The sequence below is a fragment of the Salvia miltiorrhiza genome, chromosome 3, assembly GCF_028751815.1.
Source record: "Salvia miltiorrhiza cultivar Shanhuang (shh) chromosome 3, IMPLAD_Smil_shh, whole genome shotgun sequence".
In the NCBI taxonomy this organism is placed as follows: Eukaryota; Viridiplantae; Streptophyta; class Magnoliopsida; order Lamiales; family Lamiaceae; genus Salvia; species Salvia miltiorrhiza.
Window position 1 is genome coordinate 25,200,654 of NC_080389.1, and position 72,089 is coordinate 25,272,742.

Consider the following 72,089-nt stretch of genomic DNA (forward strand, 5'->3'; position numbering starts at 1 on the left):
TATTTATTGGAGACGTCTTGAACAGATCCGTTGTCAGGAGATGGTCTTCAAGATTTCTTCCGTTAGAGAGTATTTTGAACTTGGGCTGAGGCTTCAATCTTCGAGGTTCCTTGTTTGGTGAGAACGGCTACTTTGAAGAGCAAGAGATGCGACATCTCTGAAAAGGTAATTACCAAAAGGAATAGCCTCTGCAGAGAAAGGACGATCCTGAGATCTCTGCATTTAATGCGGCTGTACTTCTGGAGTGCATGGCTTCCTTTGAACGTTGGAGGTTCAGTCCGAGGAATAATGTTTAACTGATACTTGACTTTAGTATCAGTCCGCTGAATCCACGTGGCACGCATTAAGTAATCAGTTGAAACTGATCCTTCGACTGATAGGTCAAATATCAATATTTGACTTTGCCTTAATCGTTACATCAGTCGGCATCTTCAGTCTTCAGTCTTCAGTCCTTCGTTCTTCAGTCTTCAGTCTTCATAACAGCAACTAAACTAGAGAAAGAACTCTAACACTTGAGTTCGAAAAGTTCTAGTGTATTACAATTGAAATCTATTGATTTTGGTATCATCAAAACTAGGATTAGGACATTTCATTAAGTTCCCAACAATTTCTCCATTTTTGATAATGCCAAAACCACACAACAGTTCTAAGCAAAAAAAAAAAAGACTGAACTCAAAGCACAAGTTATTAAACAGGATGAATACTATTCCCCCTTAACAATAGAACCTAAAACTTGCACTTTGAAGGAAGAACACAATAGTTTAAAGAAACTGAACGAAGACGAAACTGAAAAATATTAATCAGAGCCTGGACAAGGAGTTATTGTCTTCAGGTTGAGATCAAAGAGAAGTTCTTTTCATTTAAAAATAACTGATGAGAAATCAGTTCAAATTACAGGAAGAAGGTAGAACAACAAAGAAGAGCAGGTTCTAAAGTTTATGGTTTCTGACCATACAGGTTTAATACAGTCTTCCTGATATTGTCAAAATCATCTGAATTGGAGTTTGTGGACACATTCCAGATTTTGCAGATGGTTCTGACTTCTCTCTTGATGGATTCTCTGTTGACGCCGTGTTTGATTATTGGAGGGCGAACTATCGTCTTCAGGGAATTAGAGGTCGGAATATATGCTTCTCTTTGAGCAAGATTGCATCCTTTCAACCATTCCTCTTTCATGTCAGTTGATAAGAAAATATTTCCATGCTTCTCTTTGAAAATCCCGATTCCTGTTAAGATTTGCGAAGACAACCCACTTGGTGTAGCATTCTTTCAGCTTTTTCCACCATTCGTTCATGTCAGTTGGTATCCACTGATCTTGTCCATTAAATCTATCCAGGTAGGATACCAAGAGTCCTTCGCTGACATAATGCTTCAATCTTTGTTCTTCTCAAAGCACCTGGGGAAAGGGTTGTCGAGGAAGTGGTCGTTGAGTATCTTCACTCAGGTGGAGAGCTTTCTTGGCCTTGGGCTCTGGATCTCTGGATGAGAAGCTTTCTTCTATGGATCTCTTTCTGCTGTATTCTCTTGAGGCAGAAGGAGCTTGAACAGACGGGTTGGCAACGCGTGAGATGAAAGCTTGGGATTTGGCAAATGCCTGTGCCAAATCTGTAGGAAGGTCAAGTTCACGATTATCCAAATACTCTTCCCCTTTTTGGCATCATCTTAGGGTGAGAGTTGACTTTCCTTTGAAGTTCTTTGATATCACTGAGCATTGATTGGATGAGTGTGGAGTTCGACGATTCTCGAACCACTTTGAGCTCACTTTAAAACTTCGTAAGTCGGGCAAAGATTGGATGGAGCTCTTCTGCAACCATGAGTTTGGCATCAGTTGCAGTCATGAAATCTTTCATGAACTCAATGCGCAGTTTTTCAATATGACATTGGAGATCCAGAAGATGTTACTTGGACTTGATCTCTGCTTCCAATACTTGTTGCTGCATCTCCTTGAGGTCCTGTTGGACTTTTGGAAATCCAACTTGAGTTGGAATCATGGCTTGTTGGAGCTCAAGGTGATCAATTTCGGCTTTCAAAATTTGACGGCGAAGAGTTGTAATGCGGACATCATGATTTATCATGTCCACTTTAGCTTGTTCTTCAACAGAGATGAGATGCTTGAGGAATTTTGCACCATAGATGTCTTGACGTTCTCTCTCGTGCTTGAGTGTTTCAATCTCGAACTGTTGATCAGAAATAACTTCCAGCAAGGCAGCAACTGGATTTTCCGTTCCTTCAAGGATCACAAACTGGGTCTTGACGGGTTCTCTTCATTTCCATTCAGTGATGAAGTCGTCTGTGTCATCGTCTGAATCATACCGAATAACTCCTGGTCGGCGAGGGAGTTCAATAAATTCAACCGGCAGTTCAGGGGGAACATGAGGTGCCCTGGGTTGCCTTTTAGAGGTTGAAGTTCCTTGAGACGAAATTATAGCATTAGAATCTTTGGTTGGAGTAGAAGGAATGATTTGTTCGTCATTCGTAGAAGAGAAAAGAGCAAAGGTGTGTCATTTTCTGTTGTTGTGACCCTCGGCAGGAGTTGGATCATTAGAGGAGAAGATTGGTGGTGACGATGGAAGAGGAACTTCTGTGATGTCCTCAATGCATCCTTCTGGAATGGAGGAGTCATTATCTTTGGCTGATGGTATCACAGCCGCTGGAGGGGAAGTGGGATTTTCAGCCTTATCAATGTCACCGGGCTGAGTGTCTTCAATGATAGGACAACTAATGGGTTCAATTGTCCGTGGTGCTGACTGTTCTGAAGAAGGCATGGCAGTGGTGGTGTCTGCCATTGGATGACTGATTGAATCAGGCATTAACTGATCCGGAGAAGATGGATCCGGAGAGTCTTGTGGAGTGCGGACAACAGCAGAACTGTCTTGTGGAACAGAGTCAAGAGAATGAGTTTCTAGAGTCTTACCTGTGAAATCCTGATCTTGTTGTTGAGCTGGAGAAGCGGGGTCAGCGAAGTCATGAAGAACGTCAAAAAGAGGCGCTTCTGACGCTTTCAGTATGAAGGTCCCTGCATCTGGAGCAGTGGAGAGAGATCCTTACGAGTGACCATGTGCTTTGAGATACTCCAGAGCAAACCTATCAAAGCCATAAATGACATCCCATACTCTGGTGAAATTGAAGATGCTAAACAAAGTGGCTTCTTTAATTTCAAAAGAATCTTCAGTCTCAAAACGTTGAAGATCATTGACTTGAGGGCAGGAAACCGTCTTGAGAAATGTGTAGGTAAGAAGTCTATGAGGATTCTGATAGACTTCTAGAGAGGTATCGAAATCACCAAGAAGAGATAGCAGATGATTTGTGGCATTTCTCCTGGCCTCAAATTGCATGGCTGCAACAGCTTGAATTTTCTCTGATGAACCAGAACGATTAGGTTCTGAGGGAGACTGTAGATGTAACACCCCGTACTTTTCCTCATGTTGTGAGATAGTGTCTTAACACTAATAAGAGTACCGAGATGTCGAAATACGAGACTACTTTTTTTATGAGTAGATAAGACGGATTGTCTTTTAAATAGAGATACGAGTGAATAAACCGATGATGGAATTAGAGTGATGAGATTTGAGAAATGAGTTGAGATAGAGATGCTGATTGAATTGAGCTGAGATTTTATTTTTCCAACTACCGGGAATAGAGTTACCGGATACTGAATTATTAGAGATTGACTGTCCTATTAAGAAAAATAGGAATACTGAGTTGGATATAGAGCCGAGGAAGAAAGAGTGAGAACCTCGATGAAAATAGTCGGTTAGAGAGAGACGTTTAGTCTGTTTGTGTTTGCCGACTGCTTTGATGTGATGTTATGTGAATTTACGTGACTGAGTGATTATGTGATTTTGTGACGTGTGTCATTATGACCAAGTGATTATGATTTTTATTTGAGACCTTAGCACTTGGAATTTTTATTAAGTTTACAAAGCAAGTGCAGTTTATTTTTATCGAGAAATCGAATGATGCCGGTTTATGAAAATTTTTCCGAGCATAATATTTTTTTTAATTATTTTCCTTCCTACGAAGAGGAATATTATATATATGTGAGTGCACTAATATGAGTGCTATAATTATTATTTTGGTCACATGAATATTTATGATGTGGTATTTTATTAATGAGTGACTTTACCATAGTTTTGTGATTTTATTTGATCACCTTTCACACACTTTATTTAATTACCCATACCATATGTTATATGCCTAAATTTTGCTAAGTATAGAATTGAGAGAGTAGAGAATTGAGAGTATGAGATGGAGAGTGTAGAGATTAGAGAGAGATTAGAGTGAGAGAGAGATCATCCATTAATTACTAAATATTCCCTAAGATTTACAAATCTCTTTAAAGATACACAAGATCATCCAAATCAAATACAATCTTGCAAAAGTTTCCTCTCTCTTCTCCACCCCATTTTCGGTCATCTCTCTCCCTCCCTTCATCTCTCTACTTTCCTCCATTGTTAGCCATAGATGAGACCTCCGAAGCTCTACCAAAGTATGCCAAACACATAAATCACTACTTAAATCCTCCATAAACACTTCCATCTCCTTAAATTCAAGAGAATCCTTGAAGATTGGTTTCAAGAATAGTGAGAGAAAATTTGGATAATTGGTGAAAACTTGGGTAAGTGATCTCCATATTCATAGATATAATTTGTATGAGTTTGTATATGAGTTTATTTGAAGGATTGGAGCAAGAAATCACCCCCTCCCTTTTTCCTTCAAATTTTCGAAAATTTGGGTATCTTACCCTTCAAAAATTTTTCTTCTTCTTTCCTTGAATTGAGGTGAGAAAAATGATCTATGTGATGTTTGGTAATGATTTGTGTGTGTTTTGAAAAGCTATGCTTTGTGATGTAAAAATTTGGTTGAGTTGGTTTACCCCAAATTGGGAATTTTTGAGTTGATGATCGAGGTGATGAATTGATGATGAAAATGAGTCTATGAGGTGTATATGATGATGATTGATGGAGTAATTTGAGTATATGATGTCAATTGGAGTTTTGATGTGAGTTAGTTTACTAGAATTAGGGATATGTGTATATATGCCCTTATTTGTGAATTGATGGTTTTGATGTGAGTTTAAATGACTAAAATTGATAGATATATGATGAGATTAAAGATCCATGTGAGTTTATAAAATTTCTTAGAGTTTAGTTTAATAAAAATTAGGATCTTCTTGTCTATGTGTCTATTAAGTGATTTAACTTAAGATATGTGTAATTGAGCATGATAGTAGTGTTTTAATATGTTTGATTAAGTCTAATGTAAGCTAAGTAAAATTTGGACTTAGTTTAGTTTGAAGGAGTTTTTGAGTTCTCATATGATGTGGGGTTAACGAATGATAAAATGAGGTCAAATTGATTTATGATCATTTTGTGAAGTTGTCATGCTTTTGTTGAGAATTTTATGATGATATATGAGTTTTTCACTAGAGTTAGTTTACATGATAAAAAGGGAAATATATGTGTAAAATGAGTTACATGATGTATGAGGTCAATAATGAATGATTGAGAAATTTTGAGCATGAGATTGAAAAGAGAATTTGATTGATACGTTGTAGAAACGTTTTCCTTGAGATTTGAGTGGATGATGAAAGAAAAGAGTCAAGATTGAGTATTATGAGTATTTTGATGTATTTGAATGTTTTTAAGTGCTTTAAGTGCTTAAAATGAGTTTTGATGTGGTTGCTTTGTATAAATGTTAATTTGAGCATTTAAGAGTTGGGAATGAATTTTTGGTGATTTTTCGTAGGCTACTGACCTACTGTGATCGACGGTTTGTCGATATCAAAAAGCTTTGAAAATTTTACAGAATGTCCCTACATGAGTCTTGAGAACCTCTGTAAAATTTCAAGTCATTTGGACTTGATTTACTATTTTTATAAAATGCAAAACCAAATCTGCACATTTCTGCCGGGAATTTCAGAGAACAGGGGACAAAGTCATTCATTTCAGTGACTTCCTGTGTGAATTAGATTTCCAAATTTTTATGGTATCAACCTTACTGTATGGGATAGATATCCACCAAATTTGAGCTCAGTTTGACAACGTTTACTATTTTAGAAAAATCAATGTTTCCGATTGCTCAAAACTGCCGAATATGGTAGACCTTGGTAAAAACGCCATATCTCCCAAACCACTTGTAGTTTCTGACTCTACTTTTTTTTAAATGAAACTAGACTCAAATACCTTTCTTTTGGTATGGGTCTGGAGTCCAGGGGATGTCGGAGTCAGAACGTGTTAAAGTTTGAAGTCAAGTCTGTGTAAAAACAGAACATGTCTTGATGACGTTTGATGGTATTTTCTTATGTGCCTTATGTGATTGTGTTGCCTAAGTGTTTGAATGATATTAGACGAGCCTTATATGAGTGATAAATCGAGACTTAGAATCATGATTTTCTTGAAACCTATCCTTGGACTTAAGGATTTGAAATGAGTAAAGAGTTTATGTAGAGTTGATTAAGAGATAGAATATAAGATAAAACATGAGTTAAGGCATGAGATTTTGCCAATGAGTTTCTAATCGAGATTCATTTTCTGACATGAACCTTCGATGATGACGATGATCCCTGAAGACACGAGCAGAGCAAGGAAGTAAGTAACTCCACTTTGACGGGAGTTTTTGAGTAAGGTCTTCAGGTGGGCAATATTTTGAGTATACAAATATTATTCGAGCTTTCTAAAATGATTTAATGATATAATGATGTTATGAGATTAACAAATGTTTTGAGATAAATGATATTTGAGAACCGTTTGACTTGCCAATTTTCGATGTTGAGCTTGTGTGTTACCCTCTACTGATGAGACGAATTCGGTCCTGCCACAAGCGGGATTTTGTGCACAGAGGTGACTGTGAGCCGTCTTCGGGTCGGCCGGTCACGGTACTTGAGAGGGAGGCCTACTTCTCAGTACCTTTGATGATGAGTAGTGGATGTGGTACATACATGATGAATGTTTAAACTGCGCAGTTACTTATTTATGATGTTGATTATGAAAACTGCATGCACAGATTCATTGATACTAACTTATTTCTGTGTATTGCTGAGATGTGGCAAGTTTCAAACTTATAGCTCTAAGAGCGCCTTTCTTGTTTTTTTCGGCGTTTGCCCACTGAGTATTATATACTCACGCCCTGCATGTATTTCTAAATGTGCAGGCTAAGCTAGGAGTGAGATTGGTCTGGTGCTGGTGGGGGATCGTTAGATGACGTATTTGCTTTATCGTATTTCCTTTTTATCGATAAAGTCTTGATGTGAAGTTACTTTGAATATGAATCAAGTAATATACTCACGGTTATGTGTCTCCATACATGTAACTGGTTCGCCTTTTTCTGCGATACTCTGCATATTATGTTCCTTATGAAAAATAAGCTATACCTGTTTTGTTTTTGTTCGTGAAATTCCTGATAATTAAAAAGTTACAATGACGTTGACGATTTTACCCTTGGGTTCAATTAATAATATTTTCCTTAGCATGCTTTGATGTGAGCTTCCGCTTGATGTTCGACCTATTCTTCTTATCTTTTATTCTTTAAAAATAGTCGTATCGATACTCGTACCCCACTATCACTAGTGTTGGGATTTCGGGCTGCGACAGGGTGGTATCAGAGCAGGTCATCTGCTCTGAGTCTATTGCTTGACTGAGTTGAACCTTTGATTACTGGTATCTTTTTAACTTGAGTACTAGTCTAATTTGAATTCTTAGGCTAGTTTGAGAGAGTCAGTTTGAAACGAAACCCCAGCACCCCATCTCCTCCGGCTTAACGAGGTAAGAGGTTGATGTTGTTACTTATTGCTTTTCTGTTAAAAGCTGAGTTTGGGTTACTAATGAGTTATGAATTGTTTTGATGACGGAATTATTTGAGATGATGGAATCTGATATGAGGCAGTTGATGTGGAATATGAGGAGGAATGTTGAGGCTAGTATAGCCGATGCCCCACCGTACCAAACGAGGACGAGTATGTTGTTGATTGAGATGTACCAAGTAAGTTTCGTCATCCATTTTCTAATGGATATGATGTTTTATATTACAGGATGCCGAGTCATATCGAGACAGCGATGCAGCGATGGTTCAGGGAGTATATCCCGGATGAGGATGACACCTTGGGTGAACTTCTGGCACACTATCACCGACGATGGAGGAGGGCTATTCCCTATGGGATCGATGGCGCGGAGGCCATTACGCTTTTGATTCCACTATTGCCACCTTTGTGGCGAGACTGGGCGACATCTTTAGTGCCCCAGTACGTAGATACTACCTGGTTGGAGGGCATCATGTACGGAGACCTTAGTGGCTTCATCGCGACGCTGAGCCACCATTATTTTGCTCATGGCGATCCGCCTTCACCGCCGTATAGAGAGCTTGAGGGACCAGCCCAGGGAAGGGAGCTAGTTGTTGTACCTCCACCTCTCGAGGAGCCGATTTTGATGGCACCTCTACCCCCAGCTGATCCGATTTCAGTTTCTCTCGAGTCTGATGATCCAGAGCCGATGGTTTTCGAGCCGTACTCACCTGGGATTGAGCGTGATCCGTTTGCGTTTGTATCACTTATTCCTTCTCCCAGTGCTGATTTCCCGCCTTGGGATTTGACACCGGCGACGACACCGTTGCCATTGCCACCTGTTGAGTCGACACAGCCGATTGATTCTACTGAGTCTGAGACGCAGCATGTTCCTTCCGATCCATATCCGAGGGTTGCCCCGCTGCCTGAGCTTGGCACTTTGGCCTTCCAGACGTACATGCACCCGATTCTATATTCACCGTACCGAGACGCTCAGGAGGGAGGATCTCGGCCGGCACGCTCCGATAGTGATGAGGAGGACCCCGAGGAGGAGACTCCAGAGATGACGGTCGGCTATGGTTGGACTCAGCCACTGCAGCGTCAGACTACGGCCGATGGAGTTGATACGTGGATACCTATTCCTGAGACACCTGTCTATACTCCGATAGTGGATGAGTCAGATTATGACAGCCCGTATTGATTGAGGCGACGAGCTGGATCTTGAGAGATGATGCCTAGTGATTACGTATGTCTTGTAGACGCGTATATATGTATAGGTGCATAGTTGTTATATATATATATAGGTAGAGAAGCATAGTATAGTGTGTATGTGTGTATAGCCTAGATCTATATATGCTTAGTATGTATGATGCTTGTATAGCCAGAGCATCATTTTGGAGTTAGGACTTTTGTGCATAAGACTTCACTTTTGTAAAAGACCTCGATAGAGAGGCAATTTTCCATATATATATATACAAGAGATGTTTATGATTAGTGAGTTTCACTATCTTTAGCAGAGCTTTGAGAATGATGATGATGCTGATGCATGATGAAAAATGAGAAATAGAGATTGATGAGAATTTCGAACGATGATAGACGAGAAATAGACTGGATGAGAGTTTTGAGAACTTTGAGATCACAAATGAGATATAGAAGTGAAATGAGAAACGAGGATTTGTATTTTGCAAAGACGAACGGTTAGTTAGAGATCGATAGTTATATAACTCTTTTTCCTTTTGTAGTATACCTCCGAAAAGAAGAGGGAACCAAGCATAAACCGAGAAGAAGATGAAGAAGATGAAGAAAAGAACAGAGAAACCAACCGTTGAGATAATACGACGAGAGTTAGAGTTTTCATCGCGATTTAGGGACACGACCCTAATAGGACGAACGTGTTATGGAGACTTCATGGAATGCATAGATACTATCGACCAATAGTACTTTGAAATAGAGGTACTTTCACCGGGACCGCGCGTTTCATCGCTAGAGTAGTCATGAGAGTAGACTTATTGAGTCCCTATCCCGCTTGGTCGTATTTAAATTTTTCTGCATCCATTTGAACTCCAACAGGAGATGAACTATTTCCTATTGAGAAATTTTTTTTCCAGATCCACTGTGTTTGAGCCCGAGCCATTTGTGTTGGAAATCCTTGCCCCTTGCTTTAACAGTGGACAATTTATTCATTTTCCACTTAATGGATTGTTTCTACCTCCAGTATTGATTTATTTCTATCATATCATATCTCAGTTTTTGTTCTAGATTTTGTTCTAGCTTTTGATCTTGCCTTGATTGTAACTTCTTCATTATCCTTGAAACAGCACTGGCTATTATGGAATCATTCCATTACTTGAGCTCGTCTTGTTCAAAATCAAGAATTTTTATTCATCACATCCTATTACCCTACCACATCCGACAAGAATTAGGAATGTCTAGGTAACTAGGATGGTATAACAATAAGAGTGTTTGGAAGAAACACGATATATGGGAGCAGCCATAGAATATAATTATTACGGGACGAGCATGACTGTTTGATTATGGATTTTCTTATATTAGCCAAGTATGCAACAAGCTAACAAATTCGAGGACGAGAAGAAGTGATGCTAAGCCAGAATAGGCAACAGCAAATTCAAGGAGATCGAGATGACAGACTAGAGCAAATAATGTTTTCCACGATAGTAGACTGAGATGACGACTAGCATAGATGTAGCATCGTCGAAGTATTAGGGGATGTTTTATTTTCGTTACGCCCCGCAATTAGTAAGAGTTCTCGAAAGAGAAAATTTTCTTATATGTCTATATGATGATGACCAGAGAGTCTCTATGCTTGAGTAGAGTTTTGAGCTAATGTTGCATTGATAGACATGAAATATGTCTTTGACGATGAGTTATGAGAATTGAGAAAATAGTATGATGTTGAGTAAGAGTCTTATGATTCGTGAGTTATGAGAATTAGTTCAAGGGTTGATATATGTTCCCTTAGACTTTTACCGAGAAAGAGAAAACCGACCGAAGCAAGAAATAGAGTTGATGATATGAGATAAGGCAATAAAACCGTAGCTGAATACGAACGTCAGTTTCGCGACTAGGTCCGGTGTGCCACATATCGAGAAGAGATGATGGAGAAGATGTCAGTTTTGTTTCGATCAGGTTTGAGACAAGAGGTACGAGACGATGTAACGAGTCAGAGAGCGGTTATGTGTACTGAAGCATTAAATAGAGCGTTTGATATAGAACTGGCAATGCAGCCAGAGAACGTGATTTGAGCTTCAGCACCCAAACGAGTTAGAGCACTCAGACGTGCAATCCATCCTTTCCTGGATGCGGGCAAGAAGAAAAGAGAAAATGGGACGACCGAAGTCAAGATCCCAAAAAGCCGTGGCAGAGTCAGAATACGCCACCGCGACATCAGAACTGAGACAAACAGCCTTAAGTTGGCCCAACTGCCCCAGAAGCAGTAAACTTTCAAGGACCGCAAGGGTTATCGCCTTGTCAAAGAGCAATAAATTACATCTGAGAGAATGCAAGATGAGACAGAATAAGCAATTATACCTGCGGAAGGATCGGGCACTACTCGAAACAGTGTTCGAATCGTCAGTAAAGTGGAAGCGGATGACGACCGAGTCAGTTTCGGCCGCAACTCAAGACGACGAAAGGAATCCTACCGCTACCTCCACCACAGCGACAACAGCCAGCCTATCGACCGCGTCAGTCAAGAAGGCAACCACCAGCCCCGCAGGCAAATCACCCTCATCATCAGAGACTGTTCGCGCTTAAGTAGAAAGCACCGGACAAGAATCGAGGAATCGTGACAGGTAGGCGAGTCGAAAGGTATGCCTGTAGTAATTTGTTCGACACTGAACATAGAGCTCGCTCCACAACCTCTAAAGAGTAGCCATACCCATAGACAGAATTATTACGGTTTTATCCGTATGCCCTAACTTAGAATTTAAGTTAGAATCGATTAAGCTCGAGATTAGAAATCTGAGACTGATGCATATGTGGTACTTGGATATAAATGTGAAGAATGGACTGGTTAGAGAAAAATCGTGCGAAGATACAATGCACGGAGAGATGAATATATTTTCAGCCATTTGGTCGAGAACCAATTTCCTACATTGGTATTGTGAGAAAATGGAAGAAGACGCCGATTATCTCGGCGCTGCAAGCAAGAGATCACTTGCGAAGAAAAGATACAACCGCGTATGTTGTATATTTTAAACCAGAGAGATGAATTCGAGGCAAACGTTGACGACGTACCAGATGTGCGAGAGTATAAAGACGTTTTCCTGAGACTTTACCGGGTTTTCCCCAGATCGACAGCTTGAGTTTACGATCGAGTTAGAACCTAGCGCCGTACCGACGTCAAAAGCGCCGTACAGAATGACCCTCACAGAGTTGCAAGAGTTAAAGCTGCAACTACAAGAACATCCAGATATGAATTTCTTTCGACCCAGTGTTTTTCCGTGGAAGAGCACCAGTTCTTTCTGTTAAAAGAAGGACGGAAGCTTGAGGTTGTGTATCGATTATCGAGAGCTGAATAAAGTAACGTTGAAGAATCAATATCCGTTACCCCGGATCGATGATCTATTCGATCAACTACGAAGAGCGAAGCACCTTTTTACAGATTGACTTGAGGATGGGATACTATCAGCTGAAAATACGGTCGGAAGATATTTCCGAAGACGACATCGCGTATGCAATATGGCATTACTATAAACTTAAGGATGTTTGGAAGATATGTCTTTCGGTTTGACGAATGCACCAACTGTGTTCATGAATCACATGAACTGCATTTTTCGCGAATACCTAGACAAGTTCGTGATAGTCTTTATAGACGATATCCTGATTTACTCGAAGAGTAAACGAGAACGCAAAGAGCGTATGATGATCGTGTTAGAAAGATTACGAGCTGAAAAGCTTTAAGCAAGGTTAGCAAATGAAAGTTCTGGCCTGAAGAAGTCAATTTTCTCGGCCATATTGTTTCTGCGAGAGGAATTGAAGTAGACCCAGCAAAAGTTCAAGCGGTACAGGAGCGGAGATCGCCAACCACACCGCACGAGATTCACAGTTTTCTGAGATTAGCAGGGTATTATCGACGTTTTATTGAGGGCTTTTCAGAAGTCGCTAAGCCATTGACGCACCTGCTAAAGAAAGAAGTCAAGTCCGTCAGACGGACGAATGTGAGCGAAGTTTTCAAGAGCTGAAAAAGAGGCTCACTATAGCCCCAGTGTTAGCTATTCCAGAAGCGGATCAAGAGTATGCAGTTTATACTGATGCATCGAGAAATGGTCCAAGATGTGCACTGATGCAAGAATGAAGAGTTATAGCGTATGCTTCGCAACAACTGAGATCACACGAGATGAGTTATCCGACGCATGATTTAAATTAGCAGCCGTAGTGCATGCTTTGAAGATCTGGAGACACCATTCCTATGGAGCACGGTGTGAGATATACACCGATCATGAGAGTCTCAAATATTTCTTTGAGCAAAAAGATCTGAACATACGACGAAGAAGATGACTAGAGTTGATGAAAGACTACGATTGTGAAATAAATTATCACCCTGGAAAGGCTAACGTAGTAATTGACGCGTTGAGCAGAAAGAATCAGGGAGAGTTAGGATTTCTCCTTACTCGAGAAGAGAACCTAATCGAGGAATTCGAGAAGATGAATTTAGAGGTAGTAATACCACCACAAACGACAGAAATAATAATTTCTGCGCTGAACGTTACCCCTGACCTACGATTGAGACTGGTCACAGCATAGAGAGTGAATGAGAAGATGGAAAGATTGCGAATAAAGTTTCGAACCGAAAAAGTAGAGAATTATGAAGAGATGTCAGATAATGCCTTTTTGTTTAAAAGAGAGTGTGTATACCCGATAAAGAAGAGTTGAGGAATGAGATTATGAGCGAAGCTCATGACACCCCTTTACACCACACATGTGGGTAGTATAAAGATATGCCAAGACTGAAACGACGCTTTGATAGGAGAATAAGAAGCGAGAGAGGGCATCTTTCGTAGAAGGATGTTTAACGTGTTAACATGTGAAGGCGCCACTTTGGCAACCTTATACAATTATACCTATTAGAGACTTCCACAATAGAAGTGAGACCACTTAGCCATGAATTATGGCATTGATTAGCAAAATCGAGAAAAGAAAACTCAACAATTGAGTAATTGTGAATAGATTCTGTTGATGATAGAAACGATGATTATGTGAGTTTTCCCTATCTCGGGGAGCATGTTATTTTCGAGTTAACAAGAACTCAAACCGAGATACATAGGACCTTATGATGTATTAGAGTAAGTAGGCCATGTAGCCTATAAACTAGCGTTGCCTCTGAGCTTCGCGAACGTCCATGACGTTTTCCATATTTTCTCAATTGAGAAAGTTCGTGTTTAATCCAAAACACGTCATCTATCAAGAAGAAGGTGTCCCTGGAACCAGTTTTGAGCTACGAAGAGATAGACCTGATGCTATACTGGACTGGAAGATCCAATAACTGAGGGACGAATCGATTCCTTTGATGAAAATCCAGTGGAGATATTATAGTCAAGAAGAATCAACATGGGAAGTTGAAGAGAAGATGAAAGAGAAGTACCCAGAGCTTTTTCCCGAAGAAGAATAACTCAAATTTCGGGACGAAATTTTTTTTAAGGGGGGTAGGATGTAACACCCCGTACTTTTCCTCATGTTGTGAGATAGTGTCTTAACACTAATAAGAGTACCGAGATGTCGAAATTACGAGACTACTTTTTTTATGAGTAGATAAGACGGATTGTCTTTTAAATAGAGATACGAGTGAATAAACCGATGATGGAATTAGAGTGATGAGATTTGAGAAATGAGTTGAGATAGAGATGCTGATTGAATTGAGCTGAGATTTTATTTTTCCAACTACCGGGAATAGAGTTACCGGATACTGAATTATTAGAGATTGACTGTCCTATTAAGAAAAATAGGAATACTGAGTTGGATATAGAGCCGAGGAAGAAAGAGTGAGAACCTCGATGAAAATAGTCGGTTAGAGAGAGACGTTTAGTCTGTTTGTGTTTGCCGACTGCTTTGATGTGATGTTATGTGAATTTACGTGACTGAGTGATTATGTGATTTTGTGACGTGTGTCATTATGACCAAGTGATTATGATTTTTATTTGAGACCTTAGCACTTGGAATTTTTATTAAGTTTACAAAGCAAGTGCAGTTTATTTTTATCGAGAAATCGAATGATGCCGGTTTATGAAAATTTTTCCGAGCATAATATTTTTTTTAATTATTTTCCTTCCTACGAAGAGGAATATTATATATATGTGAGTGCACTAATATGAGTGCTATAATTATTATTTTGGTCACATGAATATTTATGATGTGGTATTTTATTAATGAGTGACTTTACCATAGTTTTGTGATTTTATTTGATCACCTTTCACACACTTTATTTAATTACCCATACCATATGTTATATGCCTAAATTTTGCTAAGTATAGAATTGAGAGAGTAGAGAATTGAGAGTATGAGATGGAGAGTGTAGAGATTAGAGAGAGATTAGAGTGAGAGAGAGATCATCCATTAATTACTAAATATTCCCTAAGATTTACAAATCTCTTTAAAGATACACAAGATCATCCAAATCAAATACAATCTTGCAAAAGTTTCCTCTCTCTTCTCCACCCCATTTTCGGTCATCTCTCTCCCTCCCTTCATCTCTCTACTTTCCTCCATTGTTAGCCATAGATGAGACCTCCGAAGCTCTACCAAAGTATGCCAAACACATAAATCACTACTTAAATCCTCCATAAACACTTCCATCTCCTTAAATTCAAGAGAATCCTTGAAGATTGGTTTCAAGAATAGTGAGAGAAAATTTGGATAATTGGTGAAAACTTGGGTAAGTGATCTCCATATTCATAGATATAATTTGTATGAGTTTGTATATGAGTTTATTTGAAGGATTGGAGCAAGAAATCACCCCCTCCCTTTTTCCTTCAAATTTTCGAAAATTTGGGTATCTTACCCTTCAAAAATTTTTCTTCTTCTTTCCTTGAATTGAGGTGAGAAAAATGATCTATGTGATGTTTGGTAATGATTTGTGTGTGTTTTGAAAAGCTATGCTTTGTGATGTAAAAATTTGGTTGAGTTGGTTTACCCCAAATTGGGAATTTTTGAGTTGATGATCGAGGTGATGAATTGATGATGAAAATGAGTCTATGAGGTGTATATGATGATGATTGATGGAGTAATTTGAGTATATGATGTCAATTGGAGTTTTGATGTGAGTTAGTTTACTAGAATTAGGGATATGTGTATATATGCCCTTATTTGTGAATTGATGGTTTTGATGTGAGTTTAAATGACTAAAATTGATAGATATATGATGAGATTAAAGATCCATGTGAGTTTATAAAATTTCTTAGAGTTTAGTTTAATAAAAATTAGGATCTTCTTGTCTATGTGTCTATTAAGTGATTTAACTTAAGATATGTGTAATTGAGCATGATAGTAGTGTTTTAATATGTTTGATTAAGTCTAATGTAAGCTAAGTAAAATTTGGACTTAGTTTAGTTTGAAGGAGTTTTTGAGTTCTCATATGATGTGGGGTTAACGAATGATAAAATGAGGTCAAATTGATTTATGATCATTTTGTGAAGTTGTCATGCTTTTGTTGAGAATTTTATGATGATATATGAGTTTTTCACTAGAGTTAGTTTACATGATAAAAAGGGAAATATATGTGTAAAATGAGTTACATGATGTATGAGGTCAATAATGAATGATTGAGAAATTTTGAGCATGAGATTGAAAAGAGAATTTGATTGATACGTTGTAGAAACGTTTTCCTTGAGATTTGAGTGGATGATGAAAGAAAAGAGTCAAGATTGAGTATTATGAGTATTTTGATGTATTTGAATGTTTTTAAGTGCTTTAAGTGCTTAAAATGAGTTTTGATGTGGTTGCTTTGTATAAATGTTAATTTGAGCATTTAAGAGTTGGGAATGAATTTTTGGTGATTTTTCGTAGGCTACTGACCTACTGTGATCGACGGTTTGTCGATATCAAAAAGCTTTGAAAATTTTACAGAATGTCCCTACATGAGTCTTGAGAACCTCTGTAAAATTTCAAGTCATTTGGACTTGATTTACTATTTTTATAAAATGCAAAACCAAATCTGCACATTTCTGCCGGGAATTTCAGAGAACAGGGGACAAAGTCATTCATTTCAGTGACTTCCTGTGTGAATTAGATTTCCAAATTTTTATGGTATCAACCTTACTGTATGGGATAGATATCCACCAAATTTGAGCTCAGTTTGACAACGTTTACTATTTTAGAAAAATCAATGTTTCCGATTGCTCAAAACTGCCGAATATGGTAGACCTTGGTAAAAACGCCATATCTCCCAAACCACTTGTAGTTTCTGACTCTACTTTTTTTTAAATGAAACTAGACTCAAATAGCTTTCTTTTGGTATGGGTCTGGAGTCCAGGGGATGTCGGAGTCAGAACGTGTTAAAGTTTGAAGTCGAGTCTGTGTAAAAACAGAACATGTCTTGATGACGTTTGATGGTATTTTCTTATGTGCCTTATGTGATTGTGTTGCCTAAGTGTTTGAATGATATTAGACGAGCCTTATATGAGTGATAAATCGAGACTTAGAATCATGATTTTCTTGAAACCTATCCTTGGACTTAAGGATTTGAAATGAGTAAAGAGTTTATGTAGAGTTGATTAAGAGATAGAATATAAGATAAAACATGAGTTAAGGCATGAGATTTTGCCAATGAGTTTCTAATCGAGATTCATTTTCTGACATGAACCTTCGATGATGACGATGATCCCTGAAGACACGAGCAGAGCAAGGAAGTAAGTAACTCCACTTTGACGGGAGTTTTTGAGTAAGGTCTTCAGGTGGGCAATATTTTGAGTATACAAATATTATTCGAGCTTTCTAAAATGATTTAATGATATAATGATGTTATGAGATTAACAAATGTTTTGAGATAAATGATATTTGAGAACCTGTTTGACTTGCCAATTTTCGATGTTGAGCTTGTGTGTTACCCTCTACTGATGAGACGAATTCGGTCCTGCCACAAGCGGGATTTTGTGCACAGAGGTGACTGTGAGCCGTCTTCGGGTCGGCCGGTCACGGTACTTGAGAGGGAGGCCTACTTCTCAGTACCTTTGATGATGAGTAGTGGATGTGGTACATACATGATGAATGTTTAAACTGCGCAGTTACTTATTTATGATGTTGATTATGAAAACTGCATGCACAGATTCATTGATACTAACTTATTTCTGTGTATTGCTGAGATGTGGCAAGTTTCAAACTTATAGCTCTAAGAGCGCCTTTCTTGTTTTTTCGGCGTTTGCCCACTGAGTATTATATACTCACGCCCTGCATGTATTTCTAAATGTGCAGGCTAAGCTAGGAGTGAGATTGGTCTGGTGCTGGTGGGGGATCGTTAGATGACGTATTTGCTTTATCGTATTTCCTTTTTATCGATAAAGTCTTGATGTGAAGTTACTTTGAATATGAATCAAGTAATATACTCACGGTTATGTGTCTCCATACATGTAACCTGGTTCGCCTTTTGCTGCGATACTCTGCATATTATGTTCCTTATGAAAAATAAGCTATACCTGTTTTGTTTTTGTTCGTGAAATTCCTGATAATTAAAAAGTTACAATGACGTTGACGATTTTACCCTTGGGTTCAATTAATAATATTTTCCTTAGCATGCTTTGATGTGAGCTTCCGCTTGATGTTCGACCTATTCTTCTTATCTTTTATTCTTTAAAAATAGTCGTATCGATACTCGTACCCCACTATCACTAGTGTCGGGATTTCGGGCTGCGACAGGGTGGTATCAGAGCAGGTCATCTGCTCTGAGTCTATTGCTTGACTGAGTTGAACCTTTGATTACTGGTATCTTTTTAACTTGAGTACTAGTCTAATTTGAATTCTTAGGCTAGTTTGAGAGAGTCAGTTTGAAACGAAACCCCAGCACCCCATCTCCTCCGGCTTAACGAGGTAAGAGGTTGATGTTGTTACTTATTGCTTTTCTGTTAAAAGCTGAGTTTGGGTTACTAATGAGTTATGAATTGTTTTGATGACGGAATTATTTGAGATGATGGAATCTGATATGAGGCAGTTGATGTGGAATATGAGGAGGAATGTTGAGGCTAGTATAGCCGATGCCCCACCGTACCAAACGAGGACGAGTATGTTGTTGATTGAGATGTACCAAGTAAGTTTCGTCATCCATTTTCTAATGGATATGATGTTTTATATTACAGGATGCCGAGTCATATCGAGACAGCGATGCAGCGATGGTTCAGGGAGTATATCCCGGACTGAGGATGACACCTTGGGTGAACTTCTGGCACACTATCACCGACGATGGAGGAGGGCTATTCCCTATGGGATCGATGGCGCGGAGGCCATTACGCTTTTGATTCCACTACTTGCCACCTTTGTGGCGAGACTGGGCGACATCTTTAGTGCCCCAGTACGTAGATACTACCTGGTTGGAGGGCATCATGTACGGAGACCTTAGTGGCTTCATCGCGACGCTGAGCCACCAGTTATTTTGCTCATGGCGATCCGCCTTCACCGCCGTATAGGAGAGCTTGAGGGACCAGCCCAGGGAAGGGAGCTAGTTGTTGTAGCCTCCACCTCTCGAGGAGCCGATTTCTGATGGCACCTCTACCCCCAGCTGATCCGATTTCAGTTTCTCTCGAGTCTGATGATCCAGAGCCGATGGTTTTCGAGCCGTACTCACCTGGGATTGAGCGTGATCCGTTTGCGTTTGTATCACTTATTCCTTCTCCCAGTGCTGATTTCCCGCCTTGGGATTTGACACCGGCGACGACACCGTTGCCATTGCCACCTGTTGAGTCGACACAGCCGATTGATTCTACTGAGTCTGAGACGCAGCATGTTCCTTCCGATCCATATCCGAGGGTTGCCCCGCTGCCTGAGCTTGGCACTTTGGCCTTCCAGACGTACATGCACCCGATTCTATATTCACCGTACCGAGACGCTCAGGAGGGAGGATCTCGGCCGGCACGCTCCGATAGTGATGAGGAGGACCCCGAGGAGGAGACTCCAGAGATGACGGTCGGCTATGGTTGGACTCAGCCACTGCAGCGTCAGACTACTGCCGATGGAGTTGATACGTGGATACCTATTCCTGAGACACCTGTCTATACTCCGATAGTGGATGAGTCAGATTATGACAGCCCGTATTGATTGAGGCGACGAGCTGGATCTCGAGAGATGATGCCTAGTGATTACGTATGTCTTGTAGACGCGTATATATGTATAGGTGCATAGTTGTTATATATATATATAGGTAGAGAAGCATAGTATAGTGTGTATGTGTGTATAGCCTAGATCTATATATGCTTAGTATGTATGATGCTTGTATAGCCTAGAGCATCATTTTGGAGTTAGGACTTTTGTGCATAAGACTTCACTTTTGTAAAAGACCTCGATAGAGAGGCAATTTTCCATATATATATATACAAGAGATGTTTATGATTAGTGAGTTTCACTATCTTTAGCAGAGCTTTGAGAATGATGATGATGCTGATGCATGATGAAAAATGAGAAATAGAGATTGATGAGAATTTCGAACGATGATAGACGAGAAATAGACTGGATGAGAGTTTTGAGAACTTTGAGATCACAAATGAGATATAGAAGTGAAATGAGAAACGAGGATTTGTATTTTGCAAAGACGAACGGTTAGTTAGAGATCGATAGTTATATAACTCTTTTTCCTTTTGTAGTATACCTCCGAAAAGAAGAGGGAACCAAGCATAAACCGAGAAGAAGATGAAGAAGATGAAGAAAAAGAACAGAGAAACCAACCGTTGAGATAATACGACGAGAGTTAGAGTTTTCATCGCGATTTAGGGACACGACCCTAATAGGACGAACGTGTTATGGAGACTTCATGGAATGCATAGATACTATCGACCAATAGTACTTTGAAATAGAGGTACTTTCACCGGGACCGCGCGTTTCATCGCTAGAGTAGTCATGAGAGTAGACTTATTGAGTCCCTATCCCGCTTGGTCGTATTTAAATTTTTTCTGCATCCATTTGAACTCCAACAGGAGATGAACTATTTCCTATTGAGAAATTTTTTTCCAGATCCACTGTGATTGAGCCTGAGCCATTTGTGTTGGAAATCCTTATCCCTTGCTTTAACAGTGGACAATTTATTCATTTTCCCACCTAGTGGATTGTTTCTACCTCCAGTATTGATTTATTTCTATCATATCATATCTCAGTTTTTGTTCTAGATTTTGTTCTAGCTTTTGATCTTGCCTTGATTGTAACTTCTTCATTATCCTTGAAATAGCACTGGCTATTATGGAATCATTCCATTACTTGAGCTCGTCTTGTTCAAAATCAAGAATTTTTATTCATCACATCCTATTACCCTACCACATCCGACAAGAATTAGGAATGTCTAGGTAACTAGGATGGTATAACAATAAGAGTGTTTGGAAGAAACACGATATATGGGAGCAGCCATAGAATATAATTATTACGGGACGAGCATGACTGTTTCGATTATGGATTTTCTTATATTAGCCAAGTATGCAACAAGCTAACAAATTCGAGGACGAGAAGAAGTGATGCTAAGCCAGAATAGGCAACAGCAAGTTCAAGGAGATCGAGATGACAGACTAGAGCAAATAATGTTTTCCACGATAGTAGACTGAGATGACGACTAGCATAGATGTAGCATCGTCGTAAGTATTAGGGGATGTTTTATTTTCGTTACGCCCCGCAATTAGTAAGAGTTCTCGAAAGAGAAAATTTTCTTATATGTCTATATGATGATGACCAGAGAGTCTCTATGCTTGAGTAGAGTTTTGAGCTAATGTTGCATTGATAGACATGAAATATGTCTTTGACGATGAGTTATGAGAATTGAGAAAATAGTATGATGTTGAGTAAGAGTCTTATGATTCGTGAGTTATGAGAATTAGTTCTAAGGGTTGATATATGTTCCCTTAGACTTTTACCGAGAAAGAGAAAACCGACCGAAGCAAGAAATAGAGTTGATGATATGAGATAAGGCAATAAAACCGTAGCTGAATACGAACGTCAGTTTCGCGACTAGGTCCGGTGTGCCACATATCGAGAAGAGATGATGGAGAAGATGTCAGTTTTGTTTCGATCAGGTTTGAGACAAGAGGTACGAGACGATGTAACGAGTCAGAGAGCGGTTATGTGTACTGAAGCATTAAATAGAGCGTTTGATATAGAACTGGCAATGCAGCCAGAGAACGTGATTTGAGCTTCAGCACCCAAACGAGTTAGAGCACTCAGACGTGCAATCCATCCTTTCCTGGATGCGGGCAAGAAGAAAAGAGAAAATGGGACGACCGAAGTCAAGATCCCAAAAAGCCGTGGCAGAGTCAGAATACGCCACCGCGACATCAGAACTGAGACAAACAGCCTTAAGTTGGCCCAACTGCCCCAGAAGCAGTAACTTTCAAGGACCGCAAGGGTTATCGCCTTGTCAAAGAGCAATAAATTACATCTGAGAGAATGCAAGATGAGACAGAATAAGCAATTATACCTGCGGAAGGATCGGGCACTACTCGAAACAGTGTTCGAATCGTCAGTAAAGTGGAAGCGGATGACGACCGAGTCAGTTTCGGCCGCAACTCAAGACGACGAAAGGAATCCTACCGCTACCTCCACCACAGCGACAACAGCCAGCCTATCGACCGCGTCAGTCAAGAAGGCAACCACCAGCCCCGCAGGCAAATCACCCTCATCATCAGAGACTGTTCGCGCTTAAGTAGAAAGCACCGGACAAGAATCGAGGAATCGTGACAGGTAGGCGAGTCGAAAGGTATGCCTGTAGTAATTTGTTCGACACTGAACATAGAGCTCGCTCCACAACCTCTAAAGAGTAGCCATACCCATAGACAGAATTATTACGGTTTTATCCGTATGCCCTAACTTAGAATTTAAGTTAGAATCGATTAAGCTCGAGATTAGAAATCTGAGACTGATGCATATGTGGTACTTGGATATAAATGTGAAGAATGGACTGGTTAGAGAAAAATCGTGCGAAGATACAATGCACGGAGAGATGAATATATTTTCAGCCATTTGGTCGAGAACCAATTTCCTACATTGGTATTGTGAGAAAATGGAAGAAGACGCCGATTATCTCGGCGCTGCAAGCAAGAGATCACTTGCGAAGAAAAGATACAACCGCGTATGTTGTATATTTTAAACCAGAGAGATGAATTCGAGGCAAACGTTGACGACGTACCAGATGTGCGAGAGTATAAAGACGTTTTCCCTGAAGACTTTACCGGGTTTTCCCCAGATCGACAGCTTGAGTTTACGATCGAGTTAGAACCTAGCGCCGTACCGACGTCAAAAGCGCCGTACAGAATGACCCTCACAGAGTTGCAAGAGTTAAAGCTGCAACTACAAGAACATCCAGATATGAATTTCTTTCGACCCAGTGTTTTTCCGTGGAAGAGCACCAGTTCTTTCTGTTAAAAGAAGGACGGAAGCTTGAGGTTGTGTATCGATTATCGAGAGCTGAATAAAGTAACGTTGAAGAATCAATATCCGTTACCCCGGATCGATGATCTATTCGATCAACTACGAAGAGCGAGCACCTTTTTACAGATTGACTTGAGGATGGGATACTATCAGCTGAAAATACGGTCGGAAGATATTTCCGAAGACGACATCGCGTATGCAATATGGCATTACTATAAACTTAAGGATGTTTGGAAGATATGTCTTTCGGTTTGACGAATGCACCAACTGTGTTCATGAATCACATGAACTGCATTTTTCGCGAATACCTAGACAAGTTCGTGATAGTCTTTATAGACGATATCCTGATTTACTCGAAGAGTAAACGAGAACGCAAAGAGCGTATGATGATCGTGTTAGAAAGATTACGAGCTGAAAAGCTTTAAGCAAGGTTAGCAAATGAAAGTTCTGGCCTGAAGAAGTCAATTTTCTCGGCCATATTGTTTCTGCGAGAGGAATTGAAGTAGACCCAGCAAAAGTTCAAGCGGTACAGGAGCGGAGATCGCCAACCACACCGCACGAGATTCACAGTTTTCTGAGATTAGCAGGGTATTATCGACGTTTTATTGAGGGCTTTTCAGAAGTCGCTAAGCCATTGACGCACCTGCTAAAGAAAGAAGTCAAGTCCGTCAGACGGACGAATGTGAGCGAAGTTTTCAAGAGCTGAAAAAGAGGCTCACTATAGCCCCAGTGTTAGCTATTCCAGAAGCGGATCAAGAGTATGCAGTTTATACTGATGCATCGAGAAATGGTCCAAGATGTGCACTGATGCAAGAATGAAGAGTTATAGCGTATGCTTCGCAACAACTGAGATCACACGAGATGAGTTATCCGACGCATGATTTAAAATTAGCAGCCGTAGTGCATGCTTTGAAGATCTGGAGACACCATTCCTATGGAGCACGGTGTGAGATATACACCGATCATGAGAGTCTCAAATATTTCTTTGAGCAAAAAGATCTGAACATACGACGAAGAAGATGACTAGAGTTGATGAAAGACTACGATTGTGAAATAAATTATCACCCTGGAAAGGCTAACGTAGTAATTGACGCGTTGAGCAGAAAGAATCAGGGAGAGTTAGGATTTCTCCTTACTCGAGAAGAGAACCTAATCGAGGAATTCGAGAAGATGAATTTAGAGGTAGTAATACCACCACAAACGACAGAAATAATAATTTCTGCGCTGAACGTTACCCCTGACCTACGATTGAGACTGGTCACAGCATAGAGAGTGAATGAGAAGATGGAAAGATTGCGAATAAAGTTTCGAACCGAAAAAGTAGAGAATTATGAAGAGATGTCAGATAATGCCTTTTTGTTTAAAAAGAGAGTGTGTATACCCGATAAAGAAGAGTTGAGGAATGAGATTATGAGCGAAGCTCATGACACCCTTTACACCACACATGTGGGTAGTATAAAGATATGCCAAGACTGAAACGACGCTTTGATAGGAGAATAAGAAGCGAGAGAGGGCATCTTTCGTAGAAGGATGTTTAACGTGTTAACATGTGAAGGCGCCACTTTGGCAACCTTATACAATTATACCTATTAGAGACTTCCACAATAGAAGTGAGACCACTTAGCCATGAATTATGGCATTGATTAGCAAAATCGAGAAAAGAAAACTCAACAATTGAGTAATTGTGAATAGATTCTGTTGATGATAGAAACGATGATTATGTGAGTTTTCCCTATCTCGGGGAGCATGTTATTTTCGAGTTAACAAGAACTCAAACCGAGATACATAGGACCTTATGATGTATTAGAGTAAGTAGGCCATGTAGCCTATAAACTAGCGTTGCCTCTGAGCTTCGCGAACGTCCATGACGTTTTCCATATTTTCTCAATTGAGAAAGTTCGTGTTTAATCCAAAACACGTCATCTATCAAGAAGAGGTGTCCCTGGAACCAGTTTTGAGCTACGAAGAGATAGACCTGATGCTATACTGGACTGGAAGATCCAATAACTGAGGGACGAATCGATTCCTTTGATGAAAATCCAGTGGAGATATTATAGTCAAGAAGAATCAACATGGGAAGTTGAAGAGAAGATGAAAGAGAAGTACCCAGAGCTTTTTCCCGAAGAAGAATAACTCAAATTTCGGGACGAAATTTTTTTTAAGGGGGGTAGGATGTAACACCCCGTACTTTTCCTCATGTTGTGAGATAGTGTCTTAACACTAATAAGAGTACCGAGATGTCGAAATACGAGACTACTTTTTTTATGAGTAGATAAGACGGATTGTCTTTTAAATAGAGATACGAGTGAATAAACCGATGATGGAATTAGAGTGATGAGATTTGAGAAATGAGTTGAGATAGAGATGCTGATTGAATTGAGCTGAGATTTTATTTTTCCAACTACCGGGAATAGAGTTACCGGATACTGAATTATTAGAGATTGACTGTCCTATTAAGAAAAATAGGAATACTGAGTTGGATATAGAGCCGAGGAAGAAAGAGTGAGAACCTCGATGAAAATAGTCGGTTAGAGAGAGACGTTTAGTCTGTTTGTGTTTGCCGACTGCTTTGATGTGATGTTATGTGAATTTACGTGACTGAGTGATTATGTGATTTTGTGACGTGTGTCATTATGACCAAGTGATTATGATTTTTATTTGAGACCTTAGCACTTGGAATTTTTATTAAGTTTACAAAGCAAGTGCAGTTTATTTTTATCGAGAAATCGAATGATGCCGGTTTATGAAAATTTTTCCGAGCATAATATTTTTTTTAATTATTTTCCTTCCTACGAAGAGGAATATTATATATATGTGAGTGCACTAATATGAGTGCTATAATTATTATTTTGGTCACATGAATATTTATGATGTGGTATTTTATTAATGAGTGACTTTACCATAGTTTTGTGATTTTATTTGATCACCTTTCACACACTTTATTTAATTACCCATACCATATGTTATATGCCTAAATTTTGCTAAGTATAGAATTGAGAGAGTAGAGAATTGAGAGTATGAGATGGAGAGTGTAGAGATTAGAGAGAGATTAGAGTGAGAGAGAGATCATCCATTAATTACTAAATATTCCCTAAGATTTACAAATCTCTTTAAAGATACACAAGATCATCCAAATCAAATACAATCTTGCAAAAGTTTCCTCTCTCTTCTCCACCCCATTTTCGGTCATCTCTCTCCCTCCCTTCATCTCTCTACTTTCCTCCATTGTTAGCCATAGATGAGACCTCCGAAGCTCTACCAAAGTATGCCAAACACATAAATCACTACTTAAATCCTCCATAAACACTTCCATCTCCTTAAATTCAAGAGAATCCTTGAAGATTGGTTTCAAGAATAGTGAGAGAAAATTTGGATAATTGGTGAAAACTTGGGTAAGTGATCTCCATATTCATAGATATAATTTGTATGAGTTTGTATATGAGTTTATTTGAAGGATTGGAGCAAGAAATCACCCCCTCCTTTTTCCTTCAAATTTCGAAAATTTGGGTATCTTACCCTTCAAAATTTTTCTTCTTCTTCCTTGAATTGAGGTGAGAAAAATGATCTATGTGAGTTTGGTAATGATTTGTGTGTTTTGAAAAGCTATGCTTTGTGATGTAAAAATTTGGGTGTTGAGTGGTTTACCCAAATTGGGAATTTTTGAGTGATGATCGAGGTGATGAATTGATGATGAAAATGAGTCTATGAGGTGTATATGATGATGATTGATGGAGTAATTTGAGTATTGATGTCAATTGGAGTTTTGTGTGAGTAGTTTACTAGAATTAGGGATATGTGTATATATGCCCTTATTTGTGAATTGATGGTTTTGATGTGAGTTTAAATGACTAAAATTGATGATATATGATGAGATTAAAGATCATGTGAGTTATAAAATTCTTAGAGTTAGTTTAATAAAAATTAGGATCTTCTTGTCTATGTGTCTATTAAGTGATTTAACTTAAGATATGTGTAATTGAGCATGATAGTAGTGTTTTAATATGTTTGATTAAGTCTAATGTAAGCTAAGTAAAATTTGGACTTAGTTTAGTTTGAAGGAGTTTTTGAGTTCTCATATGATGTGGGGTTAACGAATGATAAAATGAGGTCAAATTGATTTATGATCATTTTGTGAAGTTGTCATGCTTTTGTTGAGAATTTTATGATGATATATGAGTTTTTCACTAGAGTTAGTTTACATGATAAAAAGGGAAATATATGTGTAAAATGAGTTACATGATGTATGAGGTCAATAATGAATGATTGAGAAATTTTGAGCATGAGATTGAAAAGAGAATTTGATTGATACGTTGTAGAAACGTTTTCCTTGAGATTTGAGTGGATGATGAAAGAAAAGAGTCAAGATTGAGTATTATGAGTATTTTGATGTATTTGAATGTTTTTAAGTGCTTTAAGTGCTTAAAATGAGTTTTGATGTGGTTGCTTTGTATAAATGTTAATTTGAGCATTTAAGAGTTGGGAATGAATTTTTGGTGATTTTTCGTAGGCTACTGACCTACTGTGATCGACGGTTTGTCGATATCAAAAAGCTTTGAAAATTTTACAGAATGTCCCTACATGAGTCTTGAGAACCTCTGTAAAATTTCAAGTCATTTGGACTTGATTTACTATTTTTATAAAATGCAAAACCAAATCTGCACATTTCTGCCGGGAATTTCAGAGAACAGGGGACAAAGTCATTCATTTCAGTGACTTCCTGTGTGAATTAGATTTCCAAATTTTTATGGTATCAACCTTACTGTATGGGCTAGATATCCACCAAATTTGAGCTCAGTTTGACAACGTTTACTATTTTAGAAAAATCAATGTTTCCGATTGCTCAAAACTGCCGAATATGGTAGACCTTGGTAAAAACGCCATATCTCCCAAACCACTTGTAGTTTCTGACTCTACTTTTTTTTAAATGAAACTAGACTCAAATACCTTTCTTTTGGTATGGGTCTGGAGTCCAGGGGATGTCGGAGTCAGAACGTGTTAAAGTTTGAAGTCGAGTCTGTGTAAAAACAGAACATGTCTTGATGACGTTTGATGGTATTTTCTTATGTGCCTTATGTGATTGTGTTGCCTAAGTGTTTGAATGATATTAGACGAGCCTTATATGAGTGATAATCGAGACTTAGAATCATGATTTTCTTGAAACCTATCCTTGGACTTAAGGATTTGAAATGAGTAAAGAGTTTATGTAGAGTTGATTAAGAGATAGAATATAAGATAAAACATGAGTTAAGGCATGAGATTTTGCCAATGAGTTTCTAATCGAGATTCATTTTCTGACATGAACCTTCGATGATGACGATGATCCCTGAAGACACGAGCAGAGCAAGGAAGTAAGTAACTCCACTTTGACGGGAGTTTTTGAGTAAGGTCTTCAGGTGGGCAATATTTTGAGTATACAATATTATTCGAGCTTTCTAAAATGATTTAATGATATAATGATGTTATGAGATTAACAAATGTTTTGAGATAAATGATATTTGAGAACCGTTTGACTTGCCAATTTTCGATGTTGAGCTTGTGTGTTACCCTCTACTGATGAGACGAATTCGGTCCTGCCACAAGCGGGATTTTGTGCACAGAGGTGACTGTGAGCCGTCTTCGGGTCGGCCGGTCACGGTACTTGAGAGGGAGGCCTACTTCTCAGTACCTTTGATGATGAGTAGTGGATGTGGTACATACATGATGAATGTTTAAACTGCGCAGTTACTTATTTATGATGTTGATTATGAAAACTGCATGCACAGATTCATTGATACTAACTTATTTCTGTGTATTGCTGAGATGTGGCAAGTTTCAAACTTATAGCTCTAAGAGCGCCTTTCTTGTTTTTTTCGGCGTTTGCCCACTGAGTATTATATACTCACGCCCTGCATGTATTTCTAAATGTGCAGGCTAAGCTAGGAGTGAGATTGGTCTGGTGCTGGTGGGGGATCGTTAGATGACGTATTTGCTTTATCGTATTTCCTTTTTATCGATAAAGTCTTGATGTGAAGTTACTTTGAATATGAATCAAGTAATATACTCACGGTTATGTGTCTCCATACATGTAACTGGTTCGCCTTTTTCTGCGATACTCTGCATATTATGTTCCTTATGAAAAATAAGCTATACCTGTTTTGTTTTTGTTCGTGAAATTCCTGATAATTAAAAAGTTACAATGACGTTGACGATTTTACCCTTGGGTTCAATTAATAATATTTTCCTTAGCATGCTTTGATGTGAGCTTCCGCTTGATGTTCGACCTATTCTTCTTATCTTTTATTCTTTAAAAATAGTCGTATCGATACTCGTACCCGACTATCACTAGTGTCGGGATTTCGGGCTGCGACAGTAGAACAGCTTTTCCCTTGGATTTGAGTGAGAGTTGAGTTTTGGGGGAGAGTTTGGAGACAACTTTGGATTTGGATTTGGAGACTGTTTTGGATGATGTTTTTAGGAGTGAGGAACGTGGACGGCGAGGTACAGTTGTGGCAGGAATGGAGGGAGAGGGAATGGGGCATTCATAAGTGGGAGGTTCAAGGGGTTCCGACTCAATAGTTTCATGAGAAGAAACAACAATTACCTTCGATTTCTTGGAAGGCTTAGGTCCACCTTTTGCCACTTTAAAGAGCCGAAAACCATCAGTGAATGACAGCATCTCCGGCCAGTAAATGAGAGGAAAATTTTTCATCCCTTCGATGATGATTTGAGAAACTATGTTTCCCTGTCAGAGCAAGTTGGCAGGCTTGAAATTGCAAGGCTCGCTGAAAAGAAGATCGAGGTAAGCCTGTTCCCAGTTGTAAGGTCCTTCCGTCAAAAGAGCAGCTAGAATATTTTTCTGGGGTTGAGACGCTTTATCTGTGGTTCCCGTTGCGCCAATCCAACATTTTTGAATGATTTTGCCTAGCAGTGTGAATCTAGGCTTTAGAAGAGATAAAACAAGGGTTCCTTCAGTAGACTCGTTTGTCTCCTTCATTGCCATTTTGAGAGTGGCGTTGGCTTCCTCATCTGAGAGGGATGAGAGTGACGGACCATGTGCGAGAGGTTGAACAGCTCTCTGACAATGTTTGTAACATTAAGAGTTTCCTCATGTTCATTCGAGAGATATGAAGAGGTGTAAACTGTGATTGTGGAGAGGAGTTCGCCTGATTCGTTGAATCGCAAATTCTCATAGAATTGTTTGACTGTAGCAGTGAGTAGATAATCCACTTCTCAGGTTACAAAGGTCATCCATTGATGTCGAGTCAGAATCTCTTCTGCTTCTGCGTGTTCCGGCTTTGTCTGAAATGATGGAGTGTCTACTGACTGTTCATATCTGATGTTTTTGGTGGTGCAGTAGATTTTCTTGGTGCCAGACTTCTTTCCGTCAGATTTTGCCATTTTTGTGTATCTGTAGAAGACAAATTTTGCGTAGGACAATCTCACAGTAGGGTGCTGTGGATTAGAGATTAGTTTGCATGCAAGAGGGAGAGAAAATTGATTAGTTGTGAGAGAGAGGGCGTTATGATGGAGAAAATGCAATCGTGGGAGATGAACAATTATTTAGGGCAATTGAAAAGACATCGGCGGTTTGAAATCCGCGCGCCAAGTCGAATTTAATGATTTTTTAAAGCTGTAATAAATGCCCGTCAGAGAAATTTCTTAAAATGAGAGATTTTAAATGATGAAGAATATTTGGCGTAATCTCTAATAATGAAAAAGGGGCAGAAGAAGAAATCAAATCATGTGTAGGTCAGAATAAGATATATTCAAAAGGTAATTTGAATAAATCTTGTTCAGCAAGAAAAACATAGTCTCCGTATTCAATAAAATATCATCTCAGTTCCTATCAGTTACAGTTAAGATCACTTCAGTTGAAGATTTTAGTGCGTTTTCAACAATACTGTAAAGTTCACAACAATGTGCTGCACTTAACCATAACCGACTGATTGTTCATAATGAGTTTCTTCTTCCACGACTTCGAGTGATCAGATAGTAACGTTCCCCCTAAACATATGCTCAAACAATTCACAATCTAAACTCAACAGAGTAAGATACAAACATGAATGAGACAATAAACATTTGTCTGAAGATAATAGATATTCAATTCATTCAATCAGTGATGGGGACTTGAACTGATGAGAGAACAATTGACAAAGTTAAACTCAAAGCGCGATAGGAAACACGCGATAACAAGAAAGCTACAAAAGAGTGAAACTTTAACAAGAACAATTCATCAAAAATACAAACTCAAGGATCAGCAAGACTCGACTTTCTTTACAATTACAAATACAAACACTTTAACAATTCATTAAAAGCTACTACGCCAAGAATTTAAATAACTGTAAATAAAAACTTCTAATCTAATTTGACAGAAATGAAATTGCAAATTGAAAACTCAACATAATTCATGCAAGTTCAAAGAAGTTAACGTAAATAAGAAATACCGAGAATCGAATCACTGTCACTAATTACAACTTCGAAACGGGAAATTAAAGCAAAACGGAAATTGAAAGCTAACTAAAACAAAATCTCGGAAAACATAAAGAACTTTGAAAACTAGAAAAACCCTAAACTGTTTTTGGTGCCGGAGGCAGAAGATTGATTTTGATCATGAACCGTTAAGTCCTTTTTATAGACTGCCTTTCATCAACCCTAAAGTCAATCAAGAGGGCCCATCAAATCTGGGCTTAAAAGATAGAGCCGTGCGCGCACAAGAGAGTGCAGGTTGGGAAAAAGTACTCGGCAAGTCACGGCAGCGCTGGCGAGTGATTGCCAGCTCTGGAGCAGTGCTGACGGCCTTGCGCGTGATTGCCAGCTCTGGATGCAGTCAGCTCTGGCTAGGGATTGTCAGCTCTGGATGCGCTGAGCTCTGGAGACATAGTCAGCTCTGGAAACGTAGGCAGCTCTGGCGAGTTTTGGTCAGCTCTGGAAACGTAGGCAACTCTGGAGACATAGGCAGCTCTGGTAAGGATGGCAGTCGGGTACGACGAGTACGGATAGTGACTATCCATACCCATACCCACGAACTAAATGGATAGTGGTCTTTAATCACGAAACTATCCATGGATATCAAATGGTATCCAAACCCACTACCTACGGATACCCGCTACCCGTCGGGTATCCACGAACCCGCTATCCGGCGGGTATCCGTCACCCGCTATTCGCCGGATACCCACTAACCGTCGGATACCTGCCATCTACTATCCACTGGATACTCACGAAATAAAATTTAAATATAAATTTACAACAAATTTAATAGAAAAAAAAAATCAACACAAATAACATAGTTCAAATCCTTATGTTGAAATCCACAAAGAACAATGTTTAAATTCAAATTCATAAACTAAAATATAAAATCCAACAAAATTCTATAATTGCTCAACAAAATTCAAATTTAAATTAGGGGTTATTGCCCGAAAATACATATACTTTGTCAATTTTCTGGTTTATATCATGACTTTATAATTTGGCCAGAAAATACATCAATTTTCAATTTAATTACAATTATAACATGACTTTATAGTCTGGCCAGAAAATACACCAAGTTTCAATTTATTCTCAATTATAACATGACCTTATTTAGATTATTTTTCATCATAGATGTATTAATATTTATTGTATTTATATTAAATTGTTATGTACAAAATATTTATAATTGATTGATTAATTTTTATAAAAATTAAGTTAGATGATTAATTATTTCATAACATATATATATATATATATATATATATGTATGTATTTTTAAGCCATCAATATAATATCTTGTTATATATATATATATATATAAATTTGATTTTAATGTTCTATTAATATATTATATATATAATAAGTATTTATTTATTTAAATTATGAAATTATAAAATATTAGGACCAATAAAAAAAATTACGTACATATATAATAGAAACTATGTTAAAAAGTAAATAATATTACATATTATTTACATATAGATGTATATTTATCAAATATATGTGTATTTATGTATAGTATATTGTGAGATGAAAAGAAAATTAAAAATATTTAATGTATTAAACTTGATATTATTATACTAAATTAATTACAAGGTCATGTTATAATTGAGAATAAATTGAAACTTGGTGTATTTTCTGGCCAGACTATAAAGTCATGTTATAATTGCAATTAAATTGAAAATTGATGTATTTTCTAGCCAAATTATAAGGTCATGATATAAACCAGAAAATTAACAAAGTATATGTATTTTCTGGCAATAACCCCTTTAAATTATACTATTAGAATTTGGGCCTTAGTTCAGTTTCTGTTTGGGCCTATTTTAAGATATAATATGCTAGCCCATAATCTCAAAATATATATTCAAAGTCCATATTTTATGGAATTTTTGGTGGATAATTGACGGCGGATAATTGACGGGTAATTGGCGGGTATTTTTCACGGGTAAACGGGTTTCGCGGGTATGGATAGTAAGTATCCAAACCCATACCCACGAACTAAATGGATAGTGAATTGCAACCACGAAACTATCCGTGGATATCAAATTGTATCCAAACCCACCCTAATAGGTTCGGGTTTTCGCGGATATCCGTTACCCGCGGGTAGATTGTCATCCCTAAGCTCTGGCGAGTTTTGGACAACTCTGGAATTCTACTCTGGTGAATGAATTCAGCTCTGTCGAATTTGTTCAGCTCTGGCTGCCTGACCGCTCTAGGGAGTGTTGTCAGCGCTAGCGATGGATTGCCAGCGCTGGGCACCACTTTGAGCCCAAATAAGCAATTTCTGATCCAAATCTCCAACATAGCATTCTTCCTCCTATTTTATCAGAATCTCCTACAAAACATCAACAGACTCATAAACACACCAGATTCCAGAACAAATAAGCTCAGAATAGCACAAACAAACCTCCCAAAATAAGAACAATTAGGCATAAATCAGAAACCCAAAGGCAGTCCCGTAGAGCATGCTCAATAGTTTCCGTACACTGTCCACATCTTCGGCAAAATGGATCCACAGGAATGGAACGGTCCATTAAAGCTCGAGCCGTAGGTAGAGCCCCCACCAAGCACTTCCACAAGAAAAATTTAACCTTAGGAATGACTTCCAACCCCCAAATCCAATTCCAAAGGCAGGAAGAATCATTTGATGACGAAGCAACATCCTGATTTCTGACTTCACAAGCAAGAAGATAGCCAGATTTAACAGAGTACATATTATACCTTCCATTTGGCCAAATAGGCATGTCCGGATTGGAGGGGTTCACAGCCAAAGAATCCGAAAACTTCTAAAGATCTTCTGCCGGCAAAATAGAGTCCAATCTGTCCAAATCCCAGGTCAGCTAGTTGTCCAAAAGGAGATCGACAACCTTCAAATCAGCCCACTGCTCATTAACACGAGCAGGTCTAAAATTTTCTCTTCCATCCGGTAACCAAGCATCCCTACCGATACGAATTCTAGTGCGGTCTCCAACACGCCAAGCTAATCCCTCGAGGAGAAGATCACGTCCAACTAGTAAGCTTTTCCAAACAAAAGAAGGATTATGGGCTTTACTAGCAAGGAGTATGTCCGATCGAGGGAAATATCTAGCTTTAAGGGAGCGAGCTAAAAGAGTGGTACCATTCTGGAGGATCCGACACGCTTGCTTTGCCAACATTGCTTGATTAAACAAGCTTAGGTCTCTGAAACCCATTCCCCTATCCTTCTTCGGGATACAAAGCTTTCTCCAGCTTTTCCAGTGAATTCTCCTTTCTTCATTCTTTTGACCCCAGAAAAACCTTGCAGCCACACTATTAAGTCTCTGGCAAATCTGATCAGGGATGGCGAAGCAGCTCATGAGATAGGTGGGGATGGATTGAAGCACAGACTTAATCAGAATACTTTTTCCTGCTCCCGAGAGAAAACGTCTCTTCTAGTCTTTAGCCTTTTTCCTCGTACGATCCACTAGCATCTGAAAGATCTCCACTTTGGATCTACCAACCGTGCTAGGTATTCCCAAATATTTGCCATGATGTCTATCGCACTGAACCCCTAGCTGATTTGCAAGCTCCTACTTCGACGTTTCTAGCACTCCACCGCTAAAAGAAATGGCTAATTTATCAAGGTTCACTTTTTGACCCGAAGCTCCTTTATACCGATTTACAATGACCTTCACAGCTTCGATCTCCTCAGAACAAGCTCTACTGAAGATGATGCAGTCATCTGCAAACAAGAGATGAGTAACCCTAGGAGCTGTTCTGCACAGACGCGCTCCATGAATAATATGTCTAGCTTCAGCTTGCCTAAGAAGTCCCGAGAGGGCCTCTGCACAAAAGAGAAACAGAAAGGGCGACATCTGATCTCCTTGTCTCAGACCACGACTAGGTTTAAAGGAGTCACCAGGGCTGCCATTAACTAAAACGCGAAAAGAAACAGTGGAAACACATCGCATGATAAGATTAACAAGAGAAGTGTGAAAACCAAGCTGCCTCATCATAGCATCTAAGAAACCCCATTCCACCCTATCATATGCTTTTTCCATATCCAATTTAAAGGCAAAACAACCCTTCGACTTAACTTTGTTAATTTTCATCATATGAAAAATCTCAAACGCTAACAAAGCATTATCAGTAATTTGACGACCAGGGACAAAAGCAGACTGACTCTCATGGATAATAGCAGGAAAACACTGTTTAAGGTGATTTGTAATGACCTTGGATATAATCTTATAAATGACATTACAGAGACATATAGGCCTAAACTCAGCAGGAACACAACAATTTTTCTTTTTTGGAATAATACATAAAAAGTGGAATTAATAAGACCAGGATCAGCCCCATTATTAAGGACAACAAGAGCAGTGGGAAGCACATCAAATTTAGCATGAGACCAATACGATGAGTAAAAGATAACAGGCATACCATCTGGCCCAGGGGCCTTGAGAGGAGGCATTTATTTCAAGGCTTTAACAATCTCGTCAGTAGTATATTGTTCATCTCTTCAGTCACCACCGGCTCGATGGAGCGAAGGATCTCTGTGGGATTCTGATTAGGGCCAGCTGAAAAGAGCTCCTGAAAGTATTGTCTGAAAATGAGATCCATTTCCTCGTACTTTCTAGTAACGGAACCATCCAACCTTTGGATCTCGCGGATATGGTTCCGTTTTTTATGCCCATCCGCCACTCTATGGAAGAAACTGGTGTTTCTATCACCCTCAGTAAGCCAGTCTACTTTGGACCTCTGTTTCCACATAATTTCCTCTTTCTTAAGAAGATCATCAAGCTCTTCTTTTACTATTCTTTGTTGGTCTTTAGTGGTGGCAATACAATGGGGTTTCTGAAGCTTAGCCAGCTTCTTTCTAAGATCAGCACACTATTTCAACCGAAAAAAACTTTTCAAAACCAATCTGCCCAAGGATTGGTGTCCATGCTGGTGTCTTGAGTTTAGATTCTATAATGAACACCAGGTCGAGCTTCTTTTGTTTGATGAGCCAAACAAGCTGACGAACTGTCGGTTGGTTCCCAAGCCCCCGATAGTTCCACATAAGGCAACTTATTGTGCCCGGCGGGATTGCTCCTAAGCAATCTCCGCCAATCGTGCAAAAGTGGTAGTAACATCATCAATAACAGCTCCTTTGAGACGCTTTTGGACAATCTCGACCTCGCCTTCTCTCAAAGGAGAGACTATTTTTTCGATCTCAATTGAAGCACGTTTTCGGGTAGTGGCGGTGGGGGTATTAGAGGTTGGGGTTTTTGGGTCAGGGGAGCGGACAAATCTGGTCCATTTTTTTTATTTTGAGGGCGGGTCAAGGTTTAGTTGTTGACTTGGAGGGAGCTCGAGATTTAGAAATTTTGCTAGATCATAGATGGGGGTAATGTCATCAGTTGGATTGAAGGGCGCTTTAGAGGTATCTGGATTAAAGGGCGCTTTAGAGGTATCTGGTTTTTTGGGAGAGTGCACAAGTGCGAAAAGATTGCTGGTATTCTGTAGTGGAGTGTCAAGAAGAGCTATTGGAGCCAGAGCGCGGAGCCACACGCCAGAGACAATTCGCCAGAAGGCGGAGCTATTTAGCAGAGCGGAGCCAAAGAGTAAAAGTCTGCCCCAAGGAAGGAAATCCAGAGCTACTAGACAGAGCGGGATGATGAGGACAGAATCCAGCTCTGTAATTAGGGGACAACGACCTGACAAGTTATAATCTAATAATAGCCTTAATTAGTTTAATGGCGAGCATGCGGAATAGATGACCAAACGAATTTACTACTTTACCCCGATTGTAATGCCTATAAATACCTACGATGATGAAATAAAGCACACGCTCTCTCTTTTACTGCTTTAAGATCTGTTCTCTTTCTTTTATCTCTAGAGTTTGAACTAATAAAATTACATATATAAATAAAATATCTAAATTGTTAGAGTTATGTTTGTTAGATAGTTGACAATTGGAGTCATGGTTGAATATAATTTCATATTTGATGATGCTCTCTCAAACTCTAGATGAGATGATGCTCTCTCAAACTCTAGATGAGATGATGCTCAAAACTCCAGACGAGATGATGCTCTTTCAAGTTTTAGACGAGATGATTCTCTTTCAAGTTTCAGACAAGATAATGCTCAGAAGTTAGAGATGATCTGTCAAGTTTGCGACGAGATGATGCCCACAACTTGGTTGGTCTTAAAACTCCAAATGATACGATGTTCGATAAATCAGTTATGGTCTTTTAAATATCAGGTGAGATTATTTTCATAATTAGTTATGTTTTTAGAAGTTCGGAATTATATGATACTCACAATTCAATTATGATTTTTCAAACTCCATATAAAATTATGGTCAAAAGGCAAAAAAAAAAAAAAAAATTGAACAAAATTAATAAATCTTGTAATAACAAATGCAACAAATCAATCCGCCATCATACCTATGTCAAATTTATATGTATTTCTACTCTTTTTTTTTTCTTACGCGTTAACTTTTTATAAAATTTCATATGAAAACTAATGGGTATTTTTATGATCTCAACAAAATTAATAATTTAATTGCTAAAAGTTGTTGAGATTAATATAATTTAAAATGTATTACTAATTTAATTTAATTTAATTAATTATATAAATAATTTACATAAAAAATTATTTTATATAATTATCATAAGAATAACATAAAATATATAAATTACAAAAAATTTGTACCCGTCGAATTTCGACGGGTAATACACTAGTATGAAGTATAAACTACTTTATTTGCACAAAAGTTTCCTAATATATGCATTAATCAACGCATCCTATGATGACGCCAGAGAGAAGAAACACGAGCTCAAATTCGTTGTAGTACCATTCGTTGGATAAAGTAATTAATTAGAAAAATAAAATATTATTATGTGAGGTGGGACATGTTACATGTAATTAATAAAAAGGAATAAAATGGTAGTAATTAATTAAGTAGATCAATGAAGTGGAGAGTTGAGGCCCTCTTGAGAAGACAAGGAGTGGACGACGTGATGCCTCTTGGAAGGGAAGGGCGGCAGCGGCAAGTTTCGGAAGGAAGGGCGGCGGGTGAGATGGTGAAGAGTTCTCTTAGTATAGTAATGATGAAAGAGCGGGACGGCTCTCTCCTTCAACTTGAGAATTGAAAAGAATAGCAGTCTGTAGGCTACGAGAATGGCTGCAACGGCACCCAAATCCCACCATTTGGAGTGCCGCAGCGGTATACCCAGCAATGAGCTTAGAACTACTTCCCCCTTCAGTTTCGGCTGCCCCGGCTCCGGGGGGTCGAACTCCATCCCGATCATGTCGTTTTTATAAGCTCCCTGTAATGCCCATGCCATGTAGTTGATGTAGGAGATGGGATATTTCCAGAATACCGTTGGAAGATCGGGAAGCAGCCGGAAAAAACCAGCTGTAGCCATCATGATGCCCTGAAATATATATAAAGAGAGTATGTGAATGTTAAATTATTAAAAAGTAGGTAGGTTTTGGCTGAGATTATAAGTTCCTAAACAGCTTATAAGCTGTGTATGAGTTTTTTAAAGTGTTTGGCAAAATAAGCTCCTAAATAGCTTATAAGCTGTAAAATTAAGCTCTAAAAGCTTATAATCTCCCCAAAAAATAAGTTCTTCTGCCCCAACTTATTTTCTCATTTTCTTATAAGCAACATTCATTTTATAAAAATAACTCAATTATGATTTTTATTTTCATTATATATCATTCTAATTTCATATTTTTGCGATTTTTCCTTTCTAACAAAAATTTTCTCTCTAACTAAAAATTCTCTTTCTAGCTTATAATTAAGCTCAATTATCCAAACACTTTGACAACTTATAAGATTATAAGAAACTGCATCTTATAAGCTCCACTCTTTAAAATAAGCTTAGCTAAACAGATAAGACTTACAATAAAACCAGCGCCAACAACGACTCCCATCAAGAAATTGGGGACGAGGGCGGCAACCACCATCATGCAGCTCTCGACGACGGAGATGGAGAGAAGAAGGTCGATGAAAGCGTACATGAAGTGGGAGAAGCCGGGGTGATACTTCACCATGAAGTAGGTGATGGATACTGAACTCAACGACATCACAACCAAGAAAGGAAACGAAGACACGAAGTTAGATACTATAAATACCCCAACACCATAATGTCCGTTCAGCCTTTCTTTGTAAAATACCTGTTTATAAGAACAAAATATATCAATATTCACTTCATTTTTGTGTATCATTGGCAAGTGAATGAATGGTTTGATGGAGAGCATGCACTGACCTTAATTTCTTCAATGAATGATGGGAAGCCTCCAATTGCCATGAAAGTCATAAACCCAGACACAAATCCACCACATGCTCCTCTAGCCAGAATTGCGTGATAACCAGATCCAATATCGTGGAAGACTGAACCCACACAAAGAGATACTACTATGTAGATTAGGATACGCAGCCAGTAATACCCAAAATCTCTACACATGTTTGTGAATGATCGCTTTATCAATGTTCTAAGTTGCTTCATCCATGTTGCATGGCTCCCTCTACTTTCCTCATAAACAAATCCTTCCTGCAGTTAATCACTCATCATCACTTGTATAATTCACCAATTACAAGAAACTAAGACCATGTTTGGCTGATCTAAGCTCCTAATCAGCTTATAAGACGTGCGAATAAGCTCCCAATTATATTGCTTATAAGATGTGAAAATAAGCTCCCAATTATAAAAATAAGTTCTTCAACCTCATCTTATTTTTTAATTATCTTATAAGCAACAATCAATTTTAAAAAAAAAAATCTCTGCTATGACTTGTTATTTTTAAAATACTCGTATCTCCTCAATTTCTCTATCCAACTAAGATTTTCTCTTTCTAACTCATACAGTCATACTCAATTATCTCAACCGGGTGACAACCTATAAATTCTTGAAAAATTACGTCTTATAAGATGCTTAGCCAAACGCCCTCTAAATCCAATTTGTATTGAACTAGCTAATCTATATCAAGTTTCGAAATACTCACAGTAACTGATAATTCTTTGATCTTAGCTCGCACTCTTCCGGCGAGTTTCGAATTTCGGTATTTGTGGAGAAGCCTCGCTCTGATCTCTGCTGTTGTTAAATGCATATTTTGGCCAGACACATCTTCTATATTCTGCAAGAGGATTCCAGAAAATTGTCAGTTTTAGACTCGATCGATCTACAATTATACAGCAAACTAACAGAGAAGAGCCACCATAGATTACTCTTATTCTCTTCGATCCCATCAATGCATTGTTTATGTAATCGAAGTCTGAGTTAATACAGCGAAGATAATGATCTGAAGGGCTCCTCGTGTGCGGACAAGGAAATCCCGCTTCAGCAAAGAACTGCAGTAGCAAATAAACGATTGAGTCAATAATCACAATTAGCCATTTTAATTAGAAAAAGATAACTAATAGCCACAAGTTTAAAAACATATAAGTACTAGTCAATCTCATGGTGAATAGACAATATTAACCTTATAGTTGTACTTTTAAGGGCGTTTAGTGATTGATAAGAGATGTGTGATTGAATATATTTTTATCATCAAAAGTAGAATTATTTTGATCTCACCCTTTAACCTTTCAATAAGATATAAATCAAATAAAATTAGCTCAAATAATTGAATAATCAAGAGCTTTGGAATATTTCAAAGTTTCAATTCATCAAAGTAAACAAGAAATTAGCTTTATTGCAAAGTAAATGTCTCCTTATGATTTTATGATGCGCATGCGCAAATGGATCTGATTTGTGTGGCTATTCCATTATCGCGCGAATCAGATTTATTCGTGCGTCCGTGAACGCACGATGGAGATCCATCGTACGTGCCATGATGTCAAAGACTCTAAGGGTGCATTCACTTTGATGGATGGGAAAAGGAGGGATAAAAAGCAAACACACCCTAAGCGTAAATGTGTCGCATTCACACGGTAGTGTATTTAACACATTAATTTCGCGAGAATACACTATTGTGCGAAATGGATCCGAATCCACTACCGCGCGAAATAGATTCCATTTGCAGCATTGTCAAATTTCACACGATGAAGAATCTCGTCGAATTTTATGTTTTATTTTTTAACTGGGGCATGTTTGAAACAGCTACTGCTATTTGTATAATTTAAAATGGCGGCTCTTATCTTTCTTCATTAAATAAAATAACAATCTTTTTTTTTTCTACATGGGTGCATTCTTTTTCATCGCAAATTTATCATACCATAAACAAGAAAATTTTATTATATTTTGATAAGTTCTATTTTTTTTTATCTCATATTTTAGTCGAAAAACAAGAGAAAATATTATAATACTTCATTATAATATCACGATGAATTGGGAAAAACAAAGTTGATTTATGAAATATATGTTTTGCAGCATTTAAAAGAGTTAATTAATTTTGGAAGATGAAATGATGCTAGTTCGTACCTCAAGTGCGGGTTGAGCCTCTCCGAAGTAGATAGTTTGGCCGGAGGAGAGCAGTAAGAGATCATCAAAGAGAGAGAAAACCTCACTGCTAGGCTGGTGAATGGAGGTGATGATGGTCCTGCCGCGACGCGCGACGTTTCTCAGAGCCTGAGCCACGAAGAAAGCGGAGGCACTGTCGAGACCACTGGTTGGCTCATCAAGAAAGAGAAGAAGCGGCTGTGTTATGATCTCGAGGGCGATGCTCAGCCGCTTCTTCTCGCCCCCACTTATGCCTCTTAGGTGCCAGTTTCCGATCAGGTGATCGGCGCAATCCTCCAATCCCAATTCTGCTATCGTGTTTTGTATTATTTCCGCCATCTCGTCTTTCGTTACGTTGCTTGGCAGCCTCAGGGATGCTGAATATGCTATCGTTTCTTTCACTGTCAGAGTCCCCAGAAGCACATCTTCTTGGGTTACATAAGCCTGTACACAGAATCACCATTGCTCAAATTTGGCCATTAATTTTATGACGACACAAAAAAGAGGAAGGAAAAAAAATCCTAGGAGATCACAACTCGATCACTTATTAATCGAGCCTCGTTCAAATCTAGCAAGGCGAGAACTCATTGGAAAATGTATTACTAGCCTTTTTTCTGTAAATATACAATTATACCCTTAATGATATTTTACACACTATTACACATTTTCCCCAAAAATGTGTAATAACGTAAAAGTGTGTAATAGTATAAATTGGAGTACATTATTACACACTTTTTCAAAAATCGAATAATGATCGCGAAAATCGTATAATAGTGTATTTTACACTGTTGCACACTTTTTCATAAAAGTGTGTAATAACATAAAAGTGTGTAATTGTGTGTGTAATAATGTATTTTACACTGTCACACACTAAAAGGGTATTTTGGTCAGAAATGCTATTATTTCCATATTTTTATTTGTATGGCTAAATTTTCATATGACTAAAAGGTTTTGGCTACATTAGGGTGCTGCATATATATATATATATATATATGTGTGTGTGTGTGTGTGTGTGCGTGTGTGTATTTTAATATCAAATACTCCATTCGTCCTGCCCAAGATGCTACATATTCCTTTTTGGGTCGTCCCAACGAAGACGCTACATTTCTATATTTGGCAAAAATAAGAAATTTTAAACACTTAATTAACACTAATTAAGTATTTCTTTATTACCTTCTCTCTCATACTTTATCACTTTATTACATTCTCTTTCTTACTTGATCACTTTATTAATTTCTCTCTCCTACTTTATCACTTTATTATTACACTTAAAACATTAATCCACAACTCCTTAAATCTCGTGCCGAAAAGCAAATGTAGCGTCTTGGCCGGGACGGAGGGAGTATAATTTAATTTCAATTTTTTTTTCTTATTTTTAAAATTTTTATCTAGTTTTTTGTTTTTTTTTCCGATTATTTTGAATTTTTCCGGATGATTTTGGTTTTGCCATTCGGTTTGGTTTAATTTTAAATTTTTTTATTAATTCCATTCGATCTTTATAAATTTGGTTTGATTTTAAGAAGAAAAAAATCGAATCGAAAATCGAATGTATACCCCTAAATCCTAATAGGAAGTAAATTTACCCATCTTGCGTGCATACATACAAATAGTGGACAGTAGTACGAGTCACAAGCTGGATGGTAGGTTGTTTTTAAGTCATTCTAGTCAAACAAAAGTTCATAGCAATTCCTATGAAAGGACAATGTCATAAGCATTAGGAAAACTAGAGGATTAAGACAGAATGAAGAGTCACATGTTCTATTTGTTTACAGAAAATGACAGTACTTAATTATTCGAAAATAGGGTGAGTAATCTAGATAAACTTTCTTAACGCTCTGGAATTTAATGATTAACTAGTACACCCGCTCGTGCGATGCACGGCGAACATCGAAATGAAACGATATATATAAATAAATATTAAATAGAATTAAAATATAAGTAAATATAAAATATATTTTAAAAATAAAATAAAATAATCTACATTCATTAGTCAATAAAAATTCGAATTAAAAGACATATATAAACTTTCTTAACGCTCTGGAATTTAATGATTAATTAGCATTTGAGCTCTGGAATTTAATGATTAATTAGCATTTGAGAAGTTGCTCGCTTTTCTTCTCTTTTCTCTTTTCTTTTGTATGTGTATGGCTTGGCCCTTAGTCTGCTTTTTCTGTGTTTTTAAGGGTCTCTTTTAGGCTTTTCTCTTTTTTATAAAATCGTATTTAATTTAATTTAATTGTGTGTGTGTATGGTTTTATAATTGTAAGAATGGTCACTTCGATGAAATATCATTATATACTTGCACGTAGGGTTGTAAACGAATCGAATCGAGTCGAATATCATAATTTTGTATTCGTATTTGAATACTAACCGAATCGAATATTTATATTTCGAATCGAATATTTATCGAATACGAATATCAAAATTCGAATATCGAATCGAATACGAATTATTTGATTAGTTTACAATCGCATTGACGAAGCGCGACTTGTGATGGAAGAATGACTTCAATTTACAATTTTGATTTTATAAATTGTAAAGTTTTACTTTTAAAATTGTGGAGAATTACTTTAATGCATGTATATTGATTCTTTGCATTTTTCCTTTTTAAAATTGTCAATTATTATATAATATTATAATTCTTTTTATTATATTTCCTTTATAATCTTATAATTCTTATATATATAATTAAATATTGATGAATATAAAATTAAATTCATCCAATAAAATGATGAATCCACCATAAAATTTACAATCTAAGGGTGAAAATTAGTACATAATTTATTTTAGCCCCTCCACACACACACACACATATATACATATATATAATATTTAAATATTTAATCATGTATCTCTGCGAATATTGAATCGAATCGAATCGAATATCATAATTTCATATAAGTATTTGAATACTAATCGAATCAAATCGAATATTTGTTGTCGAATACGAATAACACAATTTCGAATCGAATCTCGAATCGAGCAAAAATATTCGATTCATTTACAACCCTACTTGCACGCAAACGAATTTTTATTACATCTTGCATTAAGCATGTGTACAACCAAATAAATTAAAGCTCATATTTTATAAGTAGCCTCACCACGAAGAACTTTAAAGCACATTGAATTGATTTTCTTCAACTAGTTTCATAAGACAAGCTTTCTAAGAAAGAAACAGATCTATAAATTCAATCTATTTATTACCTTAGCTTACGCAAACATCTTTCTTCATATATATACAAAAAATTATACCAATTACAAAAAAATAACAAAATTTAATTTATCTATTATATCCCTCATATATATTTAATACAATCCCAGTTATGTAATTTCAATAAATTATGCATATGATAAAATCTAAACATTAGTAATGGTATATATTTTATATTTTAAAAATTATGAAACTAGTAGTATCCATTAGAATTCTACATCCACATGAATTATTATTATTTTTTTATGTAAATTTACTATTTTATAATTAAAATTCAAATGATTTATTTGATAGTTTTATTAGAAGTTTAATTTTATTAGAATCACTGAGATCAAAATTATTTATGTAAACATAGAACCTAGAACATTAACATGAATTTCATATCGATATTGTTTTTGTTTTTGGTTGTGTTTTTTTTTTTTTCTAATAACAAAAATATGTGAAACTTAATTAATTAAATAAAATTTTGGTTATTTTTGTATTCATATTAAATCCAAATGTTTTTTTTTTCAAATTTATGAGTTTTTTAAGATGAGAATATGCACTCATATATTCATATAGCCATATTGAACAATGAAACTCAATCTTCGGTCACCCATCTCCAAAACACAAATTATAGCAATTTTTTACAATTTCGATCCAAAGTACCATTGATCCCGCGAATCCTACTCTACCCAGCGCAACTCAATACACTTGATTCTCCCTCTGTCTCTCCTCCCTTTCTCTTGGCACAAATGGGCATAATTGTGTCAAATGTACATAATGAATGTCACAATTAGCACAAATTTACTCATTTGTACCAATCGTACCATCATTCAAACTTCAGTCACATTTGGCACAAATAGACATCATTATGTCAAGTGTACATAATGAATGACACAATTGGCACGAATTTATCCAATTGTACCAATTGTACCATCATTCAATCTTCAGTCATATTTGGCACGAATTGACATAATTGTGCCAATTGTACCTAATTGTGTCAAGTGTGCCTAATGAATGGTAGAATTGACATAAATTTACCTATTTGTATCAACTGTACCATCATAATCCGCGCGCCCTAACCCGAACCAGAAGTTCAACCCGCACACAAATCTGAATCTGGTTCGCTCTAATTAAGGGTAAAAATTTAAAGACTGCATCACATGGGACTCGAATCCATATTAAAATGATAAATTAATATTACTATAAAAATAAAATGAAATGTAAATTTACGCTCATCAATTTTTTTAATTATTTTTTGACGTGCATCTATGCTAGCTAGTTAAAATAAAAGACGATAGGCGTTTCCTAAAAATGAAAAGCTGCAATCAATTAAATATTGATCAATGAATTTAAATATTTGTGCCATCAATCAACCTAGTGAAAGAGACATAGCAACGATACATGACTGAACTACATTTAAGATGTTGCAGCCGTTTTCGGATAATTCAACTACCCACACATAGAATTAACAATTCAATTAATCTATGCATACCTATTATATTATGTACATACCTAATATCCTTCAAATTTAAAGTTCATTTTCTATATATGGTTGGATCATTAATTATTTAAGAACTAGACTAATGAAACCCTAAACTAAATTGACGGTAATGCGTGTTATTTCTTGTTTCTTATTCTAGAAATATTTTAGGAAACAAATCAATTTTTAATTCTTCTAAAATAGCCGCTATCATAATTCATAGCATACCCAGCAATATACAATTTAATTGTGCATAATATTAACCAATATTAGTACACAAAACTATAGAATTTAAATATCCACTTAAATATTTTTTATAATTTTAAATTTTTTGTTAGTATATGTGCAAGTAATGTAAAAATAATTTACTCATTAAAATAGTGAAAATAATACTATGTTCGTCGTGCTAAAAGTGACTTATATATCTCTCGTTAAATATGACTCAGACTATAAAAGATAATAATTAATTATTGAAAAATGTGGATTCTACCACTTTTATTCAATTTACACCTTCTTTCTAATCTCTACACACACACACACGAAAATAATGTTAGTCGTGAATTTAAGTTTTAAAGCTTGAATTCACGATTAACAATATTTTTAGTTGTGAATTCATTTAAAACTTGAATTCACGACTAATACTATTTATATTTGTGAATTCACGCGATTTCACGACTAACAATATTTCTAATTGTGAATTCATTTAAAACTTGAATTCACGACTAATACTATTTATATTTGTGAATTCAAACGAATTCACGACTAACAAATATTTCTTGTTGTGAATTCACGCGATTCACAACTAACACTATTTTTAGTTGTGAATTCAAACTTTAAAACTTGAATTCACAACCAATACTAGTTACTCAGTTGTGAATTCTAATTATAAAGTTTGAATTCACAACCAAAATTAATGATAGTTGTAAATTCGCCAGCAATTTGTAAATTTTGATATGTAAGGGTAAAATGGTAAGTGTGACTATTTTTTTAATTTTTTTTTATCTTAGTGGGTAATTTTAAATTTACTATTCCAAAGTGATATTTTCAAAATCCATTCAATTGATAATAGTGTTCTCTTATTCCATAAAATTATAATATAGTACAAAAAAGTTAGTATAAGATATTAGTGAAATTAAGCTCAAAGATTATAAACATAATAGAATCACTATAATTGTGACAATAATGTCATATGTTAGCCACATTATTCAAATATTTCATAAAATCATTCTACAATACAAAATATTATAAGATATTATTAAAGTTGAAATTTTAAAAATTAAAAAAAAATGTAACGAATCACTATAAGGCTACATTTATCAATGACCAAGAGCAATCGGTCATCACTAGATGACAAAAAAATTAAATCAAAAAAATAATAAAATATTGACTAACATGATAACCGGTTCTTGAAAAGGTTGCAGACCAACCAAGTTCATCAACCTTTAAGGTTAAATGACATAATGCCATGTGGCATTTGATAATTAAAAAATATGACAACAAATAATAAAAAAAGAAAAAATATTTAGGTTGTAGTAGGTTATTGATAAAACATAAAGGTTGTTAAATTATAGATTGTGTATGTGGAAGAGAGAGAAATAAATTTTTTATTAAAAAATTTGGTTGATGTAGGTTGTTGATAAAGATAGTCTAATATTGAATTCGCGTTGTTGTATTATGCAAATTCAGAATGTGTTCGGCATACATTTTCATAATACAATCTATTACTCCATTTAATATTATTTTAAAACATAATCATCTTTTATTAAATTCAGAATGTGTTCGGAGTACAACATTTTAGAGTTAATACATAATCATCTTTTATTAAATTTAATATTATTTTAAAATTAAACTGTAAGACCAATAATGTAACTTAATGTTTAGATATATATCAAAACCTAAATTAAATTAATATTACAATTAATTATTTTTGAGATTTTAATAACAATGAAAAGATCATCTGTGAAAAGGCAACCAACATAAAATTTATTATAAATAAAGATTAAAAAAATTAACCACATAAAACAATTAGTTGCCCCACAAACCACATAGATAAAATAAACCAAATAAATCATATTTAAAAAATCATGATGGAGTTGAATATCATTTTTTTTAATACTAGTGGAATTAATTATTTTAATTTATGAAATAAAATATTTTATTATTAATGAAATTTGAAATTTAAATTGAAAATGCTTTTGTTGATTCCTTAATTGTCGTGAAGGATAGTTATGTAAAATATAGATTCAATTAAGAGGGATTAATCTTTTTATTTTTGGAAAGGTGATAAATTGACAGCAATATCCAATTATGTATATACATAATATGTATATTTAGCACTACTCTAGAATTAATTGGTTCTGCCTTCTCAAATAGCAAAAATTAGTCGTATCAATATTCCAACTTTTATTCGCGAGTTACCTTATGAGGAATAATATTAATGATATCCATATTTAGTTCATATACCCAACAACAAATTCAACACATACACACACTCTCTCTCTCTATACCTGATGAGCTAGAGAGTGTTGGAACCAACAATAATTATATTAATAAAGTTAAATAATAATATATAGTTTAATTTAAAAATAAAATGAGTAGTTACTAATTCTTTAACAAAATCATAGTGCAATTTTAAATACACCATATCACTAAAAACAATTTACTCCATAAGCATGCATGTCTCATAAGATTCATCTTTTATGTGGCTTGTGTGGTAATAAAAATATAGTAAAATATTAAATTAATGAGCCTAGCTAGCACCAATTAATCGGTATCATACGCTCAATGCAGACTATAACAACATATATAGGTATATGATCACTTACAACAATGCCGTAGTGAAGACTCTTTCTTATTTTTCCGTTGAGAATAACATTTCCGGACATTACTACATTTCCTGAAAGCCTGCCTGCAAATTAAATGTATGATAAATTACGTTAGATACATATTCAATGCAACAAACTACATAGGAAAAAAATGTCGAATTTTTTTATATTTCAACAATAGGTGCAGTAGCAAAAGCCCATTTAACAAGTGTGCTCCAGTGCCTAATCTTTCTCGACTCATAAATATGGTCAAACCAAACTGTCACAAAGTCCAAGCATATAATGCGATGCCCATATTTATTTTATTGACCTTATTTATTTCGGCGTTTTCAGATATTTAAGCTTTTCATGAAGTTGTATAGTATTCCCAACGTACCAAGACAAGTTTTTAGCCTAAGCTGTGCGTTTATATCTCTTGGAAATTTATTATTCTCTCAATACATGAAAAAATGACATTTTTCTCATTTTTGGTATCCGTCAAGAGTTTGGAATATTAAAATATAATACTTACCACGTGTATTATAACTAAAAGTATGAAAACAGAATATAAAATATCAATTCCGAAAAAATGCATATCATGTGATGATGAGATAGAAACTTAATTTCCTAGAAAGGTGATTAAATAAAATCCAACAACATTTACTTTTCTGAATCAACACTTTTGTGAATCAACCGTTCACAGAAAAGCAAATTAAATGCTTCTTTAAAGCGTGGAATCAGTACAATGAATATAGAGCTGAGCTGCCTTGGGTAATTGCTAGATATTTTACCTGCTCAGGTGAGGTGTTCCTATTAGCACATGCATCGCTTTTCAAGAATTTATAATTATCACAAATTACTTAATACTACCAATCTATATCTTTTTGCCTCAAATTCGGTAATACTACGAATCTATATCTTTTGGCCTGAAAAATTGGGTATATTATGTCGCGTAGCACTTTATCTCATACATATGATTGATTATAATATATTTTTTTAATTATATATATTAGTGTCAAATAATTAACAACAGTGAATTCAATTAATTGAATGTATTGATGACACCAAGAAGAATAGGTAAGATTGTTAATGTCGATCTGCCATACTACTATTACTACATCATCACCAAATAAAATTACTATTGTTGATTCAGAATTCACTGTGCACACCCAGCAAACTTGGTTAAATTTAAGTGGCTTCGTATTTCTTGTGATCAATGATACTCTTGAATATTCATATTATAATTTGGTCGATAAGTATAGATCCTCCATTACGATTCTGGATTATGGATAATATAATAATAATGGCGCACGAATGTATTATGTTTTACATTAATAGCCCTCTACCAGTATTAATTAATTTCTAGCAAGACCAAATTGAATGATGAAGTGTTGTGTTGAAGGAAGGATGACTCTATAGGGGCCTTTACTTTGCATGATTGATTATATGCGTGATTGAGTATTTTTTATATAATCAAGAGTATGATATCTCTAATCTCACAATTTTCATGGGATAAGAATCAAACAAAACTATCTTGAATAATAGAAATAATCAACGACTTTGAAATATCTTAAAGTCGAAATCCATCAAATTAAACAAATGATTAGTCTTACTATTTTATCAATCAAGGATAGTCATTCAAAGTAAACGCCTCCTAAGAATTTCAGCACTGATGTTTTATATAAGCATAAGAAAGGCTGGCTAAATGGAGGGAAGAAATTAATCAAGTATGATTAACGGGAGGTGATGAATCTTGAGGCCATAAACACAGTTACAAATATCTCATAAACCCAACATGCATATCTATGCAGAGAGAGAGAGAGAGAGAGAGAGAGAGAGACCTGCAAGAGAATCAAGAAAAGTGGACTTGCCGGAGCCAGAAGGGCCCATAACAGCCATGATTCTGCCGGGAAGGGCATAACCAGTTAAGCCATTAATGAGCCTTCTGGTGGGCCCGTTGCCGGAGTTGGGGAGCAGCGCCGTCAAATCCTCCCACGCTAGGAAGGCCGCTCCTCCCCCAACCTCCACATCTCCTGCACCCTCACCGTGAAGATCAGGAGCTGCTGCTGCTGCTATTTCTATCTCCATATTCACATTTTCCATAGCTCAACAAGTACTCCTATTAATGAAATAGTCATTCACCAACATATACAAGATGAATTTATTTTTTACCTCTCAATTTTCTCTCTCTCCTCTTATTTTTTCCCTTCAAATTTTTTATTTTTTTCTATTTTAATTTTTCTCAAAAATCATTGACTTCGATTCATGAAAATATATTCAATATGAATGTTAATTTAAAAGTTATGAGAAAATCTTTAATTTGATGTAAAAAGTTATAAAAAAATAATTTTGAAATTAATAAGTTATGATAATTTAAAGTGTCAATTAATTTTGTTCGCTCTCATTTATCTCCAATGTTGAACATCGTACTATTTTTTTCATTTTATTTTTGTTTGATGATGAAAAAATAAGTGCGTGCCATTTTTTTTCTTTTCAAACAAGTTTACATGGTTGTTTGTTAGTAATAATTATTTTAAATTTAATGAATAAATATTTGAAAAAAAAATTCTTGAGTTAAAGACACCAACAATATAGTTACTCGATTTTCTCTTATAATTGGAATTATAAATAAAACCAATTAAATCATAAATACCTTATTGCAAAAATGCAATTTCATCTCATGCTTAGCATATAATAAGTAATGCACGTAATAACAATATAATACCATTATGAAAATTATTCTTTTAAAATAATAATTAATTAAACTAATTAATAGTCCAATTAATTAATATAAGGCAGCCCAAAATTTAATATAAATAACTCCATCCCACCTCACTAAATAAATAAAATGGGCCCAGCTGATGGATTTAATTAAAATCGGCCCACCCTCTAAAGGCCCAAATGAATAAATACCACAAAAGAGAATCGGGCCAGCCTTAAAAGAATAAGAGCCGGCCCAATTGAAATAAAGCAAGAAGCCCAACACCCAAACCCGTCTCCCTCTTTTCCTCACAGATCGGATCCCCCTCCTTGAAATAAAGCAATTGAAACAGATTGCGCCGCATCACCGTCCTCCTCCTTGGCAACGGCGGCCGCCGTGGCCCCCGTTGTCTCCCTCGATCTCTCTCTCCGTCCACGGCCGAGCGACAGCGGCAGGGCCGCCGCGCCCTGGCCTCCCTCCCTTATCTCAAACCGGCCGACAGCAGCAGATGAAGAAGACTGCCGCCGCGCCCTCTTATCTCCTTCAAATCTCCGGCGGAGCAGCTGAAGGCCAGCCGCTGCCCTACACCGTTCTTCCCTCTACAACCTTCCCCTGGTCTCCCTCTCCCGAATCAGTCCGGCGAGCAGCCATGGAAGCCGCCGCCGCCGATGACACACACTCACTCCTTCCGACTCAACATCGCAAGTTCGAAAAAAAAGAAGAAACAAAACAGGGCTTTGAAGTTCTACATCTTCCTCTTCCTTTTTCTTTTACAGATTCAGCAAGGACAACAGTCCCACCCAACAAAACAGTTCAAGACTCGATTTTTCTTCCTCCTTTTCTTTAAACTAAAATTCATGTATATCAATATTCATGTAATAGATTGTATAAGTGAGATGAAATCTGTACATGTCGCTTTTGGTTTAAAATCTGTGAGAATACTCATATAATCATGTACGACTGAAAACGTAAGGGAAAGCTTGAAGGTGTGAACGAAACCTTGGTTGATGAACTTGGCAGATGTTAGGGGCCTGGTTTTGGTTTGCTGTTGTCGGGATCGAGCTGTACAATATTTCAGATTTTGCTTCTCTTTAATATATGCAGAGGAATTAAGAATGAGATGGAGAAATCTCAAAGTTGAAAAAAATTTACCTATGGCTGCTGCGTTTCACTTCATGGATGAAGAAGGAGCTTTGTGAGAAGCTGAGAGTTGCAAGAAATTTCTAGATGAATTTGGCTGTTGTAAGATATTGATTTGGCAGAAGGTGGGGATATTGATTTGGCAGAAATTTCTAAATGAAGAAGGCCGCTCCTCCCCCAACCTCCACATTTCCTGCACCCTCACCATAAAGATCAGGAGCTGCTGCTGCTATTTCTATCTCCATATTCACATTTACCATAGCTCAACAAGTCCTATTAATGGGCGAGCACATCAACATAATTTGAATATTGTGACTTGGATGGATGAAGGGAATGAGTGTTGTTATGTTAGGGCTGGGGATACACTTAAATGCTGCTATGAATGGCGCTGCAGAGAGGAAGTTGAGGGAAACCAATCTAATTATATTTCCCTAAATTCTTGTCCATTCTTCGATTTTCACGTTATACAAATTTGATATTGTGATACATGTTACTCCCTTCCTCTACATATAAAATACTATGACATCATCCCACACTTTATTCATATATTGCAATCTCATAAACATCTTTTTTTTTTCTAATGGAAAAAATCATCTCATGATCACACTCAACTCTTATGATTTAACCACAATTATTTATTTTTATATAGCGAAATTTTTTTTCTACTAAATAGACATTCACCAACATATACAAGATGATTTTTTTTTACCTCTCAATTTTCTCTCTCTTATTTTTTTTCCCTGCAAATTTTTTATTTTTTTCTATTTTATTTTTTCTCAAAAATCATTGACTTCGATTCATGAAAATATATTCAATATGAATGTTAAATTAAAAGTTATGAGAAAATCTTTAATTTGATGTAAAAATTTATAAAAAATAATTTTGAAATTAATAAGTTATGATAATTTAAAGTGTCAAAATGTTGTAAATATATCTCTAGATATATCTTAGGAGTGTTGACCAAGAAATCTCCCTAAAACCCTAGTTTCCTACTTGTATAAATAGAGGCCTTTGGCCCTCATATTGAATCTCTCTAGTTTATAACACGTTATCAGCACGAGTCTCTAACCAATTGAGTCAATATTGGAGGTATGCCATAGGAAAGAATCATGTCTTTCCGAGAAGGTAATCCGTGTTTGATTATATGTGTGATATTCGATTTGTCACTTTGAAATTGTGAAAATTGACAATAGACAAATCAAAATAGCTATGAATTCATATGTAGTATTAGATTTGAAAATTATTGCTTTATGAGTCATATCGCTTGATATTTGCAATCGAATTTATTAATTTTATATATATATATATATATATATATATATTTGATTGCTTCAATTTTTTTATTAGATCTACACAGTTTCAAATCTATAATATGGTTTTACAAATTGTTGTTCGATTAACTCCAATTTATTAGATCTACAATTTCAAATTATATAATAGTATCATTTAGGGGTGGTAAAACGGTTCCGGTTAATCAGTTTTAACCGTAACCGAACCAAAAAAACCGGTTTTCGATTAACCGATAACCGGTTTTTACCGGTTCGGTTCGGTTATCGGTTAGTGTATTCATCACTAATCGGTTAATCGGTTTATTTTATAATAAATTAATTAATTTATATTTTAATATTTTAATTTAAATAATAACATTAATATTTCAAGTATCTATAAATTTGTTTTTGTTCTAAATTGTCACAAGTTATGAATTGGTGCAGTGGATAAAGCCTTATTATTTCTTTCAAAGGTCAAGAGTTCAAATCCTATTACACACATTCTACAAATTTGAATTTTTTTAAATAAAAACCGGTTAATTAGGTTAACCGATTAACCGAATTAACCGGTTAAATTCGGACAAATTGAGAAATCATGGATTAATCGGTTTGATCGGTTAACCGATTAACCGGTCGGTTAAACCGGACCGGTTAATCGGTTAACCGGTCCAATAACCGGTTCGGTTACCGGTTAGGGAAATGACCCTTAACCGGTTCCGGTTAATCGGTAAATCGGTTCGGTTAAAACCGAACCGATCGATTTACCAGCCCTAGTATCATTTTACAAATTGTTGTTCGATTAACTCCAATTTATTTGATTCAATTGAATTGCTCATTTTTTGTGCATTATTAAACTCAGTTGTTTAACATATTTTTAATTGTTTATCATAACTGTATTACATTCATATGCATTTATTGATGTTACCAATTTAATGCTCACAGTTTAATAAGTATGACAAATTGATATTCATTAAAATAAATCAAATCGATTTGTTTAACGTGAAGTTTATTGTTACTAATTTTCATGCCAAATTCCATGATTTTTGTACTCTTATTTCGAGATTTAACATGTTATATTATGAAATATACTATATATATATAGTCTATTTTTTTTTAAAATGATCTTGAAAATTAATTGATGCTATTTAAATAACACAAGTAGTATTCCTGAAGAATATTACATTCACGATCTTAAATTGGTGCTATTAAAGTAGCACAAGTAATATTCCTAAAGAATATTACATGCTTTTGAAGAGTAATTCATATTACATGCTCTCGAAAATTAGACCTTGAGCACAACTAGCGTTCTTGAATAATCAAGATCTTAAAGTGATGTTATTAAAGTAGCACAAGTAATATTCCTGAAGAATATTACATGTTCTTGAAGAGAAATATATATTACATGCTCTTGAAAATTAGACCGTGAAGGTCAAATGGTCCTAAAGGCCTAATGGTTGTACTCTTTTTTCCGTTCCTAAATTTTTTTCCTACGAGGTTTTCTTAGTTAAGGTTTTTAACAAGACAACTAGTGTAATATATGAGTAAATAGATATGTCTTGTACTCTTTTCCTCTACCGAATTTTTCTCATACAGTTTTTGCGGAGAGGTTATTAACAAGGCATGAACATCTAAACACTAACATCATATGGAATCTTGTGATATTTGTCTTGGTGAATAACTACACATATTATTCTTCAAAAGAAGAAGTATTTTCTTAAGTTGGTATTAGATGAGAATAATGTTAACACAATATCAGGTGCATCAAACATCATTGAAGGCTCCAGAAGAGCTTGTATCATTTTGCCAAATGATACTAAATTAGATATTGAAAATGCCATGTACTCTAGTAAGTTTAAAATGAACTTACTAAGTTTCAAGGATAATTGTGTGGAAGGTAGAAATAATAGATACCACATTGAGACAATTGTGTGGAAGGTAGAAATAAATATCTTTGCATAAATTCTTTTGTTTCAGGCTATAAGCTGACAAAAGAAAAATTAGCATCACTACCTTCTGGAATGTATTATACATTCATAAAAGCAATTGAAACAAACCATGTCATGAACGTGAAGTTCAATGACACAAAAGCTTTAAGCTTTGGCATGATAAGTTTGGACATCCTAGAGCAACTATGATGCGCTGGATAATCAATAATTCATATGGGCACAACATAAGAGTCTAAAGGTTCTTTCTACAAATAAATTCCCATGTGATGCTTGTGCGCAAGGCAAGTTAGTCATTCGACCTTCATATACGAAGTATAATACTGAATCTTCATCTTTCTTAGAAAGAATTAAAGGAGACATTAAGGACCTATACATCCACCTTGTGGATCTTTTCGATATTTTATGGTATAAATTGATGCCTTTTATAGATGGTCACATGTATGCTTGTTTTCTATTAGAAATGCAACATTTGCTAGACTACTTGCTCAAATCATAAAATTAAGAGCTCAATTCACAGACAATTCAATTAAAAGAATTCTCTTGATAATGCTAGTGAGTTTATGTCTCAAGCATTTGAAAACTATTGTATGGCTATTGGAATTGAGATTGAATATTCAGTCGCTTAGGTTAATACTCAAAATGGTTTAGCGGAATCATTTATTAAACGTCTTCAAATTATTGCTAGACCATTACTTATGAAATCAAAACTCCCAACTACTGCTTGGGGTCATGCCATATTACATGCTGCAACATTAGTTCGACTAAGGCCATCAGCAAATCATGAATACTCCCCAATGCAAATTATCTTTGGCCGAGAACCTGATATTTCTCACTTACAAACTTTTGGTTGCGCGGTTTAATTCCCAATTGCTCCCCCCCACAACGAACAAAAATGGGTCCCCAACAAAGACTTGGGATACATGTTGGATTTGATTCACCCTCGATTATAAGGTATATAGAACCTTTAACAGGTGATTTATTTACTGCACGTTTTGCAGATTATCATTTTGACGAAATGACATTTCCAATATTATGAGGAACAAATCTACATCCAGAAAAGCACAAGAAACTCTCTTGGAATGAGAAAAACTTATCACATTTTGATTCTAGAACAAATCAATGTGAACAAGAAATTGAAAAGATCATTCATTTGTAAAAGATTGCAAATCAAATTCCTGATGCTTTTTTAGATACAAGAAAAGTGACACAATCTCACATACATGCTGCAAATACTCCAGCAAAAATTGATGTCCCTGAAGGACAAATAGCTTTGGCAGCAAATGAGTCTAAAATTCGTCAAAAACGTGGTCGACCAGTTGGTTCCAAAGATTCTATGCCTAGAAAAAGAAAGGGGCAAGATGGAAATCAAATAATGACGAAAATGACTAATCAACAAAATGAAAGCGATGTAATTCCTGAAGAATTACAAGTATCTGAAAATCATGAGATCTCAATAAATTATTTACATCAGATACTAAAGAGAGAAAATATCATTGTTGATGATATATTTGTCGTTCATATAGCTCTTCATGTTTTAAATGAGGATCCTCAACTAAAGCCTGTTGCAGAATGCAAACAGAGACTTGATTGGCCAAAGGGAAAAGAAGCTATAGAAAGGGAATTAAATTCCTGTGATAACCGAAAAGTATTTGGATATATAGCCCTAACTCCGGAATCTAAAATCCATGTTGAATACAAGTGGATCTTTGTTAGAAAGAGAACCGAGAAAAATGAAGTTACGAGATATAGAGCAAAACTCGTAGCACAAGGTTTCTCACAAAAACCAGGAATTGATTATGAGAAAAAATATACTCTCCAATAATGGACGCTATTACTTTCAGATTTTTGATTAGTCTGGCTGTGTCACAAAAAAGACTTGATATGCGCCTTATGGATGTAGTAACTGCTTATCTATATGGGTCATTAGATAATGACATATATATGAAAATTCCCAAAGGATTTAAAATGCTTGAAGGATTGCAGTCAAAACCCAAAAACATGTATTCAATTAAAATGCAAAAATCATTGTATGGGTTGAAACAATCTGGTCGTATGTGGTACAATAGACTGAGCGAGTATCTTTTGAAAGAAGGATATAAGAATAATGATATTTGCCCTTGTGTTTTCATTAAGAAAACAGAAAGTGGATTTGCAATCGTAGCAGTTTATGTTGATGATTTAAATTTAATTGGGACTCCTGAAGAGCTCAATAAAAATGTTGAATATTTGAAGAAAGAATTTGAGATGAAAGATTTGGGAAAGACAAAGTTTTGTCTTGGTTTGCAAATGAAATGTATCCATGGAAGAACGTTTATCCATCAATCCACATATACAGAAAAAGTGTTAAAACGCTTTTACATGGATAATGCACAACCATTAGCATCATTAATGATCGTTAGATCTCTTGATACTAAGAAAGATCCATTTCGACCAATTGAAGAGGGTGAAATAATACTTGGTCCTGAAGTACCATATCTAATTGCAATTGGAACGTTGACTTATCTAGCTAATAATATTAGACCAGATATAGCTTTTTCTGTCAATCTTCTAGCAAGATTTAGAGTTGCACCCACTTTGAGACATTGAAATGGTGTTAAACACATTCTACGTTATCTAAATGGTACCATAGACCTTGGATTATATTATCAAGAAAATTATGATAATACTCTAGTGGGGTATTCGGATGCAGGATTTTTATCCGATCCACATGAAGCTAAGTCACAAACTGGATATGTTTTCACATGTGGTGGAACTGCTATATCATAGAAATCTGTGAAGCAAACCTTGACTGCAACATCCTCAAATAATTCTGAAATCATTGCAATCCACGAAACAAGTCGAGAATGTGTATGGTTGAGAAATGTGACGAGTCATATCCAAGAGTCGTGCGAGTTAGCTTCATCAAAGGTCAAACCAACTATTTTATATGAAGACAATGCTGCTTGCATCATGCAACTCAAGGAAGGATACATCAAAGGCGATAGGACGAAGCATATTTATCCCAAGCTCTTCTACACACACGACCTTCAAAAGGATAACGATATCCACGTTCAACAAATTCGCTCAAGTGATCATCTGGCAGACTTATTCACCAAGACATTACCAACATCGACATTCAGAAAGTTGGTACACGAGATCGGCATGCGTCGACTCAAAGATATTCAATGATCTCAAGTTCAGGGGAAGCAGTTGTACTCTTTTTCCTTCGACTAGGTTTTGTCCCTTTGGGTTTTCCTAGTAAGGTTTTAATGAGGCAACATTTTTATTTTAGGGATTGGTCAATCAAGGGGAAGTGTTGTAAATATATCTCTAGATATATCTTATGAGTGTTGACCAAGAAATCTCCCTAAAACCCTAGTTTCCTACTTGTATAAATAGAGGCCTTTGGCCCTCATATTGAATACGTTCAATACATATTCTCTTCCCTATTCTCTCGTTTCTCTCTAGTTTATAACACAAAATTAATTTTTGTTCGCTCTCATTTATCTCCAATGTTGAACATCGTACTATTTTTTTCATTTTATTTTTGTTTGATGATGAAAAAATAAGTGTGTGCCATTTTTTTTTCTTTTCAAACAAGTTTACAAGGTTGTTTGTTAGTAATAATTATTTTAAATTTACATATTTTTAAATTATACTCCCACCGTCCCCCAAATAACTTCCTATATTTCATTTTTGGGACGTTCCCCAAATAATTTCTCATCCATTTCGGACATTACCCCACCACTAATAATACTTTATTTATTATTACTTTTCAACTTTTCATTATTCTCAATACTAATTATAACACTTCTTTTCACCACTTTCAATACTAATTATAACACCTTTTTTCCACTACTAATACTCTTAACAATTTTTCCTAAAAACATGTACCGTCCCTTACTAGAAAGTTATTTAGGGAGAGAGAGAATATTAGTTTTTAATGCAATTAAAGAAAAGAAAAGTTGTATTAATTTTACTATGAATTTGTAAATAAAAATTTAGTTATATACTACCTCTGTCCATTACAAATGTCTCATTATTTTTTGGCCCAAAGATTAAGGAATGTGCAATTAATAGATAAAATGAATTGGTTGAAATTGGTTGAATATTATTTTAAAAGTAGGTATAGAGAGAGAGAAAATATGGTGGGTGAGCCCATTAAATTCCTTTAAATATTTGTCAAAAATGAAATGAGACATTTGTAATTAGACATCTCATTATGGAAAGTGAGAAATTTCTAATGACACAGATGGTGTATATCTTAAAATTATAATTTAAAATATTATATAGATTTATTTAAGTATGTGTATGAATTATATGTATATATATATATATATATATTTGTTGTATATTTTTCTTTTTATATTATGTATATTTTTTTCAATTTTTTATTTAATTTTGGGCTATTTAAATATGAATTTTTAATAATAATGCATTTTGGATTTTTAAGAGCAAAAAAATGTTACATTAAATAACTATTATTAATTTTATCATATTAATGGTCAAGTATTATTTATTCAAAGTGAGATTGATTATTTGTTATTATACACTATTTTAAATCAAATACTACTCCCTCCGTCCCATTAAAACTGGCCACCTTTCCATTTTAATTTGTCCCACTAAAAGTGGTCACTTTCCAAAATAAGGCATGATTTGAGCTTAATTAAGCCCATTAGGTTAATTCCTAATTGTCCTCTTTAATTACACCTACCTACTCCATTTTGTTCATTTCATCTTTCTCTCTCGTCTCTCTCTATATACGCTGCACAACACCATCCTTCTCTCTTCTTCTCCGGCGGACGACAGCGACGCTGGCCGCCGCCCCGCTCCCTGACCTCCCTCTCACTCGCATATGCTCTCTCCCCCTCTCTCTCATTGCGCACACACAAACACACCGAAAATTTATTAATTTACTGTCATATGCTGCTCTAACGATGTTTGATTATATTTGTGATCTCTCATCATAACTGGATTAAATTAGTAATTAGGATTAATAAATTGATTGTGTGAATTTGATTAGTGAATTTATATCCCTAGGATCAGTCATTTAATTATCAGAATTTCCTTTTGATTTTTATTTGCTTTGTCTTGAGTTTAGTTTTAATTCATTCATCTTATTTGTGTTTGCCTGGATATTATTGGAGTTTTTATTAGAATTAGTTGTCTGGTTATTACTACAATTACACTGTGTTAGTTGCAGTTTTTGTTGCTAAGAAAATAGTGATCAAAGTGTTAAGTGTTTAGTAAATAGACACATTATATACTAAAAGTTTGCTTTAGTATAAGTGGGAGATTTTTTGATTTGTATACTAAAAGCAAGAGTTTTTATGTTTGTATATAGAATGATTCCTAAGTTCACTATCTTATCTCCGATCTGAATTATCCAAAATTGCATATGTATGTCCAATTATTTCTATATAAGTAGATTATATGATGTGTTGTAGATCACAAAAGTTCATATAATTGGAATAACTTTATGAGATATGAAATTGATCACAACAGAGACAACTCTAAGACGAGTTCTTGGTTTAAGTTGCAGTATGGATAAGTAGTTTGTCTTGGCTATTTGTCTATACTGGTACATGTAAACGTATTGATATGATCACAGTGAGATGTATTCTTCTGTCTGACCTAAGTGAAGGATCAAGATCTAGGTGACTTAACAGGACCTAAATCCTAATAAGATTTCAGGTGTATACATACATTTATGTATCACTTTGATTTACTATGGGTGAGAGTTACATATTAACTTGAGTACTATGTATCTTGGGTGATAGCAATTTATATATGACATTTGGTAATCTATATTAGGTGACCGTATCCGGTATAAGATGATAATATCCCCTTAAAGAGCTCAAAAGGTTTATTGCACTAAATCCTGTAAGTTGATTAAGTTTAGGTGCAATAATAAGGTTGTCACACCCCAATTCTTGAAGGAATAAACTATAATCGGGGTCAGACTAAAATCATAGAAATGAACAAGGGAATGACCTTGTGAAATTCAAATAATAGGATAAGAAGTCGGGCAACGCCCTTTGAGTGAAGAAAGACATAAATCAACTGATAGTAATCAATTAATAACATTCTAAATCTTAGGATCACAAGTTTGGTTTCATGCTTCTGATAACCAATATTAAATAACGTAGTGCTAGAGTTGAGAGTCTAAGCTCGATAAGAAACATAATTCAGAATTTAACATAAAAGTTTTTAAGATAGAGAAACATAAGACAAATAAGAGCTAATGCAACAGCGGAAGACAAAATACGGAGTTGAACCCTAGCCTCAGCTCTGCCCCGTCAGCACCGACCAATCAACCTGAAAACATTTGAAAGTAATTTTGGGCTAAGTACTAATGTACTTAGTGGGCTAGCATTTTATAAACATTTCATAATCATAAGAGCAGTTTATCCAATTATACATGATATGACTTAGAAGGTTTTAAATTGAAAGAACTTCTAAGCATGTTAAAACATTTTATTATATTGCGCGCAATTGTCACACTCCCTTTCCGTTACTCGCTGTGATCTCGGACCTTTTAGCCACCGACAGATCCATTACTCCTGCTTACTTGAACTGAGGGCGTAACCCAGTCAAGTTCCCATTTGGGACCAAATGCTCCGGAACACATCCCGTCGAGCACCCTTATAACGCCTCATACATGATTAGTGCCCGAATGGAGATCAACCCACCGAGTCAGCTAATAGGTGTACACAATTCTCAAATAACGTGTTAGGTCAAGAGAGAACCTCGATCGATTCATTGTTGCGAGCCTTAAACAGAGCAGAGTGCACAAAATATTTTATCGGATAAACAGTTTTCATTTCATTGAAACATTTAAGCTCAATAGCTAAATCATACATTTGGAAAATAAGCCCACCTGATTAGGCAATGCCTGTCGTTTATTCTTAACTCTGAATTGGTATAGTAGTGCTACTCCTCACGATCCACAAAGCCTACAAGAAATCTATAATCTTAATAGGTCTCCTGAACCTAATCTTAAGTCATAGTGTAGTGCTTATCTTTCTATGATTCACTTAGCCGGGTTTTCAAAATTTAATAAATATTTGAAAACTACATTCTTGAGTCAAAGACACCAACAATATCCTTGCTCGATTTTACTTAAATAATTGAATTAATAATAAAGTCAATTTAATCATAAATGATTTTATGCACAATTTTTTTTATGCAAATCTCTTTCATGCTTTAAAACATATAACCAATAATCACACTTAATACATATGCACATAATAATAATATTATGCAACTTAATCTTTAAAAAAATAATTAAAATAAATCGGTTTGATCTAATTAAATATTTAGGAAATTAAATCATCAATCAAATATGTAAGGTAAATAAATTATAAAAATACTTTGCAGCCCATTTCTTAAATAAAAATGACCCAAACAATTTAATGTATTGGCCCAACTAAAATAAAAATTCGCAGCCCACTAGGAGGCCCAAAATAATTAAAATTGAGGCCCATACCTAATTTTTCTTTCTTCTTTAAACACACACAAACACACGCACATACTCACACACACAAACACACAGCGGCGCACACACACGCAGGCAGCAGCAGCTGTTGCTGCGCTTCCCTCTTCCTCTCCGGCTTCCATAGCCGCCGCCGGCCACGCCGCTCCCTGACTCCCTTCTCCCTCGTCTCCTACCAACGCCGCACCACCCTCTCACCTTTCTCTCGTCCCTCTCCCACGTAGCACACACACATCCGGAGACGCCTACACACGACGCACCACCTCCGGCCGCCGCCTCCCTCTGAAATTCGACGACCGCAGCGGCTAGCAAAGCCAACCACCACCGCACGCCCAAAGCCGCCAATCGCCTCCCCCTTTCTCCTAACCTTCCGGCGAACAACAGCGAGAAGCCGTTACTGCCCTCCCCTCTACTCTCGACCCCTACCGACTCCACACACTCACCACCCTCTCGCTCCCTCTTCCTCTCTAGCTTCGACGGACAGCAGCTGCCAGGCCGCCGCCGCCGTCGCCGAGCTCCGTCCCAGCCAACAGAACACACGCACCCTCGGCTTCACTCTCTCTCTCTCTACGCGCTCCGGCCAAACAGCAGCTCGGAGCCACCGCTGACCGCCGCCTGCCCTCTCTCCCCTTACTCGACTCTCACCACAGCAAGTACATACTCAACATCAAGCCAACACAGTAACACACAAGTTCAAAGGCAGGGAAGAAATCAAAGCTTCAAAATCTATTTCTTCTTTTCAGTGAAATCCATGTTCTTGAGACAGTTCAAGTCTTGTTTAAAAGCATAAACAAAAGTTCTAGAATCCTCTTTTAATCAGGCTTCATATATATATAGATGTACACAGATCATGAATGCATATATGTTTTCGTATAACAGTTATTGTAGATGAATGTGTGTATGGGTGTGATTCTTGATTAGGCAGCCGAAGTTTGTGTGTTATGAAATTTGTGTGTTCTGAAAGTAATGGAGAATACTGTAAAAACAAGTAGTGAAGTTTAAAGAAAATGAAACCTTAAAACTTTCGGTCGAGCTTGTCTGAACTTGGTTGATTTCGATGTAATATTCGGTAAAAGCTTGGTTCTTGAATCTAAAATATGGAATCTGAGTTTTTTTTTTTCTTGGCGAGAGAGTGTTGTGTGGGATGAAGGAGGACTTTGGCTGATGATATAAAGGGATGCACAGAGTGGTGTGACTGCACGGCTATGCTGTTGCTTTTTCTAGACTTTAATTGTGTGAATGAAGGAAAATAGAGTGTAGGAAGACTTTAATTGTGTGAATGAAGTAAAGCTGCAGGGAGTGTCGTAGGTGATGGAGAGATGTTGGTATTCGGTGTACTTGTATCTTACAAATGTGTGTATATGTCTATGTATAAATGAGTACCAATGTAACTTTCTTTATTGTATAATGTAGGAATAATAGATGTAGTAAAATTGTAATGTGAATGTAATTAAATCCTTGGTGCATTTATGAAAGGAATTCCTTTCAAATCTTGCTAATTAAAAGCTCGTGAAAATGCTTAAATGCTTAATTAAATAAATAGGCAATACATATAAATTTAATAACTAAATTTACAAATACTTTTGTAAATCATTTTTGTTGGAATTAAAATAAATTCAATTTTATTTCTCCGGCATAATCATCATAATCTAAGCTTGAAAATAATTCTAAATTTAATATAAATAGGCGGGGTGTTACATTCCTCCCTCCTTATAAAAATTTCGTCCTCGAAATTGCATATCTGGGTTATCTAGTTTGGATACTAGACTTTCATTCCACTCAACTCTTGTGCGGCACTAAATCATATACGTACTTAATTCCCTAACAGCGCGACATCGTTTAGCAAACTAGAAAATTTTCCTCAAACTCTGGTACGTCGTTATGTCGTGGAAACTTGTCTCGTCCTCTCCTGAAGATTGAAGAGGGATCTTTTTCTTGTTAAAAGTATCGTGGCGCTGACTTGAGTAAGTCAACCAATTCGAGGATTGCGTCAATTTCTATCATAGGAATAACATGTAAGTATGTCTAAATGTTTCGGCGCCTATATCGAGCTCTGAGTTTGCGGTGACGTCCTTAGTAGCAGTCTTTCATCGTCAGTTGTACTAAATTCTAACGTTGTTACGGATGATTGTAGCGTAAATTCTAATTTCTTACAAGCAGCATATGAAATGGAAGAATAGGATACTCCAATATTGAATAGAGCTATAATCGACACGTCGAAAACATTAATGGTACCTGCCAGGTTTCCGTGATCTCCCGCTGCTTGGTGTTGGTTAATGGCATAGGCCCTAGCGTATTGTGGTTGCCCCTGATGTCCTCTAGGACCTTGGTTTTGTCGCTGTTGGTTCCCGGGATTTTGTTGTTGGGGTGCTCTTCCTCCCTTCTTTGGACACGTCGAGACATAATGCCCGGCCTCCCCGCAGTTATAGCAGACGTTCATCCCTTTCAGACATTCTCCAGGATGGAGTTTTTGACATTTTGGGCAAGGAGTTTGAACCATTGCTTGAGGTTGTGGATTCTGATGTTGGTTCTGATTTTGATTCGCCACCCATGGTTTCTTCCCATTTCCAATGTTTCCACCAGTTCCTTCATTCCATTTTCGCTTTCCCTTACTACCATCTTGAGATGGTACAAATCCAGACTGCTCGAGGGATTTTCCTTTTTCCCTTGGCAACAATGACTCAATAGTAAGAGCCTTGCTCAATGTCTGCGCGTAGGTGAGACCCCCTTGACTTGCTAGGGAAATCGCTATCTCGTGACGCAGTCCGTTTCTGAACTTCTCTGCACGTTTCTCATCACTGTCCACCAACGTCGGAGCATATCTTGATAGCTGATTGAAGGCTCTATCATACTCGGTCACAGTTCCCGTTTTCTGTCTTAAATTCCAAAACTCGTTCTGTTTCCTTTGTCGGTAACATCCCGGTATATATTTCTCATACAATTCAGCCTTGAATTCTTCCCATGTGAAATTCTCCCACTGTTCGTCAGTCATAGTCCGCCTCACTGATTCCCACCAAAAGTCAGCTTCGTCCACCAACTGATAAGTTGCGCATGCCACTTTCTCCTCATCATCACAACGGATGTAGTTGAAGATCCGTTCTATTGCCCTAACCCATTTCTCGGCATCCGCAGGTTCTCCCCATCCATCAAACGTTGGAGGTTTTTCCTTGCGAAACTTTTCCTCGGCTGTGCGATTTGGTGCTACTTGTGGAATAGGCTCTTCGGGAATGAATCCTCTACCACGCCCACGGCCACGTCCGCGCCCTCTACCACGTCCTCTTGGTGCACCTTCCATTCTGATTGACGGACGAGAATCAACAGAAGAAAAGACCCATTCGGCATACATACATACATACATAGATATACACGAGATATATCACTTTTATGGTGTAACCATGTAAAAGACTAGTTCTATGTGGAAACTAATCTAAACTTAAGTGGAATAACTTAAGTGAAACCTTAATCTCATGATATTTCTTCTACGTTGTAACATATCTATGTTAAACGTTGCTATCTTATCATTCCTTACTTAAATCGATCAAGCGGAGCTTTCACGACTAACATTTCTAAAGTATCATTGGGTAGTACTCAAACGGTTTGTAAGAGACTCATCATTCATATCGTAACATAAAACTTTTCATTCATTTAATCATTTGTTTCTTTTGAAACTTTTAAACATATGGACAATAAATGCCCCTTTCATAAAATTTTTCTTAAGTCGGAAAGATTAATGGAATCTGACTCGACCATAAATTCATTGATTCGTTAAGGGCTCGGTAGTCCCAAACACGACATACATACATACATTGGTTATATGAGTCAAAGGCTCAAAATAACAATATGAAAGCGATAAGCAATTCATATAACATCTTACATTGAAAGCGCGCACTTCTTAAAAACTTTGAAAGCATTAAAAAAAAAAATCATTGAAATTTTTAAGTCGTACCTTTTGTTGCGGCAGTGTGACGGCGAGCTGAGGGTCAACAAATTTTCTTAGAAGCCTAGAGGTACTATTCTAGACTCGACATTAAAAACTTACGGTTATCAAAGACATGAAAGGAAACTTATGCTCTGATACCAATCTGTCACACCCCAATTCTTGAAGGAATAAACTATAATCGGGGTGCGACTAAAATCATAGAAATGAACAAGGGAATGACCTTGTGAAATTCAAATAATAGGATAAGAAGTCGGGCAACGCCCTTTGAGTGAAGAAAGAGATAAATCAACTGATAGTAATCAATTAATAACATTCTAAATCTTAGGATCACAAGTTTGGTTTCATGCTTCTGATAACCAATATTAAATAACATAGTGCTAGAGTTGAGAGTCTAAGCTCGATAAGAAACATAATTCAGAATTTAACATAAAAGTTTTTAAGATAGAGAAACATAAGACAAATAAGAGCTAATGCAACAGCGGAAGACAAAATACGGAGTTGAACCCTAGCCTCAGCTCTGCCCCGTCAGCACCGACCAATCAACCTGAAAACATTTGAAAGTAATTTTGGGCTAAGTACTAATGTACTTAGTGGGCTAGCATTTTATAAACATTTCATAATCATAAGAGCAGTTTATCCAATTATACATGACATGACTTAGAAGGTTTTAAATTGAAAGAACTTCTAAGCATGTTAAAACATTTTATTATATTGCGCGCAATTGTCACACTCCCTTTCCGTTACTCGCTGTGATCTCGGACCTTTTAGCCACCGACAGATCCATTACTCCTGCTTACTTGAACTGAGGGCGTAACCCAGTCAAGTTCCCATTTGGGACCAAATGCTCCGGAACACATCCCGTCGAGCACCCTTATAACGCCTCATACATGATTAGTGCCCGAATGGAGATCAACCCACCGAGTCAGCTAATAGGTGTACACAATTCTCAAATAACGTGTTAGGTCAAGAGAGAACCTCGATCGATTCATTGTTGCGAGCCTTAAATAGAGCAGAGTGCACAAAATATTTTATCGGATAAACAGTTTTCATTTCATTGAAACATTTAAGCTCAATAGCTAAATCATACATTTGGAAAATAAGCCCACCTGATTAGGCAATGCCTGTCGTTTATTCTTAACTCTGAATTGGTATAGTAGTGCTACTCCTCACGATCCACAAAGCCTACAAGAAATCTATAATCTTAATAGGTCTCCTGAATCTAATCTTAAGTCATAGTGTAGTGCTTATCTTTCTATGATTCACTTAGCCGGGTTTTCAAAATTTAATAAATATTTGAAAACTACATTCTTGAGTCAAAGACACCAACAATATCCTTGCTCGATTTTACTTAAATAATTGAATTAATAATAAAGTCAATTTAATCATAAATGATTTTATGCACAATTTTTTTTATGCAAATCTCTTTCATGCTTTAAAACATATAACCAATAATCACACTTAATACATATGCACATAATAATAATATTATGCAACTTAATCTTTAAAAAAATAATTAAAATAAATCGGTTTGATCTAATTAAATATTTAGGAAATTAAATCATCAATCAAATATGTAAGGTAAATAAATTATAAAAATACTTTGCAGCCCATTTCTTAAATAAAAATGACCCAAACAATTTAATGTATTGGCCCAACTAAAATAAAAATTCGCAGCCCACTAGGAGGCCCAAAATAATTAAAATTGAGGCCCATACCTAATTTTTCTTTCTTCTTTAAACACACACAAACACACGCACATACTCACACACACAAACACACAGCGGCGCACACACACGCAGGCAGCAGCAGCTGTTGCTGCGCTTCCCTCTTCCTCTCCGGCTTCCATAGCCGCCGCCGGCCACGCCGCTCCCTGACTCCCTTCTCCCTCGTCTCCTACCAACGCCGCACCACCCTCTCACCTTTCTCTCGTCCCTCTCCCACGTAGCACACACACATCCGGAGACGCCTACACACGACGCACCACCTCCGGCCGCCGCCTTCCTCTGAAATCCGACGACCGCAGCGGCTAGCAAAGCCAACCACCACCGCACGCCCAAAGCTGCCAATCGCCTCCCCCTTTCTCCTAACCTTCCGGCGAACAACAGCGAGAAGCCGTTACTGCCCTCTCCTCTACTCTCGACCCCTGCCGACTCCACACACTCACCACCCTCTCGCTCCCTCTTCCTCTCTAGCTTCGACGGACAGCAGCTGCCAGGCCGCCGCCGCCGTCGCCGAGCTCCGTCCCAGCCAACAGAACACACGCACCCTCGGCTTCACTCTCTCTCTCTCTCTACGCGCTCCGGCCAAACAGCAGCTCGGAGCCACCGCTGACCGCCGCCTGCCCTCTCTCCCCTTACTCGACTCTCACCACAGCAAGTACATACTCAACATCAAGCCAACACAGTAACACACAAGTTCAAAGGCAGGGAAGAAATCAAAGCTTCAAAATCTATTTCTTCTTTTCAGTGAAATCCATGTTCTTGAGACAGTTCAAGTCTTGTTTAAAAGCATAAACAAAAGTTCCAGAATCCTCTTTTAATCAGGCTTCATATATATATAGATGTACACAGATCATGAATGCATATATGTTTTCGTATAACAGTTATTGTAGATGAATGTGTGTATGGGTGTGATTCTTGATTAGGCAGCCGAAGTTTGTGTGTTATGAAATTTGTGTGTTCTGAAAGTAATGGAGAATACTGTAAAAACAAGTAGTGAAGTTTAAAGAAAATGAAACCTTAAAACTTTCGGTCGAGCTTGTCTGAACTTGGTTGATTTCGATGTAATATTCGGTAAAAGCTTGGTTCTTGAATCTAAAATATGGAATCTGAGTTTTTTTTTTCTTGGCGAGAGAGTGTTGTGTGGGATGAAGGAGGACTTTGGCTGATGATATAAAGGGATGCACAGAGTGGTGTGACTGCACGGCTATGCTGTTGCTTTTTCTAGACTTTAATTGTGTGAATGAAGGAAAATAGAGTGTAGGAAGACTTTAATTGTGTGAATGAAGTAAAGCTGCAGGGAGTGTCGTAGGTGATGGAGAGATGTTGGTATTCGGTGTACTTGTATCTTACAAATGTGTGTATATGTCTATGTATAAATGAGTACCAATGTAACTTTCTTTATTGTATAATGTAGGAATAATAGATGTAGTAAAATTGTAATGTGAATGTAATTAAATCCTTGGTGCATTTATAAAAGGAATTCCTTTCAAATCTTGCTAATTAAAAGCTCGTGAAAATGCTTAAATGCTTAATTAAATAAATAGGCAATACATATAAATTTAATAACTAAATTTACAAATACTTTTGTAAATCATTTTTGTTGGAATTAAAATAAATTCAATTTTATTTCTCCGGCATAATCATCATAATCTGAGCTTGAAAATAATTCTAAATTTAATATAAATAGGCGGGGTGTTACAAAGGTTCTTCTTAAGGATTAATAAAAAATCAATTAATATAAGTTGTCAGAAGCTTTAATTAATTAATGGATGTTGGATATCTTAAATACGAGGGTTCGATAAGTTTAAATACAAGCCTCAACTCATCATCGACAATAAAGGGGTAAGTCAATATTTATTTTTTAGTGGAATGAATTAATATTTATGAATTAATTTTGATCTGGGTGATCATATGAATTAATTCATTTGAGCCCCATTTTTATTCCTTTTATTTGATCCCTAGGCTGGCCCAAAGAGTCCTGAGCCTAGTAGGAGAAAAGTAGTCCAACTCATAAGTCTGGCTCATATCCTGTATTTAAAATTACAAATACAGATTTGCTCTCAGAACATAATTAATCAGACGTAATACGTAATTTCGGACTACAAAATTAGGTTTTCTATGAAAGTTGTGTGGCGCCTATTGAGTTTGGGGAATCTTCGAAGATCGTCGTCCATCGGACGTCGTGGATTGAGCGGGATACAGTCCAGAAGATCAGAGCTGGAGTAAGATTTTTGCAGTA

General features: G+C 36.5%; 2 protein-coding genes and 3 long non-coding RNA genes across 8 annotated transcripts; 3 read left to right on the plus strand and 2 right to left on the minus strand.

The window, feature by feature from the left end:
* Positions 1-3,793: 3,793 nt before the first annotated feature.
* On the plus strand, positions 3,794-7,431 carry LOC131013911 (uncharacterized). The gene is made up of 3 exons (XR_009097904.1): positions 3,794-4,618; positions 6,572-6,635; positions 7,153-7,431. It is a non-coding gene; the product is annotated as an uncharacterized LOC131013911 (long non-coding RNA).
* Positions 7,432-14,843: 7,412 nt separating this feature from the next.
* On the plus strand, positions 14,844-18,337 carry LOC131013912 (uncharacterized). The gene is made up of 3 exons (XR_009097905.1): positions 14,844-15,668; positions 17,622-17,685; positions 18,203-18,337. It is a non-coding gene; the product is annotated as an uncharacterized LOC131013912 (long non-coding RNA).
* Positions 18,338-25,905: 7,568 nt separating this feature from the next.
* LOC131013914 (uncharacterized) lies at positions 25,906-29,433 on the plus strand. Its single transcript, XR_009097906.1, has 3 exons — positions 25,906-26,730; positions 28,668-28,731; positions 29,248-29,433. It is a non-coding gene; the product is annotated as an uncharacterized LOC131013914 (long non-coding RNA).
* A 5,193-nt stretch (positions 29,434-34,626) lies between these two features.
* On the minus strand, positions 34,627-35,121 carry LOC131018577 (uncharacterized mitochondrial protein AtMg00310-like). Its single transcript, XM_057947291.1, has one exon. It carries the CDS (start codon positions 35,119-35,121, stop codon positions 34,627-34,629), a length of 495 nt encoding a protein of 164 aa, XP_057803274.1.
* A 3,470-nt stretch (positions 35,122-38,591) lies between these two features.
* LOC131013915 (ABC transporter G family member 15-like) lies at positions 38,592-53,996 on the minus strand. Of its 4 annotated transcripts, none has more exons than XM_057941834.1 (10): positions 53,514-53,996; positions 53,361-53,423; positions 51,502-51,779; positions 49,682-49,764; positions 42,163-42,624; positions 40,968-41,090; positions 40,745-40,876; positions 40,009-40,293; positions 39,644-39,916; positions 38,592-39,168 (listed from the first exon to the last, which is right to left on the minus strand). In XM_057941834.1, exons 3-10 carry the CDS (start codon positions 51,761-51,763, stop codon positions 38,698-38,700), a joined length of 2,091 nt encoding a protein of 696 aa, XP_057797817.1. In that variant the 5' UTR covers positions 51,764-51,779; positions 53,361-53,423; positions 53,514-53,996; the 3' UTR covers positions 38,592-38,697. The 4 variants fall into 4 exon arrangements, with proteins under 4 accessions (XP_057797817.1, XP_057797819.1, XP_057797818.1 ...); XM_057941836.1 differs by having other exon boundaries at positions 51,502-51,693; positions 53,514-53,994; XM_057941835.1 differs by lacking the exon at positions 53,361-53,423.
* Positions 53,997-72,089: the final 18,093 nt, after the last annotated feature.

What these genes read in the sequence shown, in the direction of transcription:
- LOC131018577 (XM_057947291.1), bottom strand. Translation starts at nt 35,121, where the DNA reads ATGAGCTGCTTCGCCATCCCTGATCAGATTTGCCAGAGACTTAATAGT.
- LOC131013915 (XM_057941835.1), bottom strand. Translation starts at nt 51,763, where the DNA reads ATGGAAAATGTGAATATGGAGATAGAAATAGCAGCAGCAGCAGCTCCT. An exon ending in TGGGATCGAAGAGAATAAGA is followed by an intron (nt 40,877 to 40,967) that starts GTAATCTATGGT and finishes ATCCTCTTGCAG; the next exon opens with AATATAGAAGATGTGTCTGG. An exon ending in CATTCATTGAAGAAATTAAG is followed by an intron (nt 39,917 to 40,008) that starts GTCAGTGCATGC and finishes TCTTATAAACAG; the next exon opens with GTATTTTACAAAGAAAGGCT.